The sequence below is a fragment of the Ranitomeya variabilis genome, chromosome 1 (genome assembly GCF_051348905.1).
Source record: "Ranitomeya variabilis isolate aRanVar5 chromosome 1, aRanVar5.hap1, whole genome shotgun sequence".
NCBI lineage: Eukaryota > Metazoa > Chordata > Amphibia > Anura > Dendrobatidae > Ranitomeya > Ranitomeya variabilis.
In genome coordinates this window covers 463,582,290-463,654,378 of record NC_135232.1, presented here as the reverse complement: position 1 = coordinate 463,654,378, position 72,089 = coordinate 463,582,290, and positions in this window count along the sequence as shown.

Below are 72,089 nucleotides of genomic sequence, written 5' to 3'. Positions count from 1 at the left end.
CGGCCATGAGGTCGGCGATCTTCTGAATCTGGTATCGGAATTCCGATACCGAGTTCCGATATGTTTGCGATATCGGAAATCGGTATCGGAATCCACATTTAAGTGTAAAATAAAGAATTAAAATAAAAAATATTGATATACTCACCTCTCCGACGCAGCCTGCACCTTACCGAGGGAACCGGCAGCCTTCTTTGCTTAAAATGAGCACGTGAATGGCCTTAGATGACGTCACGGCTTCTGATTGTTTGCGGCCGCCCATGTGACCACCACGCGACCAATCACAAGCCGTGACGTAATTCTCAGGTCCTAAATTCCTAATTCTAGGAATTTAGGGCCTAAGAATTACGTCACGGCTTGTGATTGGTCGCGTGGCGGCCACATGGGCGGCCGCGACCAATCACAAGCCGTGACGTCATCTAAGGCCATTCACGCGCTCATTCTTAAGAAGGAAGGCTGCCGGAAAGAAGCAGGGCGCGTCCGAGGGTGAGTATATACCTAATAGGAATATACTCACCCTCGGCTTCTTTCCGGCAGCCTTCCTTCCTAAGAATGAGCGCGTTCAGGGCCATAGATGACGTCACGGCTTGTGATTGGTCGCGGCCGCCATGTGACCGCCACGCGACCAATCACAAGCCGTGACGTAATTCTCAGGTCCTAAATTCCTAGAATTAGGAATTTAGGACCTGAGAATTACATCACGGCTTGTGATTGGTCGCGTGGCGGTCACATGGGCGGCCGCAACCAATCAGAAGCCGTGACGTCATCTAAGGCCATTCACGCGCGCATTTTAAGCAAAGCAGGCTGCCGGTTCCCTCCGTAAGGTGCAGGCTGCGTCGGAGAGATGAGTATATCAATATTTTTTATTTTAATTCTTTATTTTACACATTAATATGGATCCCAGGGACTGAAGGAGAGTTTCCTCTCCTTCAGACCCTGGGAACCATAGTATCCCATTGCACTGCATTGGGTTTCGTGTTTCGGCCGACCCCAACCCCGACTTTTTTATAGGATCGGCCGATTTCACTCGACCCGACTTTTCAGAAAGAAACCCGATCCTATAAAAATAAAAGTTGCTCAACCCTAGTAGGGACTGGTTCTACCTGCAGCGGTGAGGCACTGCCATGGGGGCGGCGTGTGTGCCCGCCTATGCGAACCTCTTCCTCGGCCTTTGGGAGAGGGAGGTGTTTCGCAGGGAGGGGGCATGCACTGCCGACCATTTGCAGTGCTGGCTTTGATACATTGACGACCTTCTGATTATTTGGCAGGGCCCGGTCTCAGAGTTAGAAGCATTCATGACCATGTTGAATAATAATGCTTATAATATCAAATCGACATAAAAGTGGCATGAGTGCAAGATTGATTTTTTGGATATTTGTTTGGTAGTTGATGACTCCGGGTCCGTCCAGACGGACATCTATCAGAAGGAAACTTCGGTGAATTCATTTTTGCATGCCTCGTCTGGACATGCTTATTCCAGCATAAAGGCTATTCCCACTGGCCAGTTTTTGGGGGCCAAGCGAACATGTTCTACATTAGATAGGTTTGAGGAACAGGCTAAAAATCTAAGGGATCGCTTCTTGGAAAGGGGGTATAGACAGAGGAATATTAAACAAGGATACCATCGGGCAAAGTATACTCCAAGACAGGGATTGCTCTGTAAGAGTGGGAGGATGAAAGATAAGGGCAATCCCCCAATAAAATTCTTTACAACTTATAACTGCCAATGGGATAGCATCCGCCAAATTCTAACTAAGCATTCGCCTGTTCTCCAAACCGATTCCATATTGAATAAAGAAATTTCTGGAAGACCCTTGATTATGGCAAGAAGAAGTAAGAATCTTAAGGACCAGCTGGTGAAAAGCCACTATGTGGCTCCCCAGAAAAATTTCTTTGGTAACTCGAAATATAGGTGGGGGTGTTTTCCCTGTGGGAATTGCATGGCGTGCACTTTGCATAATGTTATAAGAACTAAGACCTTTAAGACTATGGATGGTACTCGGGAAAATATGATCACTCACTATATCTCCTGTACTACCTCATATGTGGTTTACTTTGCGTAATGTCCCTGTTTTAAAACGTAAATTGGTCTTACATCTAGGGAGCTGCACATTAGAGTTAGGGAGCATGTGAGGGACATCACGGCGGCAAGGGAGGTGGAGGATGTGTCCTTATTGAAGACTCTCCCCGGGCACTTTAAGTTATACCACAATTCAGATCCGTGTGGTCTTAAAGTGAGGGGGATTGACAGGATATATGGGGGGATCAGGGGTGGAAATCTGAAACAGAAGCTAGCACAGGCCGAAACAAAGTGGATTGTGGAGTTGGGTACTATGTCCCCAGCTGGACTTAAAGAAGTTGTCCACTACTATAACCTTTTTTTTTTTTTTTTCATAAATCTTGCTATTATGGGCCACTGAAAACATCTACTGTGTTTATTTTAGCAATATTACCTTTTATCATGCTGTAGCAGCACATCTTTAGTGCTGGATTCAGCTCTCATGGGGTTAATCGACAACTTCCTTTCTCCTGAGTTACTGTGCTCTAATACTACAAGTTCCATGATGCATTGCACTGCTACTAAGCACGAACCTACCACACCCACTCCAAAACACACCCAAACCCCTCCCTCCTCTCCCTCCTCTATCTTCAAAAAGATTTGTGATGTCATTTCTGTCCAACCTCCTCTTTTACATTTGTCCAACCCACACTCCATTACACACAGATAGATGGACAGATAGATAGATAGATAGATAGATAGATAGATAGATAGATAGATAGATAGATAGATACAGATATATCTATATATCTATGCCTATTTCCATAGGTATGTCCATATCCATGTTTCTAAACCCCTTCACCCCCTGGAGCTTTTTTGTTTTCGTTTATCGCTCCCCTTCTTTCCAGAGCCATAATTTTTCCGTCAATACAGCCATGTGAGGGCTTATCTTTTGCGGGACAAGTTCTACTTTTGAACGACACCATTGGTTTTACCATGTCGTGTAGCAGAAAATGTGAAAAAAATTCAAAGTGCAATGAAATGGCAAAAAAGTGCAATCCCACACTTGTTTTTTGCTTGTCTTTTTGGCTAGGTTCACTAAATGCTAAGGCTGTGCACACGTTGCGGATCTGATTGCAGATCCGCAGCGTTTTTTGCTGCACTGAATTGCATCAATTCCGCAGTGTAGTGCTCAACCAATGTAAGTCTATGGGAACCGCAGACTTGTTGTGCACATGCTGCGGAAAAAGCCGCACCAAAACCACACCAAGAACTGCATCAAAACTGCACCAAAAACTGTATCAAAACTGCACCAAAAGTGCAAAACTGCACCAGGTTTTGATGCAGTTTTTGGTGCAGTTTTGATGCAGTTTTTGGTGCAGTTTTGATGCTTTTTTTGGTGCGGTTTATGCGCGGTTTTAATGCCGTTTTTGGAAATAAGTAAATAAACGGAAAATGTGCATGATTTGAATGGAAACATGCATGAAAAAACGGATTCCAAGGCCGGATTCATCACTTCACAGCTCAGTTTCATACGTTTTTTTGCCGGATCCGTCGCTGTGCGTTTTTTCGCCGGACAGAAAAAACGCTCCTCTGTATGTGTTTTCCATCCGGCGGAAACAGCTTTTTTGACGGATCCGGCAAAAAACGGATGAAACTCTATGAGAAAAAAATGGATCTGACAGAAAAAAATGGATCCGTTTTTTTCAAAACTCGCCGGATTGTGCCTCACGGCAAAAACCTGATGTGTGAAAGCACCCAAATACATGGATAGATACATCTATGTATCTATAGATATATCTATCTATAAATATATCTATAGATAGATATATCCATAGATATATAATAGAAAGGCCGATGTTTCTATAAGGCTACTTTCACACTTGCGTTTTTTGCAATCCGTCTTTTTGGGAAAAAAACGGATCCTGCAAATGTGCTCTCAGGATGCGTTTTTTACCCATAGACGTGTATTAGTGAAGGATCGCGACGGATGGCCACACGTCGCGTCCATCGTGCAATGGATGTGTCGTGTTTTGGCAGACCGTTGGCACGTCCGTCGCGTCAGCCATTTTCTACCGCGCATGCGCGGCCAAAACTCTGCACCCTCCTCCCCGGACTTCAGAATGGGCAGCGGATGCGTTGAAAAACTGCATCCGCTGCCCACGACGTGCACAAATTTCACAACGTGCGTCGGTACGTCGGCCCAACGCATAGCGATGGACCCGTGCCGACGCAAGTGTGAAACAGGCCTTAATGAGCGTTTAATTTAATAAAAAACTGAAAAAAACGGCGTGGGCTCCCGCGCAATTTTCTGCGCAAGACGGTGAAAGCCGACGGCCGGGGGCCAATATTTGTAGCCTGCTATGAATATCAGCCTGCAGCTGTCTGCGTAGCCTTTACTGGCTATTAAAATAGGGGGACCCCCAAAAAAAAAATGACGTGGGGTCCCCCTATATTTTATAGCCAGAAAGGCTACGCAGACAGCTGCGGGCTGATATTCATAGCCTAGAGAGGGGCCATGGATGCCCCCCCCGGCTACAAATACCAGTCCGCAGCCACCCCAGAAATGGCGCATCTGTAAGATGTGCCAATTCCGGCACTGAGGCTGGTTTCACACTAGCGTTTTTGGACGCTGCGTTTTAGCGATAAAAAACGCATGCGTTTTTTTCCTATACTTAACATTAAAAACGCATGCGTTTTTTCGCATGCGTTTTGACGCGTTTTCGGCAACACATGCGTTGTTGCACGCGCGCGTTCATTTGCAGAAATGCAACCTGTAGTAATTTTTAGCGGCTTTTTTTGCCGCAAAAAAAACATGCGTTTATTTGCGGCAAAAAATGCATTGCTGTCTATGTAAACGCATGCGTTTTTAAGCACATGCGTTTGTTTGCGTTAAAAACGCATTCGATTTTATAGAAAAAAACAGAAAAAACACTGAAAAACCACCCACCACCATCAGGGTGATAAAAGGATCCAAACCCTAACCCTAACCCTACCCCTAACCTCACCCCTAACCGTTTAATGAACATTTTCTGACAGTCATAGTGCCACGATTATAGTGCCACGATATTTCAGTGCCACGTATTTCAGTGCCACGTATTTCAGTGCCACGTATATAAGTGCCACATATGTAAGTGCCACGTGCCACGTATATAAGTGCCACGTATGTAAGTGCCACGTGCCACGTATGTAAGTGCCATGTATGTAAGTGCCACGTATGTAAGTGCCACGTGACACGTATTTCAGTGCCACGGATTTAAGTGCCACGGATTTCAGTGCCACATATTTCAGTGCCACGGATTTAAGTGCCACGTATGTAAGTGCCACGTGCCACGTATTTCAGTGTCACGTATTAAAGTGCCACGTATTTCTGTCACATTTAGGGTTAGAGTTAAGCCCTAACCCTACCCCTAACCCTAGCTATTTCTATTTGTAGTGGGTTTTCTTGTGGATTTTGATGATTGGCAGCTGTCACACACTTCTCAGCATGCGTTTTAAAAACGCAAACGCATGAAAAAAACGCATGTAAATGCGGCAAAACGCCGTGTTTTTTTTCTACATGCAAAAACGCATGCATCTAAAAAATGCAGATAAAAATGCAAGTGTGAAACCAGCCTTAGCCCCTCTCTTCCCACTCCCGTGTAGCGGTGGGATATGGGGTAATAAGGGGTTAATGTCACCTTGCTATTGCAAGGTGACATTAAGCCGGGTTAATAACGTAAAGTAGTCAATAAGACGCCTATCCATTATTAATCAAATACTAAAAAAGGGTTAATAAAACACACATTAAGAAAAAGTATTTTAATATTCTTCATTTAACCATACTTACCATACTTCAGCGCCTGCAAAAAACGTAACATAATAAACCATATACTACATGTCCGCCGTAGTCCAATTAATAACGAGTGTCCCACGACGATCTCCCCTATAGAGCAGTGACATCGGGTGATGTCACTGCTCTATAGGACCCTCAGTGACACACTGACAGGAGGCAATGGCTCCTGTAGTGCATCACTGAGGTTACTAAAGTTCACTGGTCTCACTTTATGGCAAAAAGCTGCGTGGGAACTTCCTCACACAGCAATGCCATAAAGTGAGACTAGGGACGTAGGAATACATTGTGGAGAATACATTGTGGAAGGATACCTTCCTCCCCTCATTGTGTTCCTGGAGCCCCTGGAGAGTGGTTGTGTCAGCTGATGCTCCTGCTCTCCACGAGAAATCGTCGTGGGACACTCGTTTTAATTGGATTTCTGCGGATCAGGGAGTATAGTGTTTGTTTATTATTTTAATATTTTTTACAGATGACAATGGCTTTGGGGATCAAAGTGACAAGTGATGGTGATTATGTACACTATGTTTTATGTACTGTATGTCTATATGTATGTACTGTATGTCTGTATGTATGTATGTACTGTATGTACTGTATGCGCATGTCGTCGCATGCCGCATGTCGTCGCATGGCGCATGTCGTCGCATGCCACATGTCGTCGCATGGCGCATGTCATCGCATGCAGTTGCATGGCGCATGTCGTCGCATGCAGCATGTCGTCGCATGGCGCATGTAGTCGCATGCAGCATGTCGTCGCATGCAGCATGTCGTCGCATGGCGCATGTGGTCGCATATCGTTGCATGCTGCATGTCGTCGCATGCCGCATGTCGTCGCATGACGCATGTCGTCGCATGGCGCATGTCGTCGCATGCAGCATGTTGTCACATGGCGCATGTCGTCGCATGCAGCATGTCGTCGCATGGCGCATGTCGTCGCATGCCGCATGTCATTGCATGGTGCATGTTCTGTATGTGTTCTATGGATGTATGTACTGTATATGTGTTTTTTTTTTTTTACATTCAACACATTAGCCGGATGATGGGACTACTACTGTCCCATCATTGGCTAATGTGTCACTCACTGTCACTGTAGCAGGCAGAGCCCGATGGGACTTGTAGTCCCATCGGACATGCCTGCACACAGAGACAACGCCGCCGCCACCACCACCGCACAGCCACCTTCAGCACCGGCAGCCGCCGCCACGGCACCGGAAGCCGCGGCGGGGCCAGCCGTCGACGCACCAGCGGCGCGCCGCCAGGGCAACGGCCGCCGACGCACCAGCCGCCGCGAGACCGGCCGCCGCCACGGGATCAGCCGCAGCACATCTCGGCAAGCAGGTCCCAGCACCAGACACCTGCAGTGCACAGCCCCGCCCGCCCCCAGCAAAGCCCCACCCGCCCCCAGCACAGCACAGTCCCACCTACAGCCCAGTCACTCTTGAGTGACTGCTGACTGTGCGGCTGGGAAACGCCTGTTACTGATGTCACGTCAATTTCCAGAGTCTGGAAATTGACGTGACGTCGGCGGAAATTAGCGGTGGCTGAAGCCTGGGGGTCACGTGACCCGGACTCAGCCACCAGCATAGCGCCGCTCACAGGGGAAAAAGGCAACGCAAGGTATTTACACAATTCATCAGGGGCCCCGGGGGGATACATTGGGGGGATAATTGAAAGTAGTGGACAACCCCTTTAATGAGAAATTGAGCTTCGCTCTGTATCTGTAATTCCCTGCATGTTTTTAACTTTTGTCATGTCTTGAGGGTATGTGCACATGTCTGGATTTCTTGCAGAAATTTCCTGAAGAAAACCGGAAATTTTCTGCAAAAAATCCGCATTTTTTTTTTGCGTTTTTTTTTCGTTTTTTTCGCGTTTTTTTAGCATTCTGCAAGCGTAATTAGCTTGCAGAATGCTAAAGTTTTCCAAGCGATCTGTAGCATCGCTTGGAAAACTGACTGACAGGTTGGTCACACTTGTCAAACATAGTGTTTGACAAGTGTGACCATCTTTTTACTATAGATGCAGCCTATGCAGCATCTATAGTAAAAGATAGAATGTTTAAAAATAATTAAAAAAATTAAAAAAATGGTTATACTCACCTGCAGGCGTCCGTTCCTATAGATGCCGGTGTGGTTCAGGACCTTCCATGATGTCGCGGTCACGTGAGCGGTCACATGATCGGTCTCGACCAATCACAAGACCGTGACGTCATCGCAGGTCCTTCACCGCACACCAGCTATAGAAACCGAAGCGGCAGCATGCAGCAGAGAGGCGGGAAGACATCGAAGGTGAGTATAGGACTATTTTTTATTTTAATTATTTTTTTTGGACCAATTATATGGTGCCCAGTCCGTGGAGGAGTCTCCTCTCCTCCACCCTGGGTACCAACCGCATATAATCTGCTTACTTCCCGCATGGTGGGCATAGCCGCGTGCGGGAAGTAAGCAGATCAATGCACTTCCAGGTGTGCGGAATCCCCTGCAATTCCGCATTTTAATGAACATGTTGCTTTTTTTTCCGCGATGCGATTTTTTCGTGGAAAAAAAGGCTACATTTGCACAAAAAATGCGGAATACACTGTAAATAATGGGAGGCATATGTTAGCATTTTTTTCGCGTTTTTATCACGTTTTTATAGCGAAAAAACACGAAAAAAAAGCGAAAAATACTGAACGTGTGCACATGGCCTGAATGTATGTTTTACTTTCTTATTCTTTTCATAATAGTAACCTGTTTATACAAAGTATCATCTCTGCCGTTCTGTCCTGCCATCTTGGCCTGATCTGCTTATTTGTGATGCTGGGAGTTTCCATCAAGTGATAGTTCTAGAGGATCACATAAATAACCCTATTCAGCTTTTGTTTACTTCTGAAAAATCTTCTTGCTGATATTTGTAATTTAAATAAGCCTATATGTTATCACTCCAAATTCTCTTTCTATGTCAAAAAAAATTTGATACTGTATCTAATTATTATGTGGCATTTTGGTAGACTGTTATATATTTGATTTATTTATTTATTTTTTTGTTTATAGGTGAGATTTTGTGGGTAGATAGGGATCCCTTTAGATAGGGATGCTATATGCGCTGGTATAGGCTTAAAAAATGGACCTGACTTACTTAGTCTCGGTACCGGTGTTCTGTGACGTTAAAGGGTTTCCCTTATTGCAAACTCAGGGCTCCAACAAAATGGCGACACGCATGTGCACTACTCCCCGATGTCCAACATCTTCTGAAGGCTTCTTTCATTCTCGGCGGGCGGATATGACGTCACGGGGGATTTCCTCCCTGTGCGCCGAGTTTGAGTGCCGGATGTAGATGCACCTGAGACTCAGGGGAGGTGGTGCCATGCGCGTGACACAATTGGCCAGTATTTGAGCATGGATGCCATAAAAGCCAGCATGTTCTGAGACATGGTAAACATATCTTCCCCTTGAGAAAGCGGAAATGCGAAACACACATCGGGATGCTTGAGATACTGAGGACGGGCATACTAGATGGGTATGTAGTGGCTACTATACATTTATTGACTTATCAATGCATTTGCACTATGCACTTTATGGCCAGTTGAGCCAGATTTGTTAATGCTGGTATGTCAGTATTATCTTATGAACTACATTATTCCAGACCCCATATGGACATGCCTCTCTATCTCATTTTGTGCAATATACTCGGGTGAATAATTCCTTCCTCTTACTTTGTATTGTGTGATGTTATATTTTTTTGATTATATATTTAATAAAATTAGCTATTTTCCTAATATTTCTCTTGATGAGTGGTGTGTTGGACACTCTGTGTCCATATGTGAGAATATTGTAAGTTTACACACCCCAGGTTTTGCTGCTATTTGGGAATGTTCTTCATGGTGAAGGCCCCTATACTTGCATGAATATGTTTATGGACATCTTTGTATTTGTTATTTTTGTACAACTGCTTGCACAAGACACTACAAGCAGAAAAGAAGTCTATTTGCTCAGTAGCCTCCACTGGATTGGCGGCTACATTACTACAAAACGGTAGGACCTACCATTCCAAGTTTGGCCTTGGAATTACAACAAATGAGACCAAAGTGTCAAAAATTAAGTCAACCTCACTTCAAGCAAAGGGAGTCATCTGTCGTTATTTGGGATAAAGTAACAATGACTCCCTGTTTTAATATGAATGCTGCAGATAATTTGTTCCATGACATATGTGGAAAAAAAAAGACCATTCGGTGGAAAAGTTTTTATAAACGGTGGTGACTTTCGTCAAACCCTGCCAATAGTGGGAATGGAAAAAGAGACCAAATTGTACAGTCCACCAATACTCAAAATCCTGGAATCAGTTTTCACGGTTCCAGTTACAACAGAATATGAAAATGTCTCAGGACGAAGTTGAGTACAACTCATGGTTACTGAAACTTGGCAATGGAGAGTTGTCAAATGTATATGGTCTACCAGAAGACACAATTGAAATCCCAAATTCTTTTATTGAAGAGGGTGATTTAATTACAGCTATTTTTGGCCATTAAATTGAGATTACCGATGCAACGGTAGAAGCAATTGCCAATAAAGCAATTCTTACGCTATTCAATGATGAGGTTCACGCCTTGAACGACAAAATTCTTAGTCAAGTTCAAGGTGAACACTCAACATATCGCTCCATCGACACAATTGCGGAAGAGAGGAGGGTGTAATTCTCACAGATTACCCTGTAGAATTTCTTAACTCTTTGAATCCCATTGGGATGCCTCCTCATGAACTAAAGCTGAAACCAGGAGCTGTAATTGTGCTCCTGAGTAATCTTAACAGAAAGTGTGGCCTTTGTAATGGCTTAAAAGCAAATGTTATTCATGCCATTGTTTTAAATGGAAAAGCAAAGGGTCAGACAGTTCTTATTTCAAGAATTGACCTAATTTCCAAAGATAAAAATTTGCCAGTACAGATGTAACGGCGTCAGTTTGCTGTCACGTTGGCTTTTGCAATGACTATCAATAAATCTCAAGGACAGTCATTGGATATTGCAGGAATTTATTTGCCTCTCCCAGTGTTTTCACACGGGCAGTTATACGGTGCCTTGCGAAAGTATTCGGCTCCCTGGAACTTTTCAACCTTTTCCCACATATCATGCTTCAAACATAAATATACCAAATGTAAATTTTTTGGTGAAGAATCAACAAGTGGAACACAATTGTGAAGTTGAACAAAATTTATTGGTTATTTTAAATTTTTGCGGAAATTCAAAACCTGAAAATTGGGGCGTGCAATATTATTCGGCCCGTTTAACTTAATACTTTGTTGTGCCACCTTTTGCTGCAATTACAGCTGCAAGTCGCTTGGGGTATGTCTCTATCAGTTTTGTACATCGAGAGACTGAAATTCTTGCCCATTCTTCCTTGGCAAACAGCTCGAGCTCAATGAGGTTTGATGGAGATCGTTTGTGAACAGCAGTTTTCAGCTCTTTACACAGAGTCTCGATTGGATTGAGGTCTGGACTTTGACTTGGCCATTCTAACACCTGGATATGTTTATTTGTGAACCATTCCATTGTAGAATTTGCTTTATGCTTGGGATCATTGTCTTGTTGGAAGACAAATCTCCATCCCAGTCTCAGTTCTTTTGCAGACTCCAACAGGTTTTCTTCAAGAATGGTCCTGTATTTGGCTCCATCCATCTTCCCATCAATTTTAACCATCTTCCCTGTCTCTGCTGAAGAAAAGCAGGCCCAAACCATGATGCTGCCATTACCATGTTTGACAGTGGGGATCTGACCAGAGCACCTTCTTCCATATGTTTGGTGTGTATCCAGGTGGCTGGATGCAAACTGTAAACAACACTTTTCATGGATATCTTTGAGAAATGGCTTACTTCTTGCCACTCTTCCATAAAAGCTAGATTTGTGCAGTGTACGACTGATCCAGTTCATCTAGAGGGATCTGGAACTTCTTGGCTGCATCTCTGATCAGTCTTCTCCTTGTTTGAGATGAAATTTAAGAGGAACGGCTGGGTGTTGGTAGATTTGCATTGGTATGATACTCCTTCCATTTGAACATGATGACTTGCATAGTGCTCTTTTGGATGTTTAAAGTTTTGGAAATCATTTTGTATCCAAATCCGGTTTTAAACTCTGCTCTCTGTGCCTCAAACAGAACCCTGAGTCTATCACAGAACAGGTGCATTTACATGGAGATTTGATTACACACAGGTGGATTATATCTATCATCATTAGGCATTTAAGACAACATTGGATCATTCAAAGATTCACAATGAACTTCTAGAGTGAGTTTGCTGCACTGAATGTAAAGGGACCGAATAATACTGCACGCCCCACTTTTCAGTTTTTCATTTTCCACAAAAATTTAAAATAACCAATAAATTTCATTCAACTTCACAATTGTGTTCCACTTGTTGATTCTTCACCAAAAGTTTACTTTTGGTATCATTATGTTTGAAGCATGATATGTGGGAAAAGATTGAAAAGTTCCAGGGAACCGAATACTTTTGAAAGGCACTGTATGTGTTTTTTTCCAGTGGAAGGAAAAGCCAAAAATAAGGGTCAACATTAGTGATGAGCGAATATACTCGTTACTCGAGATTTCCCGAGCACGCTCAGGTGTCCTCCGAGTATTTTTTAGTGCTGGGAAATTTAGTTTTTATTGCCGCAGCTGAATGATTTACATCTGTTAGCCAGCATAAGTACATGTGGGGATTCCCTAGCAACCAGGCAACCCTCACATGTATTTATGCTGGATAACAGATGTAAATCATTCAGCTGCGGCAAAAAAAACTAAATTTCTGAGCACTAAAGAATAATCAGAGGACACCCAAGCGTGCTCAGGAAATCTCGAGTACGAGAATATTCGCTCATCACTAGTCAACATATTTGAGACACAGAAGCAAGGTAAACGTATTCCTAACATTGACAAATGGTTTACTGTCAACTGTGTGTAAAAATAAGTCTTTAATTAAGCTTATTAAAAATTGTAAAAGCCAAAAAATTTTGTACACAAAAGCGGGACTAACTCCTAGCCGCGGTCTAAGGACCAAACATTGGGCATGGGCAGGGCCTTGGGAGCAGATCCCAAGTGCGCTAAACCATGTGAAATAGCTTACGCTCAGGAACATTGAGGAATAGCGCTATCGGATAGCTCTACCCATTCAATTCCTTTTGGAATAGGGCTATGGGATAGCTCTACCCATTCACTTTCTTCGTGGATAGCGCTATCGGATAGCTCTACCCGAACAGTATTAACTACAGAGCTTTTCATACACAAGGTAGGAGTAGCAGGAGAGGTACACCAGGTATTTATGTTTGCTAATAGTCTGCGCATACGCCAGTCTGGTGCGTGGGTACACGCCATTGCAAGGTCAGTTTGCTGCCTGATTACACCCCATTGCATGGTTCGTAATCACAGCGCGCACCCGAAGGGCGCGCAATCACTCGTAAATATTAATTTCCTGCAAATTGAAGTTAAAATAGATTTCTATTGTAATGTTTATGCATAAAGCAACAAAAGTGTTACTCAATATGCATACTTATTAATAGATAGATACACAGACTGACAACAAGATATTGAAGAGGCAGAGTTACAAAAATATTTAGCTCAAGAATTTGACTTTACTTGGCCAGGTGGGCAGTAATAGCATTCGGACTGTTTTTAAGCACTCTGGACACAACCAGACAATAGATAGATAGATCGATAGATAGATAGATATGAGATAAATAGATGGATAGATAGTAATGAGGTAAATAGATGGATAGATAGATAGATAGATAGATAGATATGAGATAAATAGATGGATAGATAGATATGAGGCAAATAGATGGACAGATCGATAGATAGATAGATAGATAGATAGATAGATAGATAGATAGATAGATATGAGATAAATAGATGGATAGATAGTAATGAGGTAAATAGATGGACAGATAGATAGATTGATTGATAGATAGATAGATAGATAGATATTAGATAGATTGATAGATATATTCTAGATAGGTACACAATATTTATAAAAAATACAACATGAAAAGTATTTGAGCAGCATGACTCCTAATAATTCAGTTGTCAAGTTTGTCAAATATATTGTACTCTACAAATAATAGTGATTTTAGTCAATGTAGCAAGCATATGTTTAAAAGTTAAGTGCTTTAAAAGCACAAAAGTATTTTTGTTAATAGAATGGTATACAAAAGCAGATTACAATCATCATGGCTCAAAAGAATTTTAAAGATAGGCTAATAGCATGTTGCCAAACCCCGCATTTTATTGCAAGAAATTATACAGATGCTTCAACCTTACAATGATAATATATAAGCGCTTTATTTGATATTACAGTGAACCATAATAATGAATTTCACAAAAAATATAACAAAACCAAAAATTATACAAAGAAGGTGCTTGTTTCCTATACGGTTTACTTAGATTTTTTTCTTTTATTATTTTTCTTACTGTCATGTACTTAACTAGGATAAAACTGTATAACATTGTTAATAGCCTTAAAGGGAATCTATCACCCCCAAAATCGAGGGTGAGGTAAGCCCACCGGCATCAGGGGCTTATCTACAGCATTCTGGAATGCTGTAGATAAGCCCCCAATGTATCCTGAAAGATGAGAAAAAGAGGTTATATTATACTCACCCAGGGGCGGTGGGCTTACCTCACCCTCAATTTTGGGGGTGACAGATTCCCTTTAAGGAAAGAAACTAGATAGTGTGAAAACTTGTAGTTTAACTATATCAAGTAAGTTCTACTGCTGTAAGTAAAATACAATTCTTTAGTGGAGCCTATGATAACTTTATAAGATACTATCTGAAGTGCCCGGCGTTGTGCGGGCATGTTAACTGACTGCTATAGCACCTCACTTCTCTGATTTTCCCGTCATCTCACTTCTCTCATTTTCCCATCACTTCTCTCATTTTCCCATCTAATCATTTTCCCAATCTCATTTCCCCCCTCATACCTCTCATTTTCCCCCTCACTCCCCATTTTCCCCCTCACACCTCTCATTTTCCCCCTCACTCCTTTCATTTTTCCCTAACACCTGCCATTTTGACTGCAAATCAGTCATTTTCTGATCACTCCACTATTTTTTCCTCGCTCCTCTCATTTTGCACTTAAATCTCTTCATTTTCACCTCACATATCTCATTTTCACCTCACACCTCTCATTTGCCCCTCAGTATATAAATGTATGACATCTCCTCCTGAATAAAGTATGTACCTGTATGTCATCTCCTCCTGTGTATAATATATACCTGTATGTCATCTCCTCCATATATAGTATATACCTGTATGTCATCTACTCCTGTATATAGTGTATACCTGTGAGTCATCTCCCCTGTATATAGTATAAACCTATATGTCATCTTGTCCTGTATATAGTATGTATATAGTATATACTTGTATGTCATCTCCTCTGTATATGGTATATACCTGTATGTCATTTCCTCCTGTATATAGTGTATACCTGTATGTCTTCTCCTCCTGTATATATTATATACAAGTATGTCATCTCCTTCTGTATATAGCATATACCTGTATGTCATCTCCGCCTTATATAGTATATACTTGTATGTCATCTCCTCCTGTATATAGTGTATACCTGTGTGTCATCTCCTCTGTATATAGTATAAACCTATATGTCATCTCCTCATGTATATAGTATATACCTCTATGTCATCTCCTCTGTATATGGTATATACCTATATGTCATCTCTTCCTGTATATAGTGTATACCTGTGTGTCATCTCCCCTGTATATAGTATAAACCTATATGTCATCTCCTCCTGTATATAGTATATACCTCTATGTCATCTCCTCTGTATATAGTATATACCTGAATGTAATCTCCTCCTGTAAATAGTATGTACCTGTATGTCATCGCCCCTGCATATTGTATATACCTGTATGTCATCTCCGCTGTATATAGTATATACCTTTATATCATCTCCTCCTGTGTATAGTATATACCTGTATGTCATCTCTAGTGATGGGCGAGCACTAAAATGCTCTGGTGCTTGTTGCTCGGGTCGAGCAAATTGGAATACTCGGGTACTCGACCCGAGCAACGAGCTCAATGTAAAGGTACCTTCACACGAAACGACGCTGCAGCGATAGCGACAACGATGCCGATCGCTGCAGCGTCGCTGTTTGATCGCTGGAGAGCTGTCACACAGACCGCTCTCCAGCGACCAACGATGCCGAGGTCCCCGGGTAACCAGGGTAAGCATCGGGTTGCTAAGCGCAGGGCCGCGCTTAGTAACCCGATGTTTACCCTGGTTACCAGCGTAAAATGTAAAAAAAAAAAACAATACATACTTACATTCGCGTCCCCCGGCGTCCGCTTCCTGCACTGACTGACTGACTGAGCGCCGGCAGTAGCAGGGCACAGCGGTGACGTCACCCATTAGTAACCCGATGTTTACCCTGGTTACCAGTGTAAAATATCGCTGGTATCGTTGCTTTTGCTGTCAAACACAACGATACACGGCGATCGGACAACCAAATAAAGTTCTGAACTTTATTCAGCGACCAGCGACATCACAGCAGGATCCTGATCGCTGCTGCGTGTCAAACTAAACGATATCGCTAGCCAGGACGCTGCAACGTCACGGATCGCTAGCGATATCGTTACAAAGTCGTTTCGTGTGAAGGTACCTTAAGTGTATGAGAAACCTGAGTATTTTTACTGCGATCCCCTTCAGGGGTCCTTTTAAGGTCTAAAAATGTCTGAAAATGATGGAAATATTGCTCAAATGACAGGGAAACATCATGGGGATCGCCCCTGAAAGCATTTCTGACTCCTAGGTCACAGCTGTCAGCAATGTTGTCAAAATTTTACGCCATTTTTTTCAGGTGCACCAAAAAACACAAAAACGAAGGCAAAATGGATTTTGCTGGGAAATATGTTAAGGTACATCCCTTCGAGGGAAATGATTTGTATATAAGGCAAAATAATTAACCCCACACCAAAATTGTTCCTCCACCACTTTCGCTATTTTCACACGCAGCGATTTTGATGCGTTTTTCAACTTTAAAATTGCTTTCAACCAGTACAAATGCATTCACTGGGAAATGTCATTGTAACATTTAACACCGCTAGCTGGCCATGTGGTGTGTGGCACATAAGGAGACACATCTTGTTTCATTTCTGGAGGAGGGACTCAAAGTCACAAAGCATATTTGTAGAGGGGCATCATTCAGCATTAATGTTCTTAAAGGGCCATTATTAAACAGTGGGTCTCTTATGCTGTTATTGCCTATGCAATGAGTGGCTGGGCTGCCAAGAATTACAAAGCACCCCAATACCCCTTTCACGAGAGGTACAGGAGGGCCTCCTGAAAAAATGTTACATTGAATGCAAGGCCTGCCCTGCTATCAAGTCATATGCACCCCAATAAGCCTTTGAACCCAGATACTGGAAGGCCACAGGAAAACCCACTTTACAGTCTTCAGTTGGTCCTGCCATACAATTTCCTTGTGCATTAAATGCAAGGGCCACCTTGACCCAAATTTGCATGCACCCCAATCCCCCTTGGGAGAAACATGTAGGAGGGCCTCCTAAAAAAAACATACACTAAGTGTATGGGCTGACAAACATTTCCCCATGGGGGTACATTTTTAAACATTTTTTATGGGGATCACATACACACTTGCCAAAAAATTGACTGGTTGTAGCAGCACGGAGCAAGTTAACCCTTGTGATCTATTGGGAGTGGATGATGAGCTGTGAAGGAAAGCCTCATTAAAAACTACGCCCAATTTAAAGAAGCAGGTCTCCTAGACTTGAAATACCCATACTTAAAGTGTATGGGCTAACAAACATTTCCCAATGGGGGGTAATTTAAAAAAAAATTCATCACAAAATAGTGTTTACTGTTTAGAGCTAGGGAAACACACAGTCAAAAAAGGAGAATGGAAGCCTCAAAAGCACACTTTGCAGCCCACAGATAGATGAGGCATGTCATGGAACTACCACACTGTAATATATATTTTTTTTGACCAAGATAGTGTATAGACCTAGGGTATTAGATAGACCAAAAATTGGAATGTATGCATGAAAAACAACTATTTTTAGACCAAACATAAAATGGCCGTCGGACAGAGAGAAAAGACTGTTTCAATATGTGGCCTGAATTTTTTAAAAATTTCAAACCACAAAATACTGTATACACCAAGGGTATCAGACCAAAAACTGGAATGTATGGCTTAAAAGGCAAGATTTAAAGACAACAGATAGATCAGACATGTGACTGAGATAACAGACTGTTTCAATATGTGGGATGTATTTTTTAAAATTTTAAAAACCACAAAATACTGTATACACCAAGGGTAGCAGTCTGGCAAACAAAAATATGCAATGTATGCCTGAAAAGCAAGGATTTGGACACCGCAGATACACTGAGCCTCTGATGCAGATAGCAGAGCGATCAAAATGTGTTCTTGATTTTTTTGGACCACCAAAATTGTGTCCATAAGTAGGCTATGACGCTAAAGTAAAACATTTGGACTACTAAAATTGTACAAACATTTCCCCATGGGAGTGCATTTTTTTTATATTTTATGGCCATCATAGACACCCTTTCTATAAATTGGACTGGCTGTAGCAGCACAGAACCCGTTAACCCTGGTGATCTAGTGGTGGAGAATGAGGAGACATAATGAATAGTGTTGAGCATTCCAATACTTCAAATATCGGGTATAGGCCGATATTAGCTGTATCGGAATTCCGATACCGAGTTCCGATATTTTTGTGATATCAGAAATCGGAATCGGAAGTTCATATAAGTTCCCAGTCGTCTTTGGCGTGTGCGGTGCATATGGTTTCCAGGGTCTGGAGGAGAGGAGACTCTCCTTCAGGCCCTGGGATCCATATTCATGTAAAAAATAAAGAATAAAAATAAAAAATATGGATATACTCACCCCTCCGACGGCCCCTTGCTCTCAGCGGTGCAACCGACAGCCTCCGTTCCTAAGAATGCAGTGACTGGTCACGTGACCGGTCGCGTGACCGCAACATCATTGCAGGTCCTTCACTCACTGCATTCTTAGGAACGGAGGCTGCCGGTTGCACCGCTGAAAGCCAGGGGCCGTCGGAGGGGTGAGTATTTCCATATTTTTTTTTATTCTTTATTTTTTACATGAATATGGATCCCAGGGCCTGAAGGAGAGTTTCCTCTCCTTCAGACCCTGGGAACCATCCAGGATCGCTTCTGATATTTATGTCCCATTGACTTGTATTGGTATCGGGTATCGGTATCGGTGATATCCGATATTTTTGGGATATCGGCCGATCCAATCCGATACCGATACTTTTGAATATCAGAAGGTATCGCTCAACACTAACAATGAATGATCAATCATACTGAAATAAAAAAAAATAAAGGATGTGAATTCACCTATGAAAGAAAATAACAAAAGGGAGGGGCGAAAACAGGTTCATAGGTATGAAGCCAGAATCTGTCCACCAAGATATGTTGGTCCCTAGCAACAGTTCAGAGACAGGGATATAAATAAAAATATAATGTAATAGTATTTCACTTTTTTACATTGGAGAGGTATACACTAGGTCATAAGAGGATGGTCAAGAGATGTGAAAAATGGAAAATATAAGAATAAATGGGAAGAATATACGTACACTTTATTTTTATGACATTTCCCGCTGGGGGAGTAACATTTTTTGTGGTTTCAAATTATTAACAGGCATCTTAAAAACACCCTTGCACAAACATTGAATTGCTGTAGCAGCATACAGCACGTTCACCATGGTGTTCTAGTGGAGGAGAAAGATGATGTGTGGAGGAAGGCATTATTAAAAACTAGGCCCAATGTTAAGGAGTGTGTCTCCTATACTTGTAATGCCCAAACACTAAGTGCATGGGCTGACAAACATTTCACCATGTGGGGTACATTTTTTAGAAATGTTGTATGGGCATCATAGACACCTTTGTCACAAACTGCACTGGCTGTAGCAGCACAGAGCCTGTTAACCCTGTTGATCTAGTTGTGGAGAATGATGACACGTTGAGTATGGCCTCATTAAAAACTATGTGCTATGTAAAGGAGTATGTCTTCTAGACTTGCAATGCCCATACATGAAGTGCATAGGCTGGCAAACATTTCCGCATGGGGGGTACATTTTTAAAATATATTTTATGGGCATTATAAACACCCTTGCCAAAAATTGGACTGTCTGTAGCAGCACAGAACACATTATCCCTGGTGATATAGTGGCGGAGAATATGAAGACATAATGAATGATAAATCATGCTGAAATAAACAAATGAATAAAGGATGTGAATCCTCCTATGAAAGAAAATTACAAAAGGAAGGGGAGAACACAGGTTCATAGATATGAACCAAGAATGTCTCCAATGATATATGTTGGTCCGTAGCAACAGTTCAGAGACAGGGATATAAATAAATAAAAATATAATATAACAGTATTTCAATATTTTTAGATTGGAGAGGTATACACTAGGTCATAAGAGGATGGATGAGAGATAGAAAAAATGCATTATCCGCTATCCAACCAACAACCATTTCACACTGCTCTGGCTTCAATAGTGGTGTGCTGCCATTCCCCGGAAACTGGGACAGGAAGGTCAAGCACGAAGATGTGGGTCTTTGCTGTGGAACACTTTCAGCTTGGCCACGGCCTCGTCCTCTGCATGCACCATCAGCATCACTTTCACTTCCCTGTCCCTTGCCCCTTGCATATTTTAAATGGGCAACTGAAATATTTGAAAAGCTCAGTACAAATGGATTTATTTGGTGAAAATTTATATGTGATCAGTATGCCTGAAAAGTAAGTATTTGGAGACCACAGATGGAGATAACAGACAGTTAAAATATATATATTTTTTTAACAATTGTTTAAACAAAAATAATGAGTAGACCAAGACTAGATGACCAAAAAATACAAAGCATGCCTGCAAAGCGAAAATTTGGACACCACAAATACATCAAATAAAGTGTAAAAGTGGCTGACAGCACTCACTCATTCGGGCGCTCGTTCCATATCCAGGGAACCCTCCTGGGTAAAGCATCAATATCCACACAGAAGAACAGCGCTCCACCGGGTGTAATAGTCTAAAGAAAACTTTATTTAGCCATATAGCATCAGGAACCTATATAGCTGATGCTATATGGCTAAATAAAGTTTTCTTTGGACTATTACACCCGGTGGAACGCTGTTCTTCTGTGTGGACCACAAATACATCAGGCATCTGATGGAGATAACACTGTATACATTTTTTAAGGTTTTTTTGTAATTTTGTAAAACACTAAATACTGAGTAGACCAAGACTAGCAGACAGAACAATGCGATGTATGCCTGCGAACTGAAGATTTTAACACCACAGATACACCAGGGGTCTGAAGGAGATAACAGACTGATCAAAATATGGCTTTGATTTTTTGGGGCACACCAAAATTGTGTCAATAAGTTGGCTATGACACCCCCAAAAAACTTGGAGTACAAAAATTTTAAGATATTTAGCGCAATGATATGCGATGCGTGTGGCGTACAACTCACAGTGATAAATATAAGAACGGTAGCTAAATATTTTTGGGCCAAGTACAGATTTTTGAGATTTTTGGGGCAGCAAAATGGTGTCCAAAAATGTTGGAAGACACTACAAAATATTAGATAGTACACAAAAAAAGGACAGATTTTTTGGCACACTCACATCTGATGCCTGGGACAAAAAAAAAATGAAATACTTAGATTTGCATACTCTTCTATTGCAATGACTCGGCTGTAGTCTGCAGCGTGACCAAGTAAATAAATGTAGAAAAAAGGGGGCTATGGATTGCTTTGGAATAAAATTAGCAGGTACAAGCTTCAAAAAAAAAATTGCCACAGATAACTGCAGCTAGGTAGATATTAAATAAGCAGCAGACAGTAATGGAGCATTTTTAGGTATGCTGTGAGATCTGCAGTACAGACCAAAAGTTTGGACACACCTTCTCATTTAAAGATTTTTCTGTATTTTCATGACTAATTTTTATACATTGCAGAAGGTTGCATAAGTCTCATAAGTCTAACATAAAATTAGGTGGGATTACCCATAATGCCTTGTAGCTATCATATTTTACGGTATATGAAAGCCCATCATTAGGGACTATAATAGCCTGTATTTAAATCTAGTCAGGGAATGCAACAACCATTTTAGCCAGACTTTAGGAAAGCAAGAGTACATCAGAGGTAATAGTTCAGCGATTTGAAGAGAAAGCCCTAAAACATTTGAAAAATACCACTGTTATTAACATGTAGAGGTGAGGCACTAATGAAAATTGGATTAGTAGTCTGGGAATAGCATAGATATCCAGTTGCTAGAGGAAGACAGAAATAGAGGAGAAGCCGGTAGCAGTGCAATTGATCAATTGTATAATGTGGTTGGCATCTATTCTGCAGGATTTGAATTAAAATTACTCATTTATTTTTCATTCATAATGCACTAGTAAGCAGCAGTAAGACAATATAATGGTTTTTACAAAATAAAATCTGAAATCAGTGTGAGTCGTTGTGCTTGTTTGTGGCAAGTGTGTCTACTGAGTTTTAGCATTTCTTGTGCAATAATTTTTGTGAACAGGGAATTAATATTTTTTAGAAATAAAAAATTGAAGTCCATAATATCTAAACATGTATCTACGACTGTCTACCTCGCAAAGTATGTGACATGTGTAGGAAACAATTTTGCTGAGTGCATTTATTTTAGGCCGGTTTCACACGTCAGTGGCTCCGGTACGTGAGGTGACAGTTTCCTCACGTACCGGAGACACTGACACACGTAGACCCATAAAAATCAATGCATCTGTTCAGATGTCATTGATTTTTTGCGGACCGTGTCTCCGTGTGCCAAACACGGAGACATGTCAGTGTTCGTGGGAGCGCACGTATTACACGGACCCAATAGAGTCAATGGGTCCGAGTAAAACACGGACCTCACACGGACGTTCTCCGTCTGATGTCCGTGTGCATGCAGGAGACAGCGCTACAGTAAGCGCTGTCCCCCCCACATGGTGCTGAAGCCGCGATTCATATGTTCCCTGCAGCAGCGTTTGAATAATAGTGTTTAAAATAAAGATCTATGTGTCCGCCGCCCCCCCACCCCCTGTGCGCCCCCCCGCTGTCCTGAAAATACTCACCCGCTCCCTCGTTGGCTGTCACTCCTTCGTCTCTGCCCCGTGCCTCCTACTGTATGCGGTCACGTGGGGCCGCTCATTTACAATCATGAATCCGCCCCTATGGGAGGTGGAGCCACATATTCATGACTGTAAATGATCGGCCCCACGTGACCGCATACACTAGAAGCCGCGGCCAGACCAGGAAGCAGCGAGGGAGGCGGGTAAGTATTTTCAGAACAGCGGGGGGGGCGCACAGGGGGTGGGGGGGCGGCGGACACATAGATCTTTATTTTAAACACTGTCATTCATATTTCCTCTGCAGCAAATGCTGCTGCAGGGAACATATGAATCGCGGCTTCAGCATGATGCAGGGTACCACACGCGTGGGTACCACACGCTCCGTGTGCTACCCACTCGCCATACGGGCGGCACACGTGTGCCGCACGTATGGCCTACGTGAGTTCCCAGGCACACGGACACAGATAACTCCGGTACCGATTTATTCCGGTACCGGAATTATCTGGACGTGTGGGACAGCCCTTAGTACTCAAATTTTACAACCGTATATGTCACACCTTTATAATAGAAGTAGTAATGCTGGCTCCATTGTCATGTTTATACTTGGCATTTATTATTTTGTGATGAAAGGGGTTGAATTTTGTTGATATGAAATGTATCCAACAGAAAAACAGGTGTGTCCAGCGAGTGGTGAAGGTAAAAAATAACTTTTAATCTAAATAATTAAAAAATACATCCATATATATGGCATTTCGACCTTGCTCTAGACTGAAAAATAGAGGTTATCCCACATGGTTACTGAACAAAGCCAAACAACTTGTTTCTGATATGGATAGAAGGGATTTGTTGCCTGACAAAAAAAAAAAAATTACCACAAAATAATAATAATATTACATTTTCTACCAATTATAGTTCAAAATACCAGGAAATAGTTAATATTATAAAGATATATATAACAATGTTGAACCAAGATGACAAACTCAGAGAAATCATAAAAAACGACATCCGCTTTGTAGCAAAAAAAGCACCCACATTGGGTCAATTTTATTCCCCAGTTTATTTTCCAGTCAGATAGAAAACACATCTTGTCCTTTAAAAACCCGCATTCACCGCCAATAAAATCACCCCTAATTAATACTTGGTTGCACACCCTTTGGCATTGACGACAGTCTCCAAACATTTCTTGCAGCCATTTGTTCAAGCTCTTTAATGTTTGCAGGGTTCTTTTTCCCAATGGCAGATTTCAGCTATCCCCAAAGATTTTCAATGAGATTGAGGTCTCAACTCATTGCTGTCCATTTTAAAACAGTCCATTTTTTCTTTTTGACCATTCCTGTGTACTTTTGGATATGTGGTTTGGGTCATTGTCTTGCTGGAGGAACAATGATCTTCGACTCAAATCAAGTTTTCTTACACTGGGTAGGACATTTTGCTCTAAAATCTCTTAATAATTCTCAGATTTCATGATTCCTGTGATACGATCAAGGCTTCCTGTACCAGATGCAGAAAAAACAACCCCATAGCATCATGGATCATCCACCATGCTTAACCCCTTCGCGACATGCGCCGTACTAGTACTGCGCTGCCGGCACTGCATTAGTGCCAGCCGCAGTACTAGTACGGCGCATCGATCACCGCGGTCTCGCGCTGAGCGCCGCGGTGATCGGGTGCGGGTGTCAGCTGTATATGACAGCTGACATCCCGCAGCAATGCCCACGATCGGCGCTGTCACCGATCGCGGGCATTTAACCCCTCTGATGCCGCTGTCTATAGTGACAGCGGCATAGAGGGGGATCGCGCAGGGACGGGGGCTCCCTGCGCTCTCCCACCGGAGCAACGCGATGAGATCACGCTGCTCCGGTGACCTGGAAGGAGTCCCCGGATCCAAGATGGCCGCGGGACTCCTTCCGGGTCATGAGGTGACCCTGCTTGCCGGCGTCTGCTGAGAATCGTCATAGCAGGCGCCAGCAAGCCTGTGGAACGTGCCTGTCACATCGGTGATCAGACAGAGTACTGTGCACACTGTCTGATCACTGATCTGTGATGTCCCCCTCTGGGACAAAGTAAAAAAGTAAAAAAAAAATGTTTCCACATGTGTAAAAAAAAAAATAAAAAAAAAATTCCTAAATAAAGAAAAAAAAAAAAATATTCCCATAAATACATTTCTTTATCTAAATAAAAAAAAATCACACAATAAAAGTACACATATTTGGTATCGCCGCGTCTGTAACGACCCCACCTATAAAACTATATCACTAGTTAACCCCTTCAGTGAACACCGTAAAAAAAAAAAAAAAAAAAAACGAGGCAAAAAACAACGCTTTATTCTCATACCGCCAAACAAAAAGTGGAATAACACGCGATCAAAAAGACGGATATAAATAACCATGGTATCGCTGAAAACGTCATCTTGTCCCGCAAAAAAAAAGCCACCATACAGCATCATCAGCAGAAAAATAAAAAAGTTATAGCTCTCAGAATAAAGCGATGCAAAAACAATTATTTTTTAATATAAAATAGTTTTTATTGTGTAAAAGCGCCAAAACATAAAAAAATTACATAAATGAGTTATCGCTGTAATCGTACTGACCCGAAGAATAAAGCTGCTTTATCCTTTTTACCAAACGCGGAACGGTATAAATGCCCCCCCTAAAAGAATTTCAGGAATTGCTGGTTTTTGTTCATTCCGCCTCCCAAAAATCGGAATAAAAAGCGATCAAAAAATGTCATGTACCCGAAAATGGTACCAATAAAAACGTCAACTCGTCCTGCAAAAAACAAGATTTCACATGACTCTGTGGACCAAAATATGGAAAAATTATAGCTCTCAAAATGTGGTGATGCAAAAACTATTTTTTTGCAATAAAAAGCGTCTTTTAGGGTACTGTCACACAGTACCATTTTGATCGCTACGACGGTACGATTCGTGACGTTCTAGCGATATCGTTACGATATTGCCGTGTCTGACACGCAGCAGCGATCAGGGATCCTGCTGAGAATCGTACGTCGTAGCAGATCGTATGGAACTTTCTTTCGTCGCTTGATCACCCGCTGACATCGCTGGATCGTTGTGTGTGACAGCGATCCAGCGATGTGTTCGCTTGTAACCAGGGTAAACATCGGGTAACTAAGCGCAGGGCCGCGCTTAGTAACCCGATGTTTACCCTGGTTACCAGCGTAAAAGTAAAAAAAAACAAACAGTACATACTTACATTCCGGTGTCTGTCCCCGGCGTCTCAGCTTCTCTCCACTGTGTGAGCGTCTGCCAGCCGGAAAGCGAGCACAGCGGTGACGTCTGACGTCACCGCTCTGCTTTCCGGCTATGGCGCTTACACAGTGGAGAGAAGCAGAACGCCGGGGGACAGACACCGGAATGTAAGTATGTACTGTTTGTTTTTTTTACGTTTACGCTGGTAACCAGGGTAAACATCGGGTTACTAAGCGCGGCCCTGCGCTTAGTTACCCGATGTTTACCCTGGTTACCGGGGACTTCGGCATCGCTCCAGCGCCGTGATTGCAACGTGTGACCGCAGTCTACGACGCTGGAGCGATATTCATACGATCGCTGCGACGTCACGGATCGTGCCGTCGTAGCGATTAAAATGGTACTGTGTGACAGTACCCTTAGTGTGTGAAGGCTGCCAACCATAAAAATCTGCCCAAAAAATGCTATATAAGTAAATCAAATCCCCCTTCATCACCCCCTTAGTTAGGGAAAAATAATAAAATTTAAAAAAATATATTTATTTCCATTTTCCCGTTAGGCTACTTTCACACTAGCGTCGGTACGGGGCCGTCGCGCTGCGTCGGCCCGGCATACCGACGCATACTGTGCAAGTGCTGCACAACGGGGGCAGCGGATGCTGTTTTTCCACGCATCCGCTGCCCCATTGTGAGGTGCGGGGAGGTGGGGGTGGAGTTCCAGCCGCGCATGCGCGGTCGGAAATGGTGGACCGTCGGCACAAAAAAAGTTACATGTAACGTGACGCAACCGTCGCACGACACTTGTGACGTTTGTCAATACGTCGCTAATGTTAGTCTATGGGGAAAAAACGCATCCTGCAGATGACTTTGCAGGATGCGTTTTTTCGCCAAAACGACGCATTGCGACGTATGCAAAAAAACGCTAGTGTGAAAGTAGCGCTAGGGTTAGGACTAGGGTTAGGGCTAGGGTTAGGGTTAGGGTTTCAGTTAGAATTGGGGAGTTTTCACTGTTTAGGCACATCAGGGGCTCTCCAAACGCGACATGGCATCCGATCTCAACGCGTTTGTTTGCGTAAAAAACGCATGCGTTTTTATAGAAAAAAAAACAGAACACACACTGAAAAGTCACCCACCACCATCAAGGTCATAAAGGGATCCAAACCCTAACCTTATCCCTACCCCTAAACTCACCCCTAACCGTTTAATGAACATTTTCTGACAGTCATAGTGCCACGTATTTCAGTGCCACGTATTTCAGTGCCACGTCTTTCAGTGCCACGTCTTTCAGTGCCACGTCTTTCAGTGCCACGTATTTCAGTGCCACGTCTTTCAGTGCCATGATATTTCAGTGCCACGTATTTCAGTGCCACGATATTTCAGTGCCACATCTTTCAGTGCCATGTCTTTGAAATATCGTGGCACTTAAATACGTGGCACTGAAATACGTGGCACTGAAATATTGTGGCATTTACGTGACATACGTGGCACTTAAATACGTGGCACTTAAATACGTGGCACTTAAATACGTGGCCACTGAAATATTGTGGCATTTACGTGAAATACGTGGCACTTATATACGTGGCACTTATATACGTGGCACTTATATACGTGGCACTTATATACGTGGCCACTGAAATATTGTGGCACTTATATACGTATATACGTATATAAACGTATTTCAGTGCCACGTATATCAGTGCCACGTATTTCAGGTTAGGGTTAGGGGTAGGGTTAGGGGTAGGGTTTTTTGGTTTTTTCTTGTTTTCTTGTATTTTTCTATAAAAACGCATGCGTCTAAAAATGCATGCGTTTTACCGCGTTTACATGCGTTTATATGCAGATAAAAACGAAAGTGTGAAACCAGCCTTACCCTTGGGAAAATAAAAACATGGGGGCTAAAATATAATTTTCGTGGAAAAAAATATATTTTTTATTTTCGCGGCTCTGCGTTATAAACTGTAGTGAAGCACTTGGGGGTTCAAAGTTCTCACAACACATCTAGATAAGTTCCGTGGGGGGTCTAGTTTCCAATATGGGGTCACTTGTGGGGGGTTTCTACTGTTTAGGTACATCAGGGGCTCTGCAAATGCAACATGACACCTGCAGACCAATCCATCTAAGTCTGCATTTCAAACGGCGCTCCTTCCCTTCCGAGCTCTGCCGTGTGCCCAAACAGTGGTTCCCCTCAATGTATGGGGTATCAGCGTACTCAGGACAAATTGGACAATAACTTTTGTGGTCCAATTTCTCCTGTTACCCTTGGGGAAAAAAAATTGCGGGCTAAAACATCATTTTGTGGAAAGAAAAAATGATTTTTTAATTTTCACAGTGCTACATTCTAAACTTTAGTGAAACAACTGGGGGTTAAAAGTGCTCACCACACATCTAGATAAGTTCCTTATAATATAATATTAATTTTTTTTTACGGCTCTACATTATAAACTTCTGTGAAGCACTTGGAGGTTCAAAGTGCTCACCACACATCTAGATTAGTTCCTTAGAGGGTCTACTTTCCAAAATGGTGTCACTTGTGGGGGTTTCCACTGTTTAGGCACGTCAGGGGCTCTCCAAACACGACATGGGTTCCGATCTCAATTCCAGCCAATTTTGCATTGAAAAGTCAAATGGCGCTCCTTCCCTTCCGAGCTCTGCCATGTGCCCAATCAATGGTTTACCCCAACATGTGGGGTATCGGCGTACTCAGGACAAATTGTACAACAACTTTTTTGGTCCAATTTTTCCTGTTACCCTTGGTAAAGTAAAACAAATTGGATCTGAAGTAAAGATTTTGTGAAAAAAAAGTTGAATGTTCAATTTTTTTTAAACATTCCAAAAATTCCTGTGAAGCACCTGAAGGGTTAATAAACTTTTTGAATGTGGTTTTGAGTACCTTGAGGGGTGCAGTTTATAGAATGGTGTCACTTTTGGGCATTTTCTGTCATATAGACCCCTCAAAGTCACTTCAAGTGTGAGGTGGTCCATAAAAAAATGGTTTTGCTAATTTTGTTGCAAAAATGAGAAATCGCTGGTCAACTTTTAACCCTTATAACTCCCTAACAAAAAAAAATTATGTTTCCAAAATTGTGCTGATGTAAAGCAGACATGTGGGAAATGTTGTTTATTAACTATATTATGTGATATAACTCTCTAATTTAAGGGCATAAAAAAGAAAAATTTGAAAATTGCTAAATTTTCATAATTTTCAACAAATTTCTGTTTTTTTCACAAATAAATGCAAGTCATATCGAAGAACTTTTACCACTATCATAAAGTACAATATGTCACGAGAAAACAATCTCAGAATCACCAGGATCCGTTGAAGCGTTTCAGAGTTATGACCTCATAAAGTGACAGTGGTCAGAATTGTAAAAATTGGCCGTGTCACTTAGGTGAAAACAGGCTTTGGGGTGAAGGGGTTAACTGTTGGTAGAGTGTTATTTTCCTTATACGTTCCATTGTTCTGTCTTTAAATAAACTGCTGCTTTGCATTGCCAAAATGTTCCATTATTGTTTCATCTGCCCACAGAACATTTTCCCAGAAGGATTTTAATTTGTTAAGGTACTCTAAGGCAAAGATCAGTTGCTACTTTTTATGTCTTTTCTTCAGCAATGTTTTTTTCCTTGGCATTATTCGCCCATAAAGCTCTGCTTGGTTTAGTGATCGGCATATGGTTCTTTGTTGAAACAATGAACCCAGACTGATCCAGGTTGGCCTTCAAGTCTTTTAATGTTTGACGTTGTGTTTTTTCCACCATTCGCACCAAACTTTGAAGGCATCTCTTGTCAATTTTCCTGTTTCCCCCATGTCCAGGGAGGTTCTTGGCGGTTCCATGCTTTGAAAACTTCTTAATAACATTGTACACTGTTGAATCTGGGATATCAAGGTCTTTGGAGACAGCCTTATACCCTTTGGGAGTCTTGTGTTTGCTAACAAAAACAGCTCTGATGTCCTCAGACAGCTTTGTTGTCTTCACCATTGTGACAAAAGAACAGAGCCTACCATGTGGCTTTTTAAAACACTGAAGTCATTATTCATTGGCTAATTCATGTCACATGGGTACTGCCAATTAATCACAGGTGATTCTTTTTTGTGATTTACCACAGGCGAGTCAAAATGTCTTCCCATACTAACTTAATGTAAAGGGTGCCAATATCAGTGTCACAGCAAGCTTTAAGTTTTTCTATTTTCCCTTCCCATTGTTTTTTCTTTTAAATTATTGTTTATCATTTGCTCTTTTGTATGAAGCACAAGTTCTCTATACAAAACAACTTTCACTTGAGTCTTTTTTTTCAGGACATATTCCTCATTATGGGTGCCAATAAAGATGAGCATGACCATACCATAGCTAGGAATGTGGGAGCATCTAGCAGCAGCAGAATCACCAATATTGACTCCAGCTATCCAAACTGTAATGCAGACAAGTGTATTTGTGTGTAGGAAGCACAGGGCCTTATGAATTATATACATCATTCATCTCAGTCACAGCACGTTGACATTATGATGAAGCTAAATTTAACCCCTTAACGACCACCGATGCGCCTTTTAACGGCAGCCGTTAAGGGTACTTAAACCACAGCGCCGTTAATTAACGGCGCTGTGGAAAAAGTGAATAGCGCCCCCCAGTTGGATTTTCTCTGGGGTTTCGGTTACCGGGGGTAGCCGAGACCGCAGAGAATATGATTCGGGGGGGTTTTACCGACCCCCCGGATTGCAATCGCCGGTAATTAACCGTTTACCGGCGGTCGCAAAAAAAAACAAAATGTGATTTCCCATTTAATTTCTCTGTCCTCTGATGTGATCACACATCAGAGGACAGAGAAATGGGGTCCCCGATCGCCCCCAGATACTCACCTGTCTCCCCCGGTGCTCCTCATGGCTCCCGATGGGCGCCGCCATCTTGTTCCGGCCAAAAAATGGAGGGTGCATGCGCAGTGTGCCCGCTGGCCGGTACCTGGAAGATCTTTGGGGTCTCAGCTACCGGGGGTAGCCGAGACCCCAAAGAACATGATTGGGGTCGGTTTTTACCAACCCCTGTTTTGCGATCACAGGTAATTAACTGTTTACCGGCGACCGCAAAAAAAAGCGATGTGTAATTCTCTGTCCTCTGATGTGATCGCACATCAGAGGACAGAGAAATAGGGGGATTCGGGGACCCTGTCATACTTACCGGTGTCCCTGGGTCCTCCTGTGTTCCCTCCTGGCAGCTGGCTTCTTCCTTCGGTAAGAAAATGGCGGGCACAGTGCGCCCGCCATGATCTGCCAGCCGGCAGCTAGAGGAGTTGGGGCTAAATTTAGTGTTAGGTTTAGGGTTGGGGCTAAAGTTAGGGTTAGGGTTGGGGCTAAATTTAGGGTTAGGGTTGGGGCTAAATTTAGGGTTAGGGTTAGGGTTGGGGCTAAATTTAGGGTTAGGGTTGGGGCTAAAATTAGGGATAGGGTTGGGGCTAAATTTAGGGTTAGGGTTGGGGCTATATTTAGGGTTAGGGTTGGGGCTAAATTTAGGGCTAGGGTTAAGGTTGGGGCTAAAGTTAGGGTTAGGGTTGGGGCTAAATTTAGGGTTAGGGTTAGGGGCTAAAGTTAGGGCTGGGGCTAAAGTTAGGGCTAGGGTTGGGGCTAAAGTTAGGACTAGGGTAAGAGTTGGGATTAGGGTTAGGGTTTGGATTAGGGTTGGCATTAGGGTTACGTTTGGGATTAGGGTTAGGTTTGGAATTAGTATTAAGGTTAGGGTTGGGATTAGGGTTAGGGGTGTATTGGGTTTAGGGTTAGGTTTGAGGTTAGGGTTGAGATTAGGATTAGGGGTGTGTTGGATTTAGGGTTCTGATTAGGGTTATGGTTGTTTTGGGGTTAGGGTTGTGATTATCGTTAGGGTTGTGATTAGGATTATACATCAGGTTGGGATTAGGGTTAGGGGAGTGATGGGATTAGGGTTTGAGTTAGAATTGGGGAGTTTCCACTGTTTAGGTACATCAGGGAGTCTCTAAACGCCACAGCCAATTTTGAGCTCAAATGTCAAATGTTGCTCCTTCCCTTCTGAGCTCTGCCGTGCGCCCAAACAGTGGTTTACCCCCACATATGGGGCATCAGCGTACTCGGGATAAATTGGACAACTTTTGGGGTCCAATTTCTCCTGTTACCCTTGTGAAAATAAAAACTTGGGGGCTAAAAAAAATTTTTTGTGGAATTTTTTTTTTTATTTTCACGACTTTGCATTATAAACTTCTGTGAAGCACTTGGGCATTCAAAGTTCTCACCACACATCTAGATAAGTTCCTTGGGGGGTCTAGTTTCCAAAATGGGGTCACTTGTGGGGGGTTTCTACTGTTTAGGTACATCAGGGGCTCTGCAAACGCAACATTACGCCCGCAGACCATTCTATCAAAGTCTGCATTCCAAAACGGCGCTCCTTCCCTTCCGAGCTCTGCCATGCACCCAAACAGTGGTCCTCCCCACACATGGGGTATCAGTGTACTCAGGACAAATTGGACAACAACTTTTGGGGTCCAATTTTTCTTGTTACCCTTGTGAAAATAAAAATTTGGGGGCTAAAAAATCTTTTTTGTGGAACAATGTTAATTTTTTATTTTCACAACTCTGCATTAGAAACTTCTGTGAAGCACTTGGGCATTCAAAGTTCTCACAACACATCTAGATAAGTTGTTTCTTGGGGGGTCTAGTTTCCAAAATGGGGTCACTTGTGGGGTGTTTCTACTGTTTAGGTACATCAGGGGCTCTGCAAATGCAACATAACGCCTGCAGACCATTCTATCAAAGTCTGCATTCCAAAACGGCGCTCCTTCCCTTCTGAGCTCTGCCGTGCACCCAAACAGTGGTCCCCCACAGGGGGTATCAGTGTACTCAGGACAAATTGAACAACAACTTTTGGGGTCTAATTTCTCCTGTTACCCTTGTGAAAATAAAAATTTTGGGGGCAAAAAGATCATTTTTGTAGAAAAAAATGCAATTTTTCACGGCTCAACGTTATAAACTTCTGTGAAGCACATGGGGTTTAAAGTGCTCACCACACATCTAGTTAAGTTCCTTAAGGGGTCTAGTTTCCAAAATGGTGTCACTTGTGAGGGTTTCCACTGTTTAGGCACATCAGGCGCTCTCCAAACGCGACATGGCGTCCGATCTCATTTCCAGCCAATTCTACATTGAAAAAGTAAAACGGCACTCCTTCTCTTCCAAGCTCTGCGGTGCGCCCAAACAGTGGTTTACCCCCGCATATGGGGTATTGACATACTCAGGAGAAATTGCATAACAATTTTTGTGGTCTAATTTCTCCTGTTACCCTTGTAAAAATAAGAATTTTGGGGCGAAAAGATCATTTTTGTGTAAACAAATGCGATTTTTTATTGTCATGGCTCTACTTTATAAACTTCTGTGAAGCACTTGGGGGCTCAAAGTGCTCACCACACATCTAGTTAAGTTCCCTAAGGGGTCTAGTTTCCAAAATGGAGTCACTTGTGCAGCGTTTCCACTGTTTAGGCACATCAGGGGCTCTCTAAACGTGACATGGCATCCGATCTCAATTCCAGCCAATTCTGCATTGAAAAAGTCAAACGGCGCTCCTTCTCTTCCAAGTTCTGCGGTGCGCCCAAACAGTGGTTTACCCCCGCATATGGGGTATCTGCATATTCAGGAGAAATTGCACAACAAAATTTATGGTTAAATTTCTGTTTTTACACTTGTGAAAATAAAAAAAATGGTTCTGAAGTAAAATGTTTGCAAAAAAAGTTAAATGTTCATTTTTTCCTTCCACATTTTTTCAGTTCCTGTGAAGCACGTAAGGGGTTAATAAACTTCTTGAATGTGGTTTTGAGCACCTTGAGGGGTACAGTTTTAAAATGGTGTCACACTTGGTTATTTTCTATCATATAGACCCCTCAAAATGACTTCAAATGTGATGTGGTCCCTAAAAAAAAAGGTGTTGTAAAAATGAGAAATTGCTGGTCAAATTTTAACCCTTATAACTCCCTAACAAAAAAAAAATTGTTTCCAAAATTGTGCTGCTGTAAAGTAGACATGTGGAAAATGTTATTTATTAACTATTTTTTGTGACAAATCTCTCTGATTTAAGGGCATAAAAATACAAAGTTTGAAAATTGCAAAATTTAAAAAATTTCCGCCATATTTCCGTTTTTTTCATAAATAATCTCAAGTAATATAGAAGAAATGTTACCACTATCATGAAGTACAATATGTTACGAAAAAACGGTCTAAGAATCAGCAGGATCTGTTAAAGTGTTCCAGAGTTATAACCTCATAAAGTGACAGTGGTCAGAATTGTAAAAATTGGCTCGGTCATTAAGTACTAAATTGGCTCTGTCACTAAGGGGTTAATCTGCCATTTTGTTTATTTGTTTATTATTTGTTTATTTGAAAAAGGCAGCTTACTGGCTGAAACAATGCTTTTATGGGGCGTTTTAGCTGAATAAAGAAATTGAATTATCTCTCTGGTGCCTTGAAAACGATCTGTCTATACAGTCATATGAAAAAGTTTGGGCACCCCTATTAATCTTAAGATTAATGTTTTATAAAAATTGATTTTTTTTGCAACAGCTATTTCAGTTTCATATATCTAATAACTGTTGGACACAGTAATGTTTCTGCCTTGAAATGAGGTTTATTGTACTAACAGAAAATGTGCAATCTGCATTCAAACAAAAGTTGATAGGTGCATAAGTATGGGCACCCTTATCATTTTCTTGTTTTAAATACTCCTACCTACTTTTTACTGACTTACTAAAGCACTTTTTTTGGTTTTGTAACCTCATTGAGCTTTGAACTTCATAGCTAGGTGTATGCAATCATGAGAAAAGCTACTTAAAGTGGCCACTTGCAAGTTGTTCTCCTGTTTGAATCTCCTCCGAAGAGTGGCATCATGGGCTCCTCAAAACAACTGTCAAATGATCTGAAAACAAAGATTATTCAACATAGTTGTTCAGAGGAAGGATACAAAAAGCTGTCTCAGAGGTTTAACCTGTCAATTTCCACTGTGAGGAACATAGTAAGGAAATGGAAGAACACAGGTACAGTTCTTGTTAAGGCCAGAAGTGGCAGGCCAAGAAAAACATCAGAAAGGCAGAGAAGAATGGTGAGATCAGTCAAGGACAATCCCCAGACCACCTCCAGAGAGCTGCAGCATCAACTTGCTGCAGATGGTGTCACTGTGCATTGGTCAACTATACAACGCACTTTGCACAAGGAGAAGCTGTATGGGAGAGTGATGCAAAAGAAGCCGTTTCTGCAAGCACGCCACAGACAGAGTCGGCTGAGGTATGCAAAAGCACATTTGGAGAAGCCAATTTCTTTTTGGAAGAAGGTCCTGTGGACTCATGAAACCAAGATTGAGTTGTTTGGTAATACAAAAAGGCGTTATGCATGGCGGCAAAAAAACACAGTGCGTTGTATAGTTGACCGATGCACAGTGACACCATCTGCAGCAAGTTGATGCTGCAGCTCTCTGGGGATGGTCTGAGGATTGTCCTTGACTGATCTCACCATTCTTCTTCTCTGCCTTTCTGATGTTTTTCTTGGCCTGCCACTTCTGGCCTTAGCAAGAACTGTACCTGTGTTCTTCCATTTCCTTACTATGTTCCTCACAGTGGAAATTGACAGGTTAAATCTCTGAGACAGCTTTTTGTATCCTTCCCCTGAACAACTATGTTGAATAATCTTTGTTTTCAGATCATTTGACAGTTGTTTTGAGGAGCCCATGATGCCACTTGTCAGAGGAGATTCAAACAGGAGAACAACTTGCAAGTGGCCACTTTAAGTAGCTTTTCTCATGATTGCATACACCTGGCTATGAAGTTCAAAGCTTAATGAGGTTACAAAACCAAAAAAAGTGCTTTAGTAAGTCAGTAAAAAGTAGGTAGGAGTATTTAAAACAAGAAAATGATAAGGGTGCCCATACTTATGCACCTGTCACATTTTGTTTGAATGCAGATTGCACATTTTCTGTTAGTACAATAAACCTCATTTCAAGGCAGAAACATTACTGTGTCCAACAGTTATTAGATATATGAAACTGAAATAGCTGTTGCAAAAAAAACTATTTTTATAAAACATTAAGCTTAAGATTAATAGGGGTGCCCAAACTTTTTCATATGACTGTATATAGTTTAAGTCCTTTAAGTAGCATTTGGACATTATATGACCTTTTTTAAAGTACATCTCACAGATAGTTTCATAGTTTTGGCAGACCTAAGTCCATGAAGATCAATATATAGCCTAATATATTGATCCAGAGGAAGGCAAAAACCCCATGGGGCAGACATTAACCCCTTTTCAACATATGACATATAGGTCATAAGCCACCTCCCCATGTTTGCTGCGGGCTCTGGCAATGAACCCGTAACTTTTCATGCACATGTTAGCTGAATTCATGCCTGTTTACTGCAAGTCACCAATGGGTTGTCATGGCAACCCGGGTTCTGCAAGAGATCACTGTGGTTGTCGTTGCCGAACTCCTATGAGCATTTTAGGTGATCAGAAGACTATTGAAGCCGGTTAAAAGAAAAAAAAATGTTTTTAAAAATATTTAAAAAATAAAAAATATAAAACTTGAAATCACCACCCCATTCAAAATAAAACCATAAAACAAATTAAAAGTACACATATTTGGTATAAGATCATATGTTCACCAATATGGGATCAATAAAAATTGGCTTGGCGTGAGAAAAATAATTCCTCACCCAGCCCCAGATTATGAAATATGAACACTCTACAAGTCTCTGAAAAATTGTGCTGATTACCCTGCTGAATTTAGCATCATCTGCAAATATTATAATTCTACACTTTATGCTCTAGATGCCTGATCAGTTTGACATCTGGGGAATTTGAAGGCCTGGATAACACCTTTAATTATTTATCATATTACTGAAAGAGGCCAGTGCAGTTACAGTATACTCCTGTCATGTCATGGTTTGCAGAAATGTTTGGGTTGATGTTATATGTCAAAGTAACCAGGGCTGTGGAGTTGTGGAGTCAGAGTCGGTGTCCATTTTGAGTGTCCGACTGTCCATGTGGAGTCAGAGTCGGTATAAAATGGACCGATTCCTAAAATATGTAATACATTGAGTACAGTAGTACAATGCAGGATGTGCTGTCAATTTTTTCATAAGAATTTGGGAAAATAATGAAATGTTCTGTTCCTGATCTAAGGATCTTGGCTTTTAGTTGAGATGAATCTGTTCTGCACTGTACTTTATGTACATTCTCAGCAGTTAGGCACTGCTGTGAAGTCGGAGTCAGAGTTGGAATTTCTGTCGGGAGTCAGGGAAATTGAGGAGCTGGAGTTGTAGGTTTGGCTTACCGACTCCACAGCCCTGAAAGTAACTTCTACATACAGTGGGGCAAAAAAGTATTTAGTCAGTCAGCAATAGTGCAAGTTCCACCACTTAAAAAGATGAGAGGTGTCTGTAATTTACATCATAGGTAGACCTCAACTATGGGAGACAAACTGAGACAAAAAAATCCAGAAAATCACATTGTCTGTTTTTTTATCATTTTATTTGCATATTCTGGTGGAAAATAAGTATTTGGTCAGAAACAAAATTTCATCTCAATACTTTGTAATATATCCTTTGTTGGCAATGACAGAGGTCAAACGTTTTCTGTAAGTCTTCACAAGGTTGCCACACATTGTTGTTGGTATGTTGGCCCATTCCTCCATGCAGATCTCCTCTAGAGCAGTGATGTTTTTGGCTTTTCGCTTGGCAACACGGACTTTCAACTCCCTCCAAAGGTTTTCTATAGGGTTGAGATCTGGAGACTGGCTAGGCCACTCCAGGACCTTGAAATGCTACTTACGAAGCCACTCCTTCGTTGCCCTGGCGGTGTGCTTTGGGTCATTGTCATGTTGAAAGACCCAGCCACGTTTCATCTTCAATGCCCTTGCTGATGGAAGGAGGTTTGCACTCAAAATCTCACGATACATGGCCCCATTCATTCTTTCATGTACCCGGATCAGTCGTCCTGGCCCCTTTGCAGAGAAACTGCCCCAAAGCATGATGTTTCCACCACCATGCTTTACAGTAGGTATGGTGTTTGATGGATGCAACTCAGTATTCTTTTTCCTCCGAACACGACAAGTTGTGTTTCTACCAAACAGTTCCAGTTTGGTTTCATCAGACCATAGGACATTCTCCCAAAACTCCTCTGGATCATCCAAATGCTCTCTAGCAAACTTCAGACGGGCCCGGACATGAACTGGCTTAAGCAGTGGGACACATCTGGCACTGCAGGATCTGAGTCCATGGTGGCGTAGTGTGTTACTTATGGTAGGCCTTGTTACATTGGTCCCAGCTCTCTGCAGTTCATTCACTAGGTCCCCCCGCGTGGTTCTGGGATTTTTGCTCACTGTTCTTGTGATCATTCTGACCCCACGGGGTGGGATTTTGCGTGGAGCCCCAGATCAAGGGAGATTATCAGTGGTCTTGAATGTCTTCCATTTTCTAATTATTGCTCCCACTGTTGATTTCTTCACTCCAAGCTGGTTGGCTATTGCAGATTCAGTCTTCCCAGCCTGGTGCAGGGCTACAATTTTGTTTCTGGTGTCCTTTGACAGCTCTTTGGTCTTCACCATAGTGGAGTTTGGAGTCAGACTGTTTGAGGGTGTGCACAGGTGTCTTTTTATACTGATAACAAGTTTAAACAGGTGCCATTACTACAGGTAATGAGTGGAGGAAAGAGGAGACTCTTAAAGAAGAAGTTACAGGTCTGCGAGAGCCAGAAATCTTGATTGATTGTTTCTGACCAAATACTTATTTTCCACCATAATATGCAAATAAAATGATAAAAAAACAGACAATGTGATTTTCTGGATTTTTTTTTCTCAGTTTGTCTCCCATAGTTGAGGTCTACCTATGATGTAAATTACAGACGCCTCTCATCTTTTTAAGTGGTGGAACTTGCACTATTGCTGACTGACTAAATACTTTTTTGCCCCACTGTATATGGCTAAGGAATGTCTCTTAAACACAGAATTGATACCCCTTTATAAAAAAAAATGTAATGCTTGGTGGCATATACTACAGTATACTTTCAGCTGTTCATGTCTATATGGAGACGAGAGGCATCTACACAATACTGGACTTGTGATTTTAATGTTAATGCTGATCTGTTCATTTATATAGCATTAGTGCTTGACTCTGAAAGAGTGTAGTAAATCTGCTTCTATAACTTTTTCCACATCCCATTGAAATTAAATTTAAGCACAAGCTTGTGTGTCTAAGAGAAACGTAAGCATGTTTAGAAAGAGTTTGTCTTCATTCATGCAGGTTTTATTAATCTTAATGAATATTCCTCTTAGAACTTTGGAAATATAAAAAAAAGCATATTTTACTATGTTTTGTATGTATCTTAAAATAAATAAATGCCATTTCAGTTTCAGCCATATGTTTCTTGGCACTCACTACTGGATCCACATCACATTGTAAATTAAGGTCTGTTGGACCTTTCGCTCTTTTCGAAAACAACTAAGGTGATGTAAAGTTCATTGGATGTAAGATATGCTTTTAATTCTGTGCACGTTATTTTATTTAGCTGTTTTATTATGCCTTCCCAGTTTGTATGTGTCAATACTCATAGAGAAAACATGCCAATTATGTCTCAGTGTGATTCCTAATGGTGATGGCATAGTACAGCTTTATGCAATGAACAGTGTGATAAAATTGCAACAATTCAGGTTAGACAGTAGTAGTGGTGTGCTTATAGTAAGGCAAATGAATACATCTAATTTAGGTCAATCAGACATTACACAATATATAGTGCTAACAACAGAATCAGAATCCAATTTGAGAACATCTGTAAGTGGTAAGACCAGATGACATCTGACTATTTGGTTCCGAAAGTATAATCTGTAGGGAAATCCCTGCAAACTTGGGAGGATATTAGCTATTAGTTTTTACAGATGTGTTTGCCACCATGCGCTGTAAAGACATTGTTTTTTATTTGCTTGTTTCATGAATAGTTTATTAATTAATTATACATGTTGAAAAAAACTATAAAAAACAGCAACCATATTTTAAACCACATAAAAAGAAAAAACTGCAGTTTTTTGCTCCAGTTACCTTAATGATCACAAATTCCTTCTTTCCTTATTATATCTTTATGGGCTGTAATAACTCTCTAGAATTTCTTTCCTCATATTAGAGTTAGTATTCTGCCACTCTCTCAATTCACAGCTCATTCTCTTTACAATATTGTGCAGTCAACGCCTTGAATGCCATACCATTTTTTGTATAATTTTATGCTTTTAAACATCAATTTAAATGTCCCCCAAAAGACAATGTAAGATTATACACTGCTCAAAAAAATAAAGAGAACACTAAAATCCCATATCCTAGATATCACTAAATTAAATATTCCAGTTGCAAATATTTACTCATTACATAGTGGAATGCGTTGAGAGGAATAAAACATAAAAATGATCAGTGTAAAACAAAATTAATATCCCATGGAGGTCTGAATTTGGAATGATACTCAAAATCATAGTGGAAAATCAATTTACAGGCTGATCCAACTTCAGTGGAAATGCCTCAAGACAAGGAAATGATGCTCAGTAGTGTGTGTGTGGCCACCAAGTGTCTGAATGACCTCTCTACAATGCCTGGACATGCTCCTGATGAGGTGGCAGATGGTCTCTTGAGGGATCTCCTCTCAGACCTGGATTAAAGCATCCACCAATTCCTGGACAGTCTGTGGTACAACATGACATTGGTGGATGGTGCGAGACATGATGCCCCAGATGTGTTCAAGGTCTGGGGAACGAGTGGGCCAGTACATAGCTCTAATGTCTTCATCTTGCAGGAACTGCTGACATGCTCCAGACACATGAGGTCTGGCATTGTCATGCATTAAGAGGAACCCAGGGCCAACTGCAACAGCATATGGTCTCATATGGAGTCTGAGAATCTCATCTCAGTAACTAATGGCAGTCAGGCTACTTCTGGAGAGCACATGGAGGGCTGCGCGGCCCTCCAAAGAAATGCCACCCCACACCATTTCTGACCCACTGCCAAACTGGTCATGCTGAAGGATGTTGCAGGCAGCAAATCACTCTCCACGGCTTCTCCAGACTCTGTCACGTCTGTCACATGTGCTCAGTGTGAACCTGCTTTCATCTGCGAAGAGCACAGGGCACCAGTGGCGAATTTGCCAATCCTGTTGTTCTGTGGCAAATGCCAAATGTCCTGCATGGTGTTGGGCTGTGAGCACAACATCCATATGTGGATATGGGGCACTCACACCATCCTCATGGAGTCAGGTTCTAACCGTTTGTGCAGACACATGCACATTTGTGGCCTGCTGGAGGTCATTTTGCAGGGCTCTGGCAGTGCTTCTCCTGTTTCTCCTTGCACAAAGGCTGAGGTAGCGGTCCTGCTGCTGGGTTGTTGCCCTCCTACAGCCCCCTCTACATCTCCTGGGATACTGGCCTGGCTCCTGGTAGTGCCTCCAGCCTCTGGACACTACGATGACAGACACAGCAAACCTTCTTGCCACAGCTCTCATTGATGTGCCATCCTGGATGAGCTGCAGTACCTGAGCCACTTGAGTGGGTTGTAGAGTCCGTCTCATGCTACCACGAGTGTGAAAACACAACTGACATTCAAAAGGGACAAAAACATGAGCCAGAAAGCATTGATACTGAGATGTGATCTATGGTCCCCACCTGCAGAACCACTTCTTTATTGAGTGTGTCTTGATAATTGCTAATAATTTCCATCTGTTGTCTATTCCATTTTTCCATTTGCACAACAGCATGTGAAATTGATTCTCAAACAGTGCTGCTTCCCAAGTGGACAGTTTGATTTCACAGAGGGTTGATTTACTTGGAGATATATTTTGTTGATTAAGTGTTCCAATTATTTTTTTGGACATAGTATATATATATATATATATATATATATATATATATATATATATATATATATATATATATATATATATATATATTTATATATATATATATATTTATATATATATATATATATATATATATATATATATATATATATATATATATATATATATATATATATATATATATATATATTGGGGGCAGATCCCGAGTGCGCTCAACCATGTGAAATAGCTTATGCTCAGGAACATTGAGAAATAGTGCTATCGGGCAGCTCGACCATTCAATTATTTTAGGAATAGGGCTATGGGATAGCTCTGCCCATTCACTTTCTTCATGGATAGCGCTATCGGAGATAGCTCTACCCGATCAGTGTTAACTACAGAGCTTTTTCATACACAAGGTAGGAGTGGCAGGAGAGGTACACCAGGTATTTATGTTTGCTTATAGTCTGCACATACGCCAGTTTGGTGCGTGGGTACACCCAATTGCAAGGTCAGTCTGCTGCGTGGTTACACCCCATTGCGTGGTTCGTAATCGCAGCACGCACCCGGAGGGCATGTAATCACTCGTAAATATTCATTTCCTGCAAATTGATGTTAAAATAGATTTCTATTGTAAAGTTTATGCATAAAACAACAAAAGTGTTACTCAATACACATACTTATTAATAGATAGATACACAGACTGACAACAAGACATCGAAGAGGCAGAGCTACAAAAATATTTAGCTCATGAATTTGACTTTACTTGGCCAAGTGGGCAGCAATAGCATTCAGACTGTTTTTAAGCCCTCTGGACAAAACCAGACAATAGATAGATAGATTGATGATAGATACATATGAGATAGATGGATGATAGATAAATATTAGTGATGAGAGAGCACTAAAATGCTCAGGTGCTCGTTGTTCGGGTTCAGAAGATAGGTGTACTCGGGTACTCGGCCAGAACAATGAGACCAATGTAAGTCTATGGGAGACCCGAGTATTTTTCCGCGCGATCCCCCCGGGGGTCGTTTTAAGGTCTAAAAACATCTGAAAATTATGAAAACACTGCTCAAATGACATAGGGACATCATGGGGATCGCCTCTGGAAGCATTCCTGACTCCTAGTTCACAGCTTTAAACTATTTTTTACGAGATTTATGCCATTTTACCCGATGCCACAAAAAACACACTAAAACGAAACCAAAACAGATTTTGCTGAGAAATACTGTATATATATACACTCACCGGCCACTTTATTAGGTACACCATGCTAGTAACGGGTTGGACCCCTTTTGCCTTCAGAACTGCCTCAATTCTTCGTGGCATAGATTCAACAAGGTGCTGGAAGCATTCCTCAGAGATTTTGGTCCATATTGACATGATGGCATCACACAGTTGCCGCAGATTTGTCGGCTGCTCATCCCAAAGATGCTCCATACAAGGCAGGATGGATCCATGCTTTCATGTTGTTTACGCCAAATTCTGACCCTACCATCCGAATGTCGCAGCAGAAATCGAGACTCATCAGACCAAGCAACGTTTTTCCAATCTTCTACTGTCCAATTTCGATGAGCTTGTGCAAATTGTAGCCTCAGTTTCCTGTTCTTAGCTGAAAGGAGTGGTACCCGGTGTGGTCTTCTGCTGCTGTAGCCCATCTGCCTCAAAGTTCGACGCACTGTGCGTTCAGAGATGCTCTTAGGCCTACCTTGGTTGTAACGGGTGGCGATTTGAGTCACTGTTGCCTTTCTATCAGCTCGAACCAGTCTGCCCATTCTCCTCTGACCTCTGGCATCAACAAGGCATTTCCGCCCACAGAACTGCCGCTCACTGGATTTTTTTTCTTTTTCGGGCCATTCTCTGTAAACCCTAGAGATGGTTGTGCGTGAAAATCCCAGTAGATCAGCAGTTTCTGAAATACTCAGACCAGCCCTTCTGGCACCAACAACCATGCCACGTTCAAAGGCACTCAAATCACCTTTCTTCCCCATACTGATGCTCGGTTTGAACTGCAGGAGATTGTCTTGACCATGTCTACATGCCTAAATGCACTGAGTTGCCGCCATGTGATTGGCTGATTAGAAATTAAGTGTTAACAAGAAGTTGGACAGGTGTACCTAATAAAGTGGCCAGTGAGTGTATATTTTTTCAGTGTTGGCTCCAGGTTTCATGGGCCCCAGTTGAAAGAGTATTAGTGGGCCCCTTTAACACATTCCGTGATTCATGATGCACAGATATGGCAGAGAACTATAGGTGTAGTACAATGCCAAAGATTTCACTTCATACATTGTATAAGTGATATATATTGCAAATTATACTGTAGCACAGAAACCGGTGAATCATCGTAGTGTAAAATGTGTGCATTGAAGGGATTCAAAAGTTTTCTTTTTAGACCGTATTGTCCTCCTTACAGTATTTTGGTCACCACAAAGTCCTCTATATTATGGGCACCACATAGTTCTCCATACAGTATTATAGGCACCAATAGTGCTCCAGTGTTATGGAAATTTGGTTTGGATAAATCTATCCCTGTGTGTGCTGCGGCCATCCCAATAAGACTGAGTATTTTGAGCGCACAAGGAATGAGACTGCACACCATTGTGTCAATAACATTCCATCAATACTGATGATTTATTGTACATACATAGCTTTATAAGTGCACATAGAAAGGAGTGGTTAGGGGTGGTTAGTTAATTACCATATTGTCTAGCTCCTCTGTTATTGGTTATCTAAATATATATGGAATATTGTGATTAATGCACATATGAATGCTGATTAAGCAACTAAAGTGTAGCTCTCTGCATCTAGGACAAAGTTGAGACATTTGATCATCACTTAATATATCTGGTATTGTTCTGCTTTCTGGGTGTGTGGAAAGTACCAAGGAACCATCTGGCCTAGCCCATGTGGTCAAGTCGAGCAATTGATTATAAACTAGCTGAGTATATATTAGCTGTGGATATATGATTATATATGATTATAGAGGAGTATACATGCAAGTGAGATCTACATGATATATATATTTCTATCACAAGCCCCCCTTACTTATCACTTGCCCTAATCCTAGCCTCCTGTCCCAAAGCACTGCAACTCTTTTGTGCTGCCGGTGAAATGACGCAGGCCTAGCGCATACGCCCCACTCCATACAGACTTTTCGCAAATGAGCGGTCAGGAGATCTGTCCCTAATGGGGGTTCATTGCAATCAGTCTCTTAGTCAACAGCATGTGTGGTGAGCGGTGTGTATTCTTTATAAGGTAGGTCATCTATCCAGTCAGGCAGGGCATGTTCTCCTTACAAACTTTTTTCACCAACACCCAGTTTCCTGGCTTCAAGGAGTGCGTACCGGACACTGAATCTGGATCTGGCAATGAAGAAAAAAACTCGAGAATGGATGTTAGCAAGTTTCTTGGTGAGTTCAATTAAATAAGCAGACAAAGTATCATATTGCATAATCAGCTGCTGAGGGAAAGAATACCCCTAACCTGGGACTAGACCCAAACAAAATTTCATATGGTGACAGCTTTTCTGGGCCTCTGGAAGTGTGCCTTACACTAAATAGTATGATTGGGAGTGTCTCCTGCCATGGTTTGCATGTCTCTTGGGCAATTTTCAACATCCTGTTCTTAAATGTCCCATTCAGTCTTTCCACTTTCTCGCTACTCTGGGGATTGTAAGTAGTGTGTAGGCCTAAGTATGACCCTACCGCTGACCAGATCTCTCGTGTGAGATTTGCTGTGAATGCGGGTCCCTGGTCACACTCTATCACTTCTGAGACCCCATATCTGAACATCTCATCTCTGAGAGTAGCTTCTTTGCAGTAGTCTTTGCTGACTGGTTCCTCACTGGGAAAGCTTCTGGCCATCCTGAGAACACGTCCACGACCAAAAGCGCATATTCAAATCCTCCATTTGGCGGCATCTGGATGTGGTCTATCTGGATCCTCTGGAAGGGGTACAGTGGTCTGGCAAGATGATGTGTGGGAACCTTCTCCATTCTTCCAGGGTTGCATTTGCCACAGGTCAAACATCTGCTAGTGAACTTGGCTGTTAGGGTGGAGATCCCTGGAGCGAACCAGTAAGCACCAATCAGATCATTCATCTGTGTCTTTCATCTATGTGTGGGCCCATGTGCCCACTGGACCACCATAGGGTACATGCTTTGGGGTAAGCAGGGTTTGTAGTCCATTGCGTATACCCTTCCTTCTTCATGTGTTGCTCCCTTCCGCATCCAGCATTCCTTCTTGTCTTTTTGGGGCTTGCTCCTGCAACTTCTTAAACAGATCCCAAGACGTCATCTTGTCTGGTGTCTTGTCCTCAGTTGCCACATAGTAGCAATCCGGCTCTATGACCTCTCCCACTTCTCCATATTGTCTTCCTTTGACTGCTTCTTTGGCTGCCATATCCGCCATGTTATTACCCCGTGCCTCTACTGTGTTCAATTTTCCATGTGCTTTGACTTTTAGTACTGCCTCAATTTTGTGAAGTTGGAGTGCATCCAGCAGGTCCTTGATGGCTCCATGATGCTTCACGGTTGTTCCGCTTGCTGTGATGAAGTCCCTTGCAGCCCAGATGGGTCCAAAGTCGTGTGCTATGCCATGCGAGTACATCAAATCGGTATACATGTCTGCAGTCTTGTCTTCTGCCATCTGGTAGGCCTTTGTCAGCGCTATCAGTTCTGCTTCCCGGGCTGACAGACTAGGCAGCAGACTTCTGGACCACATGATCTCTTGATTGCTCGACACTGCAGATCTCTTGTGGAATCTTCCTTCATCATCTGCAAATCAGGAGCCATCCACATAGAGGATCAACTCTGGGTTCGTCAGTGGCTCTTCTGCCATCTTGGGTCGCCCTGCTGTTTCCTGTTTCATGATGCTGAGGCAATCATGGTCACCTGTCCAGAGCAAATCCAGATCCCTACGGAAGGTATCATGCAGATTTTGACCAGAACTTCGATCTGAGGGTCCATATCTGTATCCCCCCTTGGGAGTGGGAGTAGTGTGGACAGGTTGAGGACTGTGCATCTGGAGATGGTGACATTGTCGGGCAGGAGTAGAGAGCACTGGAGGCGAAGATGCCTGGCTGTGGAGAGATGTTTTGGCTGGGTTTGGTTGAGGATTGCTGAGATGTCATGCGGAGCCAGGATTTCCAATGGTTTTTCCAATAATGATGTCAGCAGTCCGGTCCAGTAGGGCGTGTGCTGCAAATGCTGCTCTCATGCAGGAGGGAGCTCCCCTTGCAACTGGATCCAGGCGAGCAGAAAAGTAGTCTAAAGGTCTCTGCTTTCCCCCCTGAAGCTGTGTCAGGACTCCAGTAGCAAGGCCTTCTTTTTCCATCAGGTAGAGGCAGAATGGCTTCTCACAGTCGGGTAGGCCTAGTGCTGGCGCTGAGACTACAGAGCCTTTTAACTTCTTGAATGAGCTGAAGGCTGCATCTGTCAGGAGGAACGGGGTTACGTTGACGCAATCATACAGAGGCTGCATTAGGAATGTGACATCAGGGATCCAGGCTCTGCAATATGAAACTAAACCAAGGAAGGCCTGTAGTGCCTCTGGAGTTGTTGGAGAAACCATCTTCTCCACTGTGGTCTTCCAGTCATCTGTCAGGTGTTTCGCCTGGTGAGCAATACAGTGTCCCTGGAACGTAACTCGCGTCAGACACCACTGGACTTTGTTCTTTGAGACCTTGCAGTGCTGCTCTGCCAGGTAGAGTAGGAAAGACAAGAAATGGGCTTTACACGTGTCAAAGTCAACTGCACAAAGGACTAGATCATTCACATATTGTAGCAGGGTTACTTCTGCATGTTCTGTGACCCTGTTGGCGAGGACTGTGGACATTGCTTTGGTGAACTGTGAAGGGCTGTTCTAGGCCTGCCGTGGCATCACTGTCCATGTGTGCTGTGCCCCCTGGTGCATTAAGGCAAACAGATAATGGTCTTCCGAATGAAGGGGAACACTGGAGAAAGCATTAGCCATGTCAGTCACTGTGAATACTTTTGCTGTCATGTACCATTCTGAACTTGGCTGGCTCTCCTTTTACAGTCTTTTTCTTGACAGGGAAAAGTGGAGTATTGCAAGGCGATGTGCAAGGAACAATGATTCCTATTTCCAGGTAGACCTTCAGTTGGTCAGAGACAGCTTGACTCTACTGGGCCTTACAAGGGTATGGGGTACCTGGGTTGAGTGACACCCATACTGGGGCAACTTGAGGGTTTCCTATGTCCTGGGGTACCTTAGGCCATAGACTTTCTTGTACTACATCCAGTACCTCCTTGAGTAGGCCTCCATCGGTTGTTTGAGATTCTTGTAGGGCCGCCAGTATGATTCTTCTTGAGTCAGGTATGAAGAAAGTGTCACGGTCCCATCTTCCTGGAACACTGTGGTTGCCTTCAGCTTCTGCAGTAGGTCCCCTCCCAGCAGGCTGAGTGGCAGGTCTCTGACAACACAAACTGGGACAGGATAGAGAGTCCTGGCTGAGTGCACACGCTCAGAGGCTTTGTAGGCTGGGAATGTCTGACTTGACCATCAATGCCCATGCGAGACACAGAGGATTCTGATAGGCAGGTGGGATTGGGGAGTTCCACAGGTCTCATCACACTTCTGGCTGCACCGGTGTGCAGAAGAAAAGATCTGACAACGCCATCCACTTTCAGGGTAATTTGAGGTATTGGTCCTGCAGATGGGGTTTTACATGTCAGGAGCGTAGTCTTGCGACCTAGCTTGCTTACCCCTGTCCTATGGACGGGGTACTTCACTGCTTTCTGTACTTCTTCCTTGACCTGTTTCTCTGGACCAACTCTTAGGTTGCATGGGTGCTCTGCACTGGTTCCTGAAATGGCCAAACTTGCCACAGTTGCAACACTTGACATTTCTGTCTTTGTAGAGTGGTTGCGCTTCCAGGTCAGTGGTCACCATGAGAGGGGTCATCTTCTGCACCCCTAGTTGGGACTCAATCCCTTTGGCTACTGTGGACAATGGCATGATGGGCACTGTAGCAGCAGCAGGGTCCGGCCTGGTGATTAAAGCTGCGGTGGTAAGATGGGGCCTGCAGGTGTGTCCGTGGCGAGGCCCGGGGGTGCCATAAGACCGGCGGCTGCATCCAACCCGAGGTCTTGGGGTATTACAGGGGCTGCCGCTGCATCTTCCATCACTTCTTCCCCCTGGTCTGACATAGCTTTTCCCCTTTGCTAACCTTATTGAGGTCAGTGTCTCCTCTCCGGAGTTCTCAGCAGCGCATCACCCGTTTCCTTCTTTGCGCTCTTTGTGCGCTGATGGCGGCAGTTTTGGTGACAATCGGCAATAAACAGTCTCCTAGGTGCACATAACCAGTTTTGCTGGGTCAGTCCACTGCTATTGACCTGTTCTCAGGCCTAGCCACTTTCAGTGGTTTCCTAATTGGCTGTCTCAGTCCATGCACAAAGGCCTGTGCCAACATTTGCCTGTGTATCTGGTCATGAATGGTGAAGCCCAAGTCTTGGAACACTTGCATTACTCTGCCATGAAACTTCTTTACAGACCCTGTCTTGTCTTGGCTCGGCTCATGTCATGTAAGCTGATTGCTTGTCCTGCCAATCTGCCTTTGGCCCACTCTCTGAGCTGTTCAATTAGCTGTGGCCCTGGCTCCCAAGCGTGTACATCTAATTGTTTTGGAAGTTTGAATTGTTCCTTCATGATTGGCCAGAGGGCATCACCTGCTTTTACTTCCATTTATGGCCCCGAGATCATTCCAGGTGGCTGCATATGTTCGCTAGTTTTGCTACATTCCTCGGTAAAATGGCATGGGATGCATCCCTGGGTCTGGAAGATTGTTGAGAATGCTGGTCACCTGACTTGGGGTGAAGTGCACATAGTGCCTCTATCTGCCCCTGCATTCTTGGTGCCTGTGGGTTTCTTTTTCTAGTACTGGACAGCATGTATGATGTTCCCTCCTCATCTTCATCAGAGGTATAGTTGTGATAGCATGTGCTGGGGTCATACACTGGCTGATTTTGGACTTAGAAGTTGCCTTTTTATGTGAGGATGTCTCCCCCCTTGCTGAAGCATTGGCATATAGCTCTATGTTGCTGTGAATGTAGGCAGCTCTGACCGGTGTTGAAGTTGTACATTATCAACAGATGGTGATGTCAGTCCTCCCCCCTCTGCACCCAGCGCTGAGCTGTCTGCTGCCTGATGTGTCTGGGGGTTGCCTACTGCATTGTGTGTAGGGGGATTTTCACCTTCTTTCCCCAATATCACAACTGGCAAGGGCTGAATTGTGCCAGGGACATAGAAGGGGTGCCTTGTGCCATAAGCACCACATTGTTTGAATTGGGCGTTGGCCCAGCAGAAGAAGAAAAAGAGGAAGAAGAAGGAGGAGAGGTTGATAAAAGGAGTATAGGAGGAGGAGGTGGGGAGTGAGAAAAAAGAACAGAAGGAGGAGAGAGATGGGAGGTGTGGAGGAGAAAGAAAATGTGGAGATGGATGTAGAGAAGGAAGAGCAGGAGGAGATAGGTGTGGTGGGGGATTGAAGAAGGAGGAGAGAAGAAGAGAAAAAGGTGAGTGAAGGAGGAAAGAGGTATGGAGAAGGAGAATGAAGAAAGAGACAGAGAGAGAAAGGTGCGGAGAAAGAGGAGAGGAAAGGAGAGAGAGATTGAAGGAAGGAGTAGAGAAAGAGTGACAGAGAAAAAGGGTGAGTGAAGAAGGAGGAAAGAGGTGTGGAGAATAAGAAGGAAGAGTAGAGAGGTGTGGAGGAGAGAGATAGAGAGAGAAAGGAGAGAAAAGTGTGGAGAAATAGCAGAGGAAAGGAGAGTGAGAGAGAAGAAGGAGGAGAGAAAGAGTGACAGAGAAATAGGAGGATAGAGAAAAACAACAGGAACAATAGAGAGGAGCAATGATGCCTTCTCCCTGTAGGGAGGGACGGGGCGCGCCACATACTGTGCAAAAACTCCCTATACCATGGATTCTGTTGAGAGCAGACTGCACATACCCAATGTATGGGGAGGCGCTGATGGCTTAATACCTTTCCCCATCTTATACACACAAAAATCACTTCCTGGTTTGCTCACATATCTTTCTGTACCACCTAAGCGATGTAAGCTCTGCTGCTACTGTATACCATGTATCAGCATTCAGCAATTTAATATCAGCTAACTTATCTTATTTTCCTTTCTACGTCATGCCATTCCGCAACTTGAAGTCTGCCATTCTTATGAATTTCACATATTTTATACCTTCTAAAATTCTTCACATACTTAACACCTTCGAGTTCTGCCATTATCTGGGGGGCTGGTTTTTCTCCAGGAAGTAAAAGACCCTCCTGTTGCTTGGCCACCTTATACCCCATGGCAAAAACAAAAATGAAAAAACAAGCAAAGAAGGAAAAGGAAAACAAGAAAAAACTTCAGAAAGATTGATATATAAAAACACAAAAACAAAAAGAAAACCTTCACAAAGTTGGTACAAGAAGTTGAAACCAAAAGAAAAGAAAACCATCAAAACCTTGGTACACAACCTTAAAATTCTGACACAAAAGGAAAATCTTTTAAAAAAAAGTAGAGACAGAAAGGAAAACTTTGGAAAACTTAATTAAAAAAACCTTAAAAAAAACTTTAAAATGAAAAAAGACAGAAGGAAGACCTTCAAAAGAATAAAAAGTTAAAACGGCTTTTTTTTCTTTTCCCTCTCTGCGCTCAAACGCAGTCAGACACATATTTCCCCTTTTCTTATGCTGCTATGTCTAAAGTCTAAAATCACGTATCTGAAAACACGTATGTCACAGCAAAAATCATAGATACCACTTAGTTTCACTTCTTCAAAAATTGCTACACTGTAGCACTACTCAGAATGCAGAAACAGGAACCTTTGCAAAAACAGATGTGACAGTGTGATTTACAATGGATATATCTCTGCTAGCAGAGAAGGGAAAGTTCAGAAGAGAGAAAAAAACTTTATTTTACAATTGTATGCACTTACAACTGTTATCATTTAAAGCAGCAATACGTGACATTAACAAACAAATACACGTCCGGGAGAACTGATACCCTTTTTATTATTCTGTGACACGTGCAGGCCATTCTGGGAACAGACAACTATCAATCGCACTGGGCACACATATGCCCGGGAATTCTACCACCCTCCGCTCCGGTCATCCTGACTGGCTCGCCGGGTACGGGAATCTGTGGCAGCCCTCTAAGCTATCACCATCCGAGCCTGGAACATGGGACTACCTGTCCCGGGACCACCTGTCCCTCTTGCTGCACGGAAATCTGTGATAGCTTATCGAGCAATTTGACCTCCTGCCGTCTGTTACCCAGCAACCACAAGCAAAACAGTCACAGTTCCAACTTTCTCCCGGATCTTACACAAACATGGAACACATACACGGCAAACAGCAGACACCTTGACTTATATCCCAGGGTTTGTTAGATACGGGCTTGGACTTTTTACACTACCTGGGAATGCGGTGGTGACTACACCTGACCGGCAAGAGGCATAGACCCGGACTGGGCACAGGGGACTTTCAGGTAAGATGATAACATTTTCTTACCTAACTTATGAAGCTGCGCAGTCTCCATCCCGTGAACCAAGGCCATGGCCGACACCTCCGTCTCTCCGGTCAGCAGGGTCCCCTGTGTGTTTCGTCCACGCCCCGCATGCAGACACCAGTTGTTATGGAAATTTGGTTTGGATAAATCTATCCCTGTGTGTGCTGCGGCCATTCCCAATAAGACTGAGTATTTTGAGTGCTCAAGGAATGAGACTGCACACCATTGTGTCAATAAAATTGCAATAGTGATGATTTATTGTACATACATAGTTTTATAATTGCACTTAGAAAGGAGTAGTTAGGAGTGGGTAGTTAATTACCATATTGTCTAGCTCCTCTGTTATTGGTTATCTAAATATATATGGAATATTGAGATTAATGCACATATGAATGCTGATTAAGCAACTAAAGTGTAGCTCTCTGCATCTAGGACAAAGTTGAGACATTTGATCATCACTTAATACATATGGTACTGTTCCGCTTTCTGGGTGTCTGGAAAGTACCGAAGAACCGAAGAGCAATTGATTATAAACTAGCTGAGTATATATTAGCTGTGGATATATGAGTATATATGATTATAGAGGAGTATACATGCAAGTGAGATCTACATGATATATATATATATTTCTATCACAACAGTATTGTTGGCACCACATATGCCTTCATACAGTATAATGAGCCTAATATAATGTTCCATGCAGAATAATGGGCCCCATATAATGCTCCGTGCAGAATAATGGGCCCCATATAATGCTCCATACAGGATGAACCCCATATAATGCTGAATACAGATTAATGGGCCTCATAACATGCTGCATACATAATAATTGGCCCCAATATAATGCTCCATACAGAATAATGGACCCCATATAATCCTCCATGCAGAATAATAAGCCCCATATAATGCTCCATACATAATAATGGACTCCATACAATGCTCTGTACAGAATAATGCATCCCATATAATGCCCCATACAGAATGGACCCCATATAATGCTGCATACAGAATAATGGACCCCATATAATGTTCCATGCAGTATAATGGGCCCCATATAATGCTCCATACAGAAAAGTGGCCCTAATATAATGCTCTGTATAGAATAATGGACCAGATATAATGCATCATGCAGAATACTAAACTAGAGATGAGCGAATATTTCAAATTTCAGTTTGGATTATGATTGCCAAATTTGCAATATTTGCCGATTAATTAGACAAATTTTCGTCGAACAAAACCGAACTCCATTCATATCAATGGGAGGCAAAAGCAAATGCATGCACAACACCTTACAGTAGGGGAAATAAGTTTTTGATCCCTTGCTGATTTTGCAAGTTTGCCAACTGACAAAGAAATGAAGAGTCTATAATTTTAAGGGTAAGTTAATTTTAACCTTAAGAGATAGAATATCAATACTAAAATCCAGAAAATCACATTGCATAAATTACATAAATGTATTTGCATTTTACAGTGAGAAATGAGTATTTGATCCCTCTGGTATACAAGACTTAATACTTAGTGGCAAAACCCTTGTTGGCAAGCACAATAGTCAGACTTTTTTGAAGTTGATGATGAAGTTTGTGCACGTCAGGAGTAATTTTGGTCCACTCCTCTTTGCAGATCATCTCTAAATCATTAAGATTTTGAGGCTGTTGCTTGGCAACTCAGAGCTTCAACTCCCTCCATCAGCCAGGCATGAGGTATTAGGGTCTGGAACAGCATTTACAGCTTTCAATTGAACGTTACAGCAAGACAAGGTGGGTGAGGGATCAGTGTAGACCTCCTTTGCTGGGAGCCCTGATACCACATGCAAGACCTCTACCTGCTTTCATGCTGAGCCACACTGAGGCGGCACAAATATCTGTTTCATAGAATACCATTGTCAAAACAATTTAAGAATAGTAACACGGGTAGTTGAGTCCAGAGTCCAGAGTAGTGGAGGCCTGATGGTCTCGGAAGCCTACTGCTACAGGCAAAACGCATGAAGGGGACCAAACCAGAAGTGTTTACATATCCAAAAAATATTGACAGACAATGCCAAAGTAGCATCAATTTCACCACAGTGGAAATGATATAATAGGGACCAATAGGTCTTCCACTATGGCCAATCCAGCAGATGGACACCCAAACAGGAGTGTTCACATTTTCAAAAATTATTGGCAGACAATACCGAAGTTACATCAATTTCTCCACAGTAGAAATAGTATAATAGGGACCAACAGGTCTTCCACTACGCCTAATCCACACTTTTTCTGTATTAAATTTCTCAGCCATACACTAATCCATGGTCTGGGGTACATTTCTGGGATATCTAACCATCGAAAAAAGAATTCAAAAATGTATCTGGATTAAATTATTCATCCCTCAATTATAATGTGTTCTTGGGTACAGTTTGGCAATATATAAAACTCCAAAAAAAAGTTCAAACATTTATATGGATTAAATTAGTCATTCATAGAGTATAATGTGTTCTGGAATACATTTGTTGGCATTTATCCCTATATTATATTGCCCTTCCATAGAGTATTATGTTTTCTTTGGTGCATTTTGGTGGTATCTAATCCTCCCAAAAATTGTTTAAAAATGTATCGATATTATATTGCTCATCCATAGAGTATTATGTATTTTTGTGTGCATTTCGGTAGTATCTAACCTCCCAAAAATTGTTCAAAAATGTAGTAGTATTATATTATTCATCCATAGAGTATTACGCCTTCTTGGGTACATTTTGGTGGTATGTGCTAGGGTTGGCGGCACTATATGGTAGTACTACGCCAGAATAAACACGGTGTCAGGACTGAACAGTTTTTATTACCTTTTGTGAATTACTGCCCTTTTCCAAGATTGCGTCTTTGGTCTCATGTGCACTGTGTCTTCCTGCTATAAAACTCCACCCCAGCCTTCAGTGTGTGCTAGAGTATTCTGCCTTGCATCCAGCTCCTGACCTCTGATTACTCCCTGGCTATATACCTGCTCCTGTGAACCTGTGTGGTGATCCTGCTACTCTGCTCTGAGTTCCTGCTGCATATACCAGGTTCCAGTAATTCTCCTTCATCTGCTGCTCGTGTTTACTTCCATATGCATTTGCTGGACATGTAAGCTGTTGCTGCTCAGCAAAAACCTACCTGAGACTTTTACCCAGGCCTCCCTGGTTGAGCTAAGATATTATTTGAACTGCCTTATAAGCATATCTATCTGTGTTTGGACTAACAAGGACTTATTCGTGTCAAGTATCCTAAAGAATAATTGTGCTTCATAGACTTTCTGCGTGATTGCATTTTCCTCTGAAGTTTCCTATAGACTGCTAAGCTGCGTTTAATATTTACACCAAGTGTTGTGGACTTGAGTTTCTCTCTGCACCTGTTTGAAGCACCGTGTTATAATATAGACTTTACCACTTATAAAACTGTGTCCTGTAGTTGTCTTGTTCCATGCAAACAGTCTCCTGAGTTATCCCCTATAATTATTACACACGGGTTCAGTCACCCGGTATGAACTGACGCGAACTCTGCTGCTTCACTGAGACACAGAGAATCAAAGGAAACACTGTTCCCTGTTAGCAGTCACAGGATGCAGCAGATTGATGCCAGTGGGATCCCAGAAATTTACCCTCACTATGCTGGTGATTGATCTCGCTCTGACCCTTGGTGACTTTTGAGCCCGCACCTGAGGGTGCCCTGAGTCAGATGCTTAGATCAAGTGGGAATTCCAACCCTACACTGACCAGTAGTGTTAATGTAGCTGAGAAGCCATAATTAAGCGCTGACTGCTTGCTCCACTCACCCTAATACCCAGACAACAACCAAAGGGATGGGGATCATTTAGGAACATTCACCAGTATCAATCTCTCAGCACACACATACATAGTCAAGGCTATACTAGCGCATGGCCGAGAGGCCATGCAAACTTTTTATAGTCGCAGCCTTCCAGGACCTTCATGGTGGTCCAATCAGAGCTGCTACTGGACCTGGGCATGTGACCTCCAACCTCCAATGAGAGGTCGTCCCACGGGCATGCTCAGTAGATGAAAAGCAGAACTTAGTCCCTGGAACGTCTGCTCGCTGCTGATCAATGCTGGTTACAAAGGCTGAACCTGGGACATCAGCTCTAACCAGATGCACAGTATCAGTTTGAGCAAGAGGCTGGGACCGACGTCTCTGCTGAGCAGACTCCACTGCGGCTGGGGAAGAATGAGAGACCGCAGAGGACATGGTGGGAGATTCCCCCTGTGCAGCAGCGGGAACTTGACACCTAACATAACGTAACCCTCAAAAAATTATTCATAAAGCTATTTGCATTATATTGCTCATCCACAGAGTATTGTCTTCTTATGTACATTTCAGCGGTGTGAAAACCTCAAAACAAGTTGTCCATTTTTTCTGTATTATGTTGCTCATCCATACAGAATTACGTGTTCTTGGGTACATTTCGGTGGTATATATAATACTTAAAAAGCAGTGAGAATTTTGTCTGGATTCAATCACTGAACCAAATTGTTTTAGGTGCTTTCTGTTACATTTCGGTGTTATATAAAACTCCAAACAATCATTGAAAAATGTTTATCGATGCAGTGATTCCTCCACACACTGTTACATGTTTCTTTTTACATTTCTCTAGTGTATTAAACTAAAAAAAATAACTTCCGAAACATTTTATGGATTCATGGATACATCCAAACTTTGTAAAAAGGTTCTTGTTACACTTTGTTGGCATATTAAAATCACAAATACCCTTCCAAAAATTTTTATGGATTCAATGATTCATCCATATACTGTAACACAGTTCTTGCTACATTTTGCTGATGATAACCCCTGCACTCTGCAGCCATTTTTCGTTTTTGCGTTTTTGTTTCTCAGTTCCCTTCCTCCCAGAGCCATAACTTTATTATTATTTTTTTGTCAATATGGCCATGTGAGGGATTGCTTTTTGCAGGATGAGTTGTACTTTTGAATCACTCCATTGATTTTACCATATTGGTGACTGTAAAACAGGAAGAAAATTCCAAGTGCCGTGAAATTGCAAAAAAAGTGCAATTCCACAACAACATTTTTTGGAGATTTTTTTTTTACAATGTTCCACAAATGCTAAAATGAACCTACCATTATGATGTTCCAGGTCATTACGAGTTTGAAGATATCAAACATGTATGGGTTCTATTTTATTTAAGTGGACAGCCATAGATTACATAAGACAACAAAAGCGCTGATTTTTTTGCGCTACACAAAAATACAATTTAATAAATGAATGGGAGTTTTGCTATTTCATCTGGTGAATGGCAGCATGTTTTCATGGTAAGATAATTATCAAATGAGTGGTTTTAGCCATACTCATACACAATTATCTCACAGTGTAAATGCAACTTAACCGTCACCAAAATGGCAGAAATGGTATTATGAGGGTCAACGAGGTTCCCAGCAGATAGCGATTCCTAGCTGTAAGTTATAATTTATGCAAGTGATAAAGCCCTCCCCATATTTAGACTAAAACTATATATTTTAAAATTATGTATAGTCTTACAAAAATATAGTACTTTACCCTGATTTAAAAATTATTGTGGATTTTAGATAAAAGAAAGAGCCATACACATGCATTATGTGCATTGTTTTACAATTTGATGAAACATGTAATCACAAAACTAATAGTGCTATCCATGTTTTTTGTTTCTTGTGTGACAGCTTTATTTACCAACTGTTCTGTAATTATCCACTGACATGTTTTGTTATACAATACCAGAAAACCTTCCAGGTTCTTTTACAAAATTCTGGAACAAGAAATCAGTTCAGAAACTTCCCACGCACTAACAACAGATTCTTTCATGCCTCATTAAGGTAGAGGTCTTGCTTTTTTTTATTTAACATGTAAAACCTTGTTGAAGACAGTGGCATTAAGAATTTTAGATGTTATTCAATAAAAACAACATAAGCATTTAGCTATTAGCTTAACACATGGAAAGTCAGAAATTTTACAATTGACTTGCATTATTTTTTAAAATTGCACAAATATATTTCATTATAAAGCTGTATTTACTACATCTTAAACTATTTTCTCCTTTTTAACCCTGTGTCAGTTGCAATAGGCATGACAGGCAGAGCTCACACATTTTTGCTTCCATTACTCTTGAAGACGGTAGGGGATCCCGCCCCTCTCTGAACCTTCTTATCTTAAGTGCTGCTTGAAACACCATATGCATATGCACACATTGCACTTTTTGCTGTGATCTGGGAACTATATACTGTATATACAAACATGCCCTACTTTTTGGCATATTGATTATGTTGTGTATGGTCACACTATAGGTCATTGCATTTCATATGTATGCATGTGTATGTGTGTATACATATATATATATGTGCACATGTATGTATGTATGCTTCTACTTTTTGAGGGGACGGGGATGTGGTTTGTCATTTTCCCCATATTAGGATATGACTTTTGTGGAGTTTTGTCCTGTTTGTTGCACTTTTAAATGTTTTTAGACATGTTTTCTGTGTGAATTGTTTGTTGCTGTACATAATTCTTGTGAGATTTATAAATTAAAAAAAAAACAAAATTGCACTTTCAATATTTGTTTGTGCATTATTCTCTGCAAATATCATAGCCAGTGCAGCAATGTATCTTGAGCTGCATTTTTATATATAACATTTTTTCATTATTGTATTTTTTCACATTCATAGCGTGACCTAGGTTCTGGTTGTGTGTTTGGTGTTTGGGTGTGGGTAGACGTCAGGGTCCGACTAGAGCCAGAAGGGACAGCCGACGTTGAGTGGGGGCGCCACATCGAATCCTAGGGTGCCAACCTCCGCTGCCAGGAAGGTGTGAGTCTACTAGGGAGAATAATAGGGACTTAGCCAGGAATATATTTCTTTAGTAAAAGAGTTCCTGCTGCACTCCGGCTGTAACAATACCCCGCCCAGGCCCAAGGGTTATGGTGTTGGTAGTTATTATTTACTTATATTACTATATTTTAATGATGATATACAGGTCCTTCTCAAAAAATTAGCATATAGTGTTAAATTTCATTATTTACCATAATGTAATGATTACAATTAAACTTTCATATATTATAGATTCATTATCCACCAACTGAAATTTGTCAGGTCTTTTATTGTTTTAATACTGATGATTTTGGCCTACAACTCCTGATAACCCAAAAAACCTGTCTCAATAAATTAGCATATCAAGAAAAGGTTCTCTAAACGACCTATTACCCTAATCTTCTGAATCAACTAATTAACTCTAAACACATGCAAAAGATACCTGAGGCTTTTAAAAACTCCCTGCCTGGTTCATTACTCAAAACCCCCATCATGGGTAAGACTAGCGACCTGACAGATGTCAAGAAGGCCATCATTGACACCCTCAAGCAAGAGGGTAAGACCCAGAAAGAAATTTCTCAACAAATAGGCTGTTCCCAGAGTGCTGTATCAAGGCACCTCAATGGTAAGTCTGTTGGAAGGAAACAATGTGGCAGAAAACGCTGTACAACGAGAAGAGGTGACCGGACCCTGAGGAAGATTGTGGAGAAGGACCGATTCCAGACCTTGGGGAACCTGAGGAAGCAGTGGACTGAGTCTGGTGTGGAAACATCCAGAGCCACCGTGCACAGGCGTGTGCAGGAAATGGGCTACAGGTGCCGCATTCCCCAGGTAAAGCCAGTTTTGAACCATAAACAGCGGCAGAAGCGCCTGACCTGGGCTACAGAGAAGCAGCACTGGACTGTTGCTAAGTGGTCCCAAGTACTTTTTTCTGATGAAAGCAAATTTTGCATGTCATTCGGAAATCAAGGTGCCAGAGTCTGGAGGAAGACTGGGGAGAAGGAAATGCCAAAATGCCTGAAGTCCAGTGTCAAGTACCCACAGTCAGTGATGGTGTGGGGTGCCATGTCAGCTGCTGGTGTTGGTCCACTGTGTTTCATCAAGGGCAGGGTCAATGCAGCTAGCTATCAGGAGATTTTGGAGCACTTCATGCTTCCATCGGCTGAAATGCTTTATGGAGATGAAGATTTCATTTTTCAGTACGACCTGGCACCTGCTCACAGTGCCAAAACCACTGGTAAATGGTTTACTGACCATGGTATTACTGTGTTCAATTGGCCTGCCAACTCTCCTGATCTGAACCCCATAGAGAATCTGTGGGATATTGTGAAGAGAAAGTTGAGAGACGCAAGACCCAACACTCTGGATGAGCTTAAGGCCGCTATTGAAGCATATTGGGCCTCCATAACATCTCAGCAGTGTCACAGGCTGATTGCCTCCATGCCACGCCGCATTGAAGCAGTCATTTCTGCCAAAGGATTCCCGACCAAGTATTGAGTGCATAACTGAACATTATTATTTGATGGTTTTTTTGTTTGTTATTAAAAAACAATTTTATTTGATTGGACGGTTGAAATATGCTAATTTATTGAGACAGGTTTTTTGGGTTATCAGGAGTTGTAGGCCAAAATCATCAGTATTAAAACAATAAAAGACCTGACAAATTTCAGTTGGTGGATAATGAATCTATAATATATGAAAGTTTAATTGTAATCATTACATTATGGTAAATAATGAAATTTAACACTATATGCTAATTTTTTGAGAAGGACCTGTATTAAAGATATTTTTAATGATTGTTTTTTTTTTCTGGTTGCTACTTTTCATACATCCCCATAAAGATCACTGACTACATTTAGAGCCCAGAAATTGATATAATTAGATATTATAGGTGGTTTTATAATTTATAGCCTATGCTTGTGTGGCGCACTGAGCCTGAACTCGGATGTGCCAGAGATGCACCAGACCCAGGGTTAAATGGCCTATTAATGTTAAAACATCACAGATACAAAAAAGTTTGTGTATAAATAAATGTCTTTTTATTTAGCAAAATCTTTTATACTCTTTAACACATTGCATTGCTAACAGTATAATATTGCAGCAAAGTCTAAAGAAACTGCCTTAGAAAATACTGTGAGCAATATCCTCTTGTAAAGAGATAGAATTTAATGCTAAATAAAAAAACAACATATGACTAGAATTGTAAGGCAAATTTAGAAAGAAAAAGACAGGTTAAAATGACAGTATCATGGAACTCTGACAGCAGCATTTAACGCACGCTTCTGGCCATCGGGCTGGAAATACGTGACGGGGTCAGCGGTGCGTCAGCATGACAACCAGAGGTCTCCTTGAGACCTCTATGGCTGTTGATACCAGATTGCTATGAGCACCACCCTGTGGTCAGCGCTAGGGTTGAGCGACTTTCATTTTTTTAAGATCGAGTCGGGTTTTGCGAAACTCGACTTTGTCCAAAGTCGAGTCGAGTGAAGTCGGCCGATTATCGCGAAAAGTCGGGGATCGACCGAAACATGAAACCCAATGCAAATCAATGGGGAAGCATAGTCGACAGTGAGTGGAGGCCAGGAAAACACCTACAGTGCCCATTTTAATGCCAAAAACATCCATTCTTCTTTCTGAAGCTTGTCAATCTTTATTAACTTTATAATAATAGCTGGGCTTTGGAAATTGGGGGTCATTTGGCAAAAGTTGTGGGGGGTAAGGCTGCTTCAAGGTTTTAGTGGGCCCAGGAAACGTGGACTACATCACAGCGGTGGAGCAGTGAGAGGTATTTCAACTTTGCAAGTGCTGTGATCCTGAGCAAACAGGGAGGCCCACTCGTTCGCATTGGCACTGGCACAGGGCCCCTCAAAGTACGGTGGTGTGTTTGCACGGCGGGGGCGCCTCCCACCGGCAGCGACACTTTTGCGTACTCTGAGGGGCCCTGTGCCTGTGACGTCGCCAACGAGTATGCCCCCCTACCTGTTGAAGAAACCTGCACTTTCATCTGCACCTTCCTCTTTGTCCCTGTGTAAGGTGGTATAGTATGCGGGAAGGGGAACCTGACTTTCAGCAGGGTCAGATTGTGGTTGTGTAGCGTGCAAGGGGAATGTAGTGGTCTGGGTCAAAGTACCACAAGACTCATCTAGCACCGGCTGGGCAATGGGCAGGATGAGGCGGAAACACTGATATAGGCCCGAATAATAAAGTGGGTAAAATGCAGGTCAAAATTTGTAACAGGACTAACCAGGTGGCATTGCTTAGTTCAGTGGAGTAGAAAACCCAGGAGCGGCAGACAGACACCATTAGTAGGACCGAACTGTTGTGAACTCTATTTTTAGGCTCCCTCTAGTGGTCACAAGCGGTACTGTGTAGTGTTGTATTTCTGCAGGTTGGCTGCATCAGCTGGTTCGTTATCCTTGGTTGGTTTCCTATTTAGCTCACCTGGATACTCAGTTCCTTGCCTGCTATCAATGTATTCAGTGCTCTTCAGATTCCGTGTGACTACCTTGCTCCCAGTCTCTCCAAGACAAGCTAAGTTTTTGTTTGTTCATTTTTTGATTATCAGCATTCATCATGTTTCTTGTCCAGCTTGCTAAAATGTGATCTCCTCGCTTGCTGGTTGTTCTAGGGGACTGAGTTTCTCCCCCCACACCGTTAGTTGGTGCGGGGGTTCTTGACATCTCAGTGTGGATATTTAGTAAGGGTTTTTTACTGACCGCACAGACCCCTTTTCTATTTTCTGCTATCTAGTATTAGTGGGCCTCATTTGCTGAATCTGTTTTCACCCCTGTGTATGTGCCTTCCTCTTACCTCACCGTTATAACATGTTGGGGGCTTCTATATCTTTGGGGATTATTTCTCTTAAGGCAAGAGAGGTCTTTCTTTCTCTCTAGGGGTAGTTAGTTCCTCAGGCTGGCTCGAGACGTCTAGGATTTTTAGACACGTTCACCGGCTACCTCTAGTGTGTTTGGATAGGTTCAGTTTTGCGGTCAGTCCAGTTTACCACCTCCCTAGAGCTTGTCCTATGTTTGTTACTTAGCTGGAGTAATTTGTGATCCTCAACCACTAAGGATCATAACAGTATAGCAGGCCAAAAAGTGTTTAATGCATCGCAGAAGTGGGATAAAAAGAAGACCTGAGTACATTTTTTTTTTTTTCCTCCCGCTTTTCCTTTGCTGCAGTCTGTTTAGATTCTTTCATCCCCTTGAACTCTGGGTGGTTTTGAGCTCAGCTGCAGACATGAATATTCAGACTCTGACTTCTAGTGTGGATCATCTTACTGCATGGGTGCAAAGTATTCAGGATTTTGTTATTCATAGCCCTATGTCAGAACCAAAGATACCCATTCCTGAGTTGTTTTCTGGAGATAGATCTAGGTTTATGAATTTTAAGAATAATTGTAAGTTATTTCTATCTCTGAGACCTCGTTCCTCTGGTGATTCCGCTCAGCAAGTTAAAATTGTTATCTCCTTATTGCGTGGCGACCCTCAAGATTGGGCCTTCTCTCTGGCGCCAGGAGATCCTGCATTGCTTAATGTAGATGCATTTTTTCTGGCTCTTGGACTGCTTTATGAGGAGCCTAATCTTGAGAATCAGGCAGAAAAAGCGTTGCTGGCTATCTCCCAAGGTCCTGAAGCAGAGGTGTATTGTCAAAAATTTCGGAAATGGTCGGTGCTTACTCAATGGAATGAGTGTGCCCTGGCTGCAAATTTCAGAGAAGGTCTTTCTGAAGCCATTAAGAATGTTATGGTGGGGTTCCCCACCCCTACAAATCTGAGTGATTCTATGGCTTTAGCCATTCAGGTTGATCGGCGTTTGCGGGAGCGCAAATCTGCTCATCCTTTGGCGGTATTTTCTGAACAGAGACCTGAGTCTATGCAATGTGACCGAACTTTGACCAGAATTGAGCGACAAAGTCATAGACGTCAAAATAGGTTGTGCTTTTACTGTGGTGATTCTACTCATGTTATCTCAGCATGCTCTAAACGCTTAAAGAAAATCGCTAAACCTGTCACCATTGGTACTATACAGCCTAAATTTATTTTGTCTGTTACTTTGATTTGTTCTTTGTCGTCTTACCCGGTTATGGCTTTTGTGGATTCGGGTGCTGTCCTGAATCTGATGGATTTGTCGTTTGCCAGGTGCTGTGGTTTTGTCCTGGAGCCTTTGGAATTTCCTATTCCTCTGAGGGGAATTGATGCTACGCCATTGGCTGAGAATAAGCCTCAGTATTGGACGCAAATGATCATGTGCATGACTCCCGTACATCAGGAGGTGATTCGCTTTCTAGTTTTGCATAATTTGCATGATGTTGTCGTTTTGGGTCTGCCATGGCTGCAGGCTCATAATCCAGTTTTAGATTGGAAAGCTATGTCTGTGTCAAGTTGGGGTTGTCAGGGAATTCATGGCGATACTCCGTTGGTGTCTATTGCTTCTTCCACTCCTTCTGAGGTCCCTGAGTTTTTGTCTGACTACCAGGATGTATTTGATGAGCCCAGGTCCAGTGCCCTGCCCCCTCATAGGGATTGTGACTGTGCTATAAATTTAATTCCTGGTAGTAAATTCCCTAAGGGACGACTTTTTAATTTGTCTATACCAGAGCATGCCGCGATGCGGAGTTATATAAAGGAGTCTTTGGAGAAGGGACATATTTGCCCATCCTCTTCCCCTCTTGGTGCAGGATTTTTTTTTGTGGCCAAGAAGGACGGTTCTTTGAGACCTTGTATAGATTAGAGTCTTCTGAATAAAATCACAGTCAAATTTCAGTATCCTCTGCCATTATTGTCTGATTTGTTTGCTCGGATTAAGGGTGCCAGTTGGTTCACCAAGATAGATCTCCGTGGTGCGTATAACCTTGTGCGCATTAAGCTGGGAGATGAATGGAAAACAGCATTTAATACGCCCGAAGGCCATTTTGAGTACTTGGTGATGCCTTTTGGACTCTCTAATGCTCCTTCTGTGTTTCAGTCCTTCATGCATGACATCTTCCGAGAATATCTGGATAAATTTATGATTGTTTATCTGGATGACATTTTGGTCTTTTCTGATGATTGGGAGTCCCATGTGAAGCAGGTCAGGATGGTGTTTCAGGTCCTGCGTGCTAATGCTTTATTTGTGAAGGGCTCAAAATGCCTCTTCGGAGTACAGAAGGTCTCCTTTTTGGGTTTTATTTTTTCCCCTTCTACTGTGGAGATGGACCCAGTCAAGGTCCAGGCTATTCATGACTGGACTCAGCCCACGTCTGTTAAGAGTCTTCAGAAGTTCTTGGGTTTTGCTAATTTTTACCGTCGTTTCATCGCTAATTTTTCTAGCGTGGTTAAACCTTTGACGGATTTGACCAAGAAGGGTTCTGATGTGACTAATTGGTCTCCTGCGGCCGTGGAGGCCTTTCGGGAGCTGAAGCACCGGTTTTCTTCAGCTCCAGTCTTATGTCAGCCAGATGTCTCTCTCCCCTTCCAGGTCGAGGTTGATGCTTCTGAGATTGGAGCAGGGGCTGTTTTGTCGCAGAGAAGCTCTGATGGCTCTGTGATGAAGCCATGTGCTTTCTTTTCAAGAAAATTTTCGCCTGCCGAGCGGAATTATGATGTTGGTAATCGGGAGTTGTTGGCTATGAAGTGGGCATTTGAGGAGTGGCGACATTGGCTCGAAGGAGCTAAACATCGTGTGGTGGTCTTGACTGATCACAAAAATCTGATTTACCTCGAGTCTGCCAAGCGGCTGAATCCTAGACAGGCTCGTTGGTCGTTGTTTTTCTCCCGTTTCAACTTCGTGGTCTCACACCTGCCTGGTTCGAAGAACGTGAAGGCTGATGCACTTTCTAGGAGTTTTGTGCCTGACTCTCCGGGAGTTTCTGAGCCGGCTGGTATTCTCAGAGAGGGAGTGATTTTGTCTGCCATTTCCCCAGATTTGCGACGAGTGCTGCAGAAATTTCAGGCGGATAGACCTGACCGTTGTCCACCAGAGAGATTGTTTGTCCTGGATAGATGGACCAGCAGAGTTATTTCTGAGGTTCATTCTTCGGTGTTGGCGGGTCATCCTGGGATTTTTGGTACCAGAGATTTGGTGGCTAGGTCCTTCTGGTGGCCTTCCTTGTCGCGGGATGTGCGTTCCTTTGTGCAGTCTTGTGGGATTTGTGCTCGGGCTAAGCCTTGCTGTTCTCGTGCCAGCGGTTTGCTTTTGCCTTTGCCTGTCCCGAAAAGGCCATGGATGCACATTTCCATGGATTTTATTTCGGATCTTCCAGTATCTCAGAAAATGTCTGTCATCTGGGTGGTGTGTGATCGTTTTTCCAAGATGGTCCATTTGGTGCCCTTGCCTAAGTTGCCTTCCTCCTCCGATTTGGTTCCTCTATTTTTTCAGAATGTGGTTCACTTGCACGGCATTCCTGAAAATATTGTGTCTGATAGAGGATCCCAGTTTGTGTCCAGGTTTTGGCGGACTTTTTGTGCTAAGTTGGGCATTGATTTGTCTGTTTCGTCGGCCTTCCATCCTCAGACTAATGGCCAAACCGAGCAAACTAATCAGACGTTGGAAACTTATTTGAGATGTTTTGTTTCTGCTGATCAGGATGATTGGGTGACTTTTTTGCCATTGGCCGAGTTTGCCCTTAATAATCGGGCTAGTTCTGCTACTTTGGTTTTGCCTTTTTTCTGCAATTCTGGTTTCCATCCTCGTTTTTCCTCGGGTCAGGTTGAGTCTTCCGACTGTCCTGGGGTAGATTCTGTGGTGGATAGGTTGCAGCAGATTTGGAACCATGTGGTGGACAATTTGAGGTTGTCACAGGAGAAGGCTCAGCGCTTTGCCAACCGCCGCCGCGGTGTGGGTCCCCGACTTCGTGTTGGGGATTTGGTGTGACTGTCTTCTCGGTATGTTCCTATGAAGGTCTCCTCTCCTAAATTCAAGCCTCGCTTCATCGGTCCTTATAAAATCATGGAAACCCTTAACCCAGTGTCTTTTCGTTTGGATCTCCCAGCATCGTTTGCCATTCATAATGTGTTCCATAGGTCTTTGTTGCGGAGGTATGTGGTACCTGTGGTTCCTTCTGTTGAGCCTCCTGCTCCGGTGCTGGTCGAGATCGAATTGGAGTACGTGGTGGAGAAGATTTTGGATTCTCGTATCTCTAGACGGAGGCTTCAGTATTTGGTTAAGTGGAAGGGCTATGGTCAGGAGGATAATTCCTGGGTTGTCGCCTCTGATGTTCATGCGGCCGATTTGGTTTGTGCCTTCCACGCAGCTCATCCTGATCGCCCTGGGGGTCTTGATGAGGGTTCGGTAACCCCTCCTCAAGGGGGGGTACTGTTGTGAACTCTATTTTTAGGCTCCCTCTAGTGGTCACAAGCGGTACTGTGTAGTGTTGTATTTCTGCAGGTTGGTTGCATCAGCTGGTTCGTTATCCTTGGTTGGTTTCCTATTTAGCTCACCTGGATACTCAGTTCCTTGCCTGCTATCAATGTATTCAGTGCTCTTCAGATTCCTTGTGACTACCTTGCTCCCAGTCTCTCCAAGACAAGCTAAGTTTTTGTTTGTTCATTTTTTGATTATCAGCATTCATCATGTTTCTTGTCCAGCTTGCTAAAATGTGATCTCCTCGCTTGCTGGTTGCTCTAGGGGACTGAGTTTCTCCCCCCACACCGTTAGTTGGTGCGGGGGTTCTTGAAATCTCAGTGTGGATATTTAGTAAGGGTTTTTTTCTGACCGCACAGACCCCTTTTCTATTTTCCGCTATCTAGTATTAGTGGGCCTCATTTGCTGAATCTGCTTTCACCCCTGTGTATGTGCCTTCCTCTTACCTCACCGTTATTACATGTTGGGGGCTTCTATATCTTTGGGGATTATTTCTCTGGAGGCAAGAGAGGTAATTCTTTCTCTCTAGGGGTAGTTAGTTCCTCAGGCTGGCTCGAGACGTCTAGGATTTTTAGACACGTTCACCGGCTACCTCTAGTGTGTTTGGATAGGTTCAGTTTTGCGGTCAGTCCAGTTTACCACCTCCCTAGAGCTTGTCCTATGTTTGTTACTTAGCTGGAGTAATTTGTGATCCTCAACCACTAAGGATCATAACACCGAACCACACTAGTAGGCCCTATGCAGTTTAATATTACAAATGAAGGCCGAAAGCCTGAAGATTAAAGGTCAGGAAAATAACACAGGACAACACCAAGGTGCGGCACACACCGTTACTAGGCCCAACCAAAGTAGTAGGCCAACTGCAGTTTAATTATTTAAAATGTAAGCCGAAAGCCTGAACATTGAAGGTCGGGACAACAAAACAGGAGAAAACCCAGTAGCGTCAGACACCGTTTTAAGGGCCCAACCACACATTTTAAAAACAACTACTTAACGAGAGCTTTAAGATTGAAGCTCAGCTTTATACAGTGGAGGACAACACCATGGAGCGGCACACACCGTTAGTAGGCACCAACCACCAATATTTACCAACAGATACTTAATGAGAGCCAGAAGGTTGAAGCTCAGACAAGGAAACCTGGAGGAGAACACCAAGGAGGAGGAGAAAACCAAGGAGGAGGAGAACGCCGTTACTAGGCCCCAACCGAAGTAGTATGGCAACTGTAGTGTTACATTTAAAAATACTTAATGAGAGCCAGAAGGTTGAAGCTCAGATTTATACAGTGGAGGACAACACCAGGGAGCGCAGACACCGTTAGTAGGCCCCAACCACCAATTTTTACCAACAGATACTTAATGAGAGCTAGAAGGTTGAAGCTCAGACAAGGAAACCTGGAGGAGAACACCAAGGAGGAGGAGAACACCAAGGAGGAGGAGAACACCGTTACTTGGCCCCAACCCAAGTAGTATGGCAACTGTAGTGTTACATTTAAAAATACTTAATGAGAGCCAGAAGGTTGAAGCTAAGATTTATACAGTGGATGACAACACCAGGGAGCGGCAGACACCGTTAGTAGGCCCCAACCACCAATTTTTACCAACAGATACTTAATGAGAGCCAGAAGGTTGAAGCTCAGACAAGGAAACCTGGAGGAGAACACCAAGGAGGAGGAGAACACCAAGGAGGAGGAGAACACTGTTACTAGGCCCCAACCCAAGTAGTATGGCAACTGTAGTGTTACATTTAAAAATACTTAATGAGAGCCAGAAGGTTGAAGCTCAGATTTATACAGTGGAGGACAACACCAGGGAGCGGCAGACACCGTTAGTAGGCCCCAACCACCAATTTTTACCAACAGATACTTAATGAGAGCCAGAAGGTTGAAGCTCAGACAAGGAAACCTGGAGGAGAACACCAAGGAGGAGGAGAACACCAAGGAGGAGGAGAACACCCAGGAGCGGCAGACATCACTAGTAGGCCCCAACCAAACTAGTAGCCCAAATGCAGTTTCCTATTTTTTTAAAAAGCACGAAAACCTGAATTGAGGACAATTTTACTTAGGGACTGCAGACAGACTTAGTAGGCTGTCCCCTGTGGACCATGCATCCACCACATTAACCCATTGCGCCGACATGGACACGTAACCTTCCGTGGCCATGCCTACAGGTCCATGCGTCTGTTGTCAGGTGCACCTTTGTACTCACAGATTGCCGGAGTGCATGGGCAATGCTGTCTTTTACATGCTGGTGGAGGGTTGGGATGGCTTTTCTCGCAAAAGAAGTGTCGACTGGTTAGCTTGTAGCGTGGTACAGCGTAGTCCATCATGGCTTTATTAATATTAAATAAAATATATAAATAGGCTCTATGAACTTTTAAATAGGTTCCAGGGGTACACGGGCAGCATTGTTGTGGTCAGTGGAGGAGGATTGCAAGGAGGGACCGCAGACAGGCTTACTGGGCCTAAAATAAATAAAAATAGGCTCTATGCAGTTTTAAATTGGTTACATGGGTACACAGGCAGCATTGTTGTGGTCAGTGGAGGAGGATTGCAAGGAGGGACCGCAGACAGGCTTACTAGGCCTAAACTAAATAAAAATAGGCTCAAGGCGCTTAGAGTTATCTCGCAGGGGTACACAGGCAGCATGGTTGTGGTCAGTGGAGGAGGGTTGCAAAGAGGGACCGCAGACAGGCTTACTGGGCCTAAAATAAATAAAAATAGGCTCTATGCAGTTTTAAATAGGTTACATGGGTACACAGGCAGCATTGTTGTGGTCAGTGGAGGAGGATTGCAAGGAGGGACCGCAGACAGGCTTACTGGGCCTAAAATAAATAAAAATAGGCTCTATGCAGTCTTAAATAGGTTACATGGGTACACAGGCAGCATTGTTGTGGTCAGTGGAGGAGGATTGCAAGGAGGGATCGCAGACAGGCTAACTAGGCCTAAAATAAATAAAAATAGGCTCAAGGCACTTAGAGTTATCTCACAGGGGTACACAGGCAGCATTGTTGTGGTCAGTGGAGGAGGATTGCAAGGAGGGACTGCAGACAGGCTTACTGGGCCTAAAATAAATAAAAATAGGGTCTCTGCAGTTTTAAATAGGTTACATGGGTACACAGGCAGCATTGTTGTGGTCAGTGGAGGAGGATTGCAAGGAGGGACCGCAGACAGGCTTACTGGGCCTAAAATAAATAAAAATAGGCTCTATGCAGTTTTAAATAGGTTACATGGGTACACAGGCAGCATTGTTGTGGTCAGTGGAGGAGGATTGCAAGGAGGGACCGCAGACAGGCTTACTAGGCCTAAAATAAATAAAAATAGGCTCAAGGCACTTAGAGTTATCTCGCAGGGGTACACAGGCAGCATTGTTGTGGTCAGTGGAGGAGGATTGCAAGGAGGGACCGCAGACAGGCTTACTGGGCCTAAAATAAATAAAAATAGGCTCTATGCAGTTTTAAATAGGTTACATGGGTACACAGGCAGCATTGGTGTGGTCAGCAGAGGACGATTGCAAGGAGTGTCTGACACAGTTAGTACTCCCAAAAAATAAATAGATGTTAATGTCTCGCAAAACAACAGAACAAAAAAACAAAAGTGTGGCATACTTAGGTACAGGGGTGGGCTCATCTGCTGAGTTTCTGACATAGTAATTTGGCAGTATTTACTGGTGTCAATATAGGACACTGACCCAGACTATTTTAACTAGCATCATAGATGTCAACAAATTGGTATTGTCAGTGCCAGGCATTGAATGATGTCAGCGCATAGACTAAACATTGGTGGAGCTGTGAGAGATAATTTTGCACGTGGTAGAGCACAGTTTGAGCTGGTGGGGGGGTGAACTCTCCTGTGGCTGGCGGTACCGTCCCAGGGCCCCTCATGTTACAACGGTGTGTCTGACGTTGGGTGCGCGCCACCACCGCCAGAAACACTTTATTGTACTATGAGGGACCCTGTGGCAGTGCCGTCGACCAAAAGCGGGCACACCCACCTCTTCAGACAAACGGCACTCTAACGGGTGCTTGCGCCAAGTGGCGAGACCACGGCCCCGTGGGGGGAGTTTTCCCATTGAGGGAGGTGTAAACATGTCGTATGCTGGACAAACAGCTGCTGCAAATTAAGAGATTGGAACACTCAGTAAGACCAGTCCACAAGCAAGACCTTTTTATAGGAAAGCTAGGTGTCAGCCGGGAAAGGTGGGACAAAATAATTTGAAATCCAGGAGTGGTTCATTTTAATGAAGGTTAGATCATCCACATTTTGGGTAGCCAGACGAGTCCTTTTTTCAGTTAATATTGAACCAGCAGCACTGAATACTCTTTCTGATAGCACACTAGCTGCTGGGCAAGCAAGCTCCTGCAATGCATATTCTGCCAATTCAGGCCAGGTGTCTAATTTGGATGCCCA